The 72,089-nt window shown below is 32.1% G+C and overlaps 5 protein-coding genes across 7 annotated transcripts; 4 read left to right on the top strand and 1 right to left on the bottom strand.

The window, feature by feature from the left end:
- The first annotated feature begins 19,120 nt into the window (after positions 1–19,120).
- On the top strand, positions 19,121–24,005 carry LOC142614012 (uncharacterized). 3 transcript variants are annotated; one of them, XR_012840340.1, is made up of 9 exons: positions 19,121–19,275; positions 19,499–19,606; positions 21,040–21,101; positions 21,192–21,428; positions 21,503–21,670; positions 21,840–21,889; positions 22,467–22,582; positions 23,157–23,194; positions 23,498–23,597. XR_012840340.1 is itself a non-coding variant. In XM_075786538.1 (9 exons), the coding sequence occupies exons 1-9, from the start codon at positions 19,233–19,235 to the stop codon at positions 23,592–23,594; spliced, it is 936 nt and encodes a 311-aa protein (XP_075642653.1). In that variant the 5' UTR covers positions 19,121–19,232; the 3' UTR covers positions 23,595–24,005. The 3 variants fall into 3 exon arrangements, 2 of the variants coding, with proteins under 2 accessions (XP_075642653.1, XP_075642654.1); XM_075786538.1 differs by having other exon boundaries at positions 22,450–22,582; positions 23,498–24,005; XM_075786539.1 differs by having other exon boundaries at positions 19,208–19,348; positions 22,450–22,582; positions 23,498–24,005.
- Positions 24,006–34,617: 10,612 nt separating this feature from the next.
- On the top strand, positions 34,618–40,152 carry LOC142613952 (RNA-binding protein BRN1). Its single transcript, XM_075786475.1, has 9 exons — positions 34,618–34,920; positions 35,068–35,150; positions 37,874–37,925; positions 38,102–38,227; positions 38,349–38,428; positions 38,617–38,796; positions 39,027–39,360; positions 39,476–39,619; positions 39,749–40,152. The coding sequence occupies exons 1-9, from the start codon at positions 34,746–34,748 to the stop codon at positions 39,874–39,876; spliced, it is 1,302 nt and encodes a 433-aa protein (XP_075642590.1). The 5' UTR covers positions 34,618–34,745; the 3' UTR covers positions 39,877–40,152.
- Positions 40,153–47,869: 7,717 nt separating this feature from the next.
- LOC142614004 (uncharacterized) lies at positions 47,870–49,501 on the top strand. The gene is made up of 2 exons (XM_075786529.1): positions 47,870–48,467; positions 48,815–49,501. The coding sequence occupies exon 1, from the start codon at positions 47,981–47,983 to the stop codon at positions 48,461–48,463; it is 483 nt and encodes a 160-aa protein (XP_075642644.1). The 5' UTR covers positions 47,870–47,980; the 3' UTR covers positions 48,464–48,467; positions 48,815–49,501.
- Positions 49,502–49,999: 498 nt separating this feature from the next.
- Positions 50,000–53,473, bottom strand: LOC142614003 (rho GTPase-activating protein 2). Its single transcript, XM_075786528.1, has 4 exons — positions 52,920–53,473; positions 51,579–51,699; positions 51,137–51,487; positions 50,000–50,929 (listed from the first exon to the last, which is right to left on the bottom strand). The coding sequence occupies exons 1-4, from the start codon at positions 53,252–53,254 to the stop codon at positions 50,315–50,317; spliced, it is 1,422 nt and encodes a 473-aa protein (XP_075642643.1). The 5' UTR covers positions 53,255–53,473; the 3' UTR covers positions 50,000–50,314.
- A 15,096-nt stretch (positions 53,474–68,569) lies between these two features.
- Positions 68,570–70,841, top strand: LOC142614046 (peroxidase 27-like). Its single transcript, XM_075786575.1, has 4 exons — positions 68,570–68,902; positions 69,303–69,494; positions 69,614–69,779; positions 70,194–70,841. The coding sequence occupies exons 1-4, from the start codon at positions 68,693–68,695 to the stop codon at positions 70,598–70,600; spliced, it is 975 nt and encodes a 324-aa protein (XP_075642690.1). The 5' UTR covers positions 68,570–68,692; the 3' UTR covers positions 70,601–70,841.
- Positions 70,842–72,089: the final 1,248 nt, after the last annotated feature.

Below are 72,089 nucleotides of genomic sequence, written 5' to 3'. Positions count from 1 at the left end.
CTAGACGAGAGATACTAAGGACGCAGAGAATACTCCTAGACGAGGCGACGGACGAGAATGTTAAAACAGAAAATCTGAAAAAGTGAGAGGGGCATGAGAGGGAAACCACTATTTATAGGTGGAAAAGTCTCGGTAATCGCAATGACGAAACCAATGAGAAAGTAACACATGGCATCTGCCTCGAGAAAGTAAGTCGACATAACCAACCCCCTATGAAATGGTGACACGTGGCACGCTTCTTAAAAAAAAAAAAAACTCTCGTCCTAAAGTTTGGTAATATGCTGCATGACCCCTGGACGAAGGGGCAACTGATAGGGATGAAGATACTCAGACCGTCCATGGTCATCACACCAGCAGCCGTCCAGAAGGTAGCGTCAAGACGAGTCTAATGGACGTGGTCGTCCTTGGACGAAAACAAACCTACATCAGTCGTCCAAGGGAGGCACACACCCCCCGTCCTGAAGGAATTGGTCCACATGAAGACCCTTGGACGAGACCTTTACACTTGGGAATTACTAAGTACATTTTACCATTCCGTGACTTATGCGTAACTTCCGGTGACTATTTTATGAGAAGATATAACTCCTAAACGGTTGTAGGAGTTATCCATGAATCCCCGACCTCCTCAAACCTAGGAGAGGTTACAATTCCAATAATTGCTCCTAGAACACTATATAAACACCCGTTCAGACCAATGAAAGGTACGTTTTTACGATTCCCAAAAAGTTGGAATTCCAAAAATACAGGGAGAAAACTAACTTTGCCATCGGAGGGTTCTTGGCCGGCGATCCCGGTCACCTTTGATCGCTTTTCTTTGTCTTTCAGGCCATCAAGAAAGCAAGTGGTCCTTTCAAGTCCGAAGCATCCAGCCTACTGATTTTCTTTGCATCATCAATATTAATGATTAAAATCTTTAGACAAAGTAACATAATTTGGCCACTTTTTAAAGATAGAACTATTCGAGGAATAAAACCTTTGTTCTAATTAAAAAAAAAATTGCAAAGTTCTACATCTAGATTACAAACCTTTCTTAGGATGCTTGAATTCTTTTTTGACAAACCTGGAAAAAAAATCAAGATGAAAATTAAACAAAGTTAAAAAAAACAAAGTATTATATAGATTGCAAAATTGTATGTAAATTTAATAGTATATGATTGGAATTTACTACGACAACTTACATATATATTGGACAACAAAATAATTAAATTGGATCAAACCATTAACATATGAATTAGACTAAACATAAGGAAATTACCCCCTCAAAAAAAGAAAAACATAAGGAAATTAGCTTAAACAAAAGGCAACAAATACATAAAACGTATTTAATTGATTATAATAAAAAATTAGAGTAAAAAATACATACCTACATAATTGTAGGTAGAAAAATGGAAGCCTAAATAAATAAATAAAACTGTACAATAAGTTGGAGAATGAAAAACTACATTTAATACTCCATCTAGAAAATGAGTCCAAGTAAAAATCAAATACTCTAAACTTCTTGAAATTACCTAATCAAGAAGTTTAGGTTAATTACATATTAGTTTTTTAAAAAAAATACTTTATCCCAAAAAAATAGTTAACGTTATTAGCTAGATTGTTATTATTATTTTTTTTAATTTTTTTTTGTTTCCGTTAAAGTTAATACAAAAAAAAAAACTTACAGGAAGCAGTATTTTTTTTTTTTTTTGAGATACACTTACTCTATGATAACAATGAATTAAAGATAAGAATGAATTAGAATCCTGATTTTTTGAATTTGAGATATGAATGAATTAGAGTCCTAATTAATCTAATATTAATCTGCAGTTTTTTTATTTCATTTTTTTTTTTAGAGATACGCTTATTTTATGATAACAATGAATTAGAGATAAGAATGAATTAAAGTCCTGATTAATCTAATATTAATTTACCTACAATCTTACATGAAGCATTTTTTATTTTACGCTTACTATATAATATTTTTTTGATTAATCTAATAGTAATCTATACCTACAATCTTACATGAAGTAGACATGAAGAAGTTTTTTATTTCTTTATTTTTTTAAGAGATAAACTACTTAATGATAAAAATGAATTAGAGTTCTGGTAGTGTAAGTGCACAATTGCACCCGGTCTCAAAAACAAGTGTTGGGCTCGGACCCAATGAGCCTTATACAATAAACTTGTAGAGAATGAATTTGAAATCTAGGTTCGGGATGTTGGAAGTTTGATTAACAGACTAGAGTGCCACTATCTGTGCAAATGGTAATTGAATACAACAAAGAGACATCCTCGGACGTAAGCCGAGGAGGATTTGTGTATATATATACTCTTTCTACGCCAAAGTTTACAATTCTTAGTTCCTGTTTTCTCTCAGCAGAAAGCGCAGATCCCCCCCTCTTTCCTCTTTCGTTTCCTTATATATTCCTTCTTCACTAGTTCATCCACGTGTCATACAAATCTTCCCCCTGGATACTTGTCACATCCACCGCCTTCTTGAAGTCTTCAAATAATAGCAGGGAGGCTGAATCTTATTGTTCAAAGGTCATTTTCCCATTAATACGGCCAGGGAGGTAGATGCAGGGTCTTTAATGTGGTGGTAGCAGCCTTTTCCTTAGATATTTCTCTCACATCCTCGCTTCTAGAGGGTGCTTGGATCACCCTCTTACCTATCAGTTTTTCCAGAATTCTGCCTTTAACCCATTTAGCAAGTCCCAGGGTCATTGCCGGGCCTGTCCGAGGAGATATTCCTCCTCGGACAACTCCTCGGACATTTACAGTGCAGATTGACTTGTGGGCCTAGAGGCCCTGATCAAAAACAAACTGGTACCAGCTAACCAGGTCCAAAGCCCAAATGTTTGTTCAGGAATTCTTACCCCCCACAGGTAGTATACTATTCCTTTTTAGTTTTTTAAAAATCCAAAAATTTAATAAATTTTTTGTAATTTGGTGAAATCACATGGCGTAACCACGGCGTCTAAACCCAACTTTTATTACATATAATACTAGCCTCATCACACACACAAAGCGCGTGCAATGAGGCTTTTTTTTAATGGTCCTATTTTGTAGGAAAAAAATTGTATTTTTTATTTTATATATATAATTTTTATTTTGAAAATCTAATTTATAAGTGGATAAAATAATTTGAAAATTAACAAGAAAGTAGTCTTATTTTTTAGGCAATATTTTAGTAGGAGTTAGAGTTGCATTTTTACCAGATTATCCTTTAGTTTTATCTATACTTAAACATAGAAGTATATAGACATTTTTTAACTAAAAAATAAAGAATCCAAACAGAGGAAACCCCTTAAATAATAGTATAAATAACGCGCGTGCTCAAATGCTTTTCTATTTTTTGGTTAAGGGTTAATTTAGAGCATTTATTATAATTTAGGAGCACTACATTTTCCAATCACAAAAAACAACCTAGGGGTGTGATGAAAAATTATTTCACCTGTTAATGCATAATATTCATCACACCCTTAAGTTTTTTTTGTAATTAGAAAATGCAGTACTCCCAAATTATAATAAATACTCTAAATTAACCCTTACCCAAAAAATAGAAAAGCTTCTGAGCATGTGCATGAGCGCGTGCTCAAAGGCTAGTTTTTGGGTAAGGATTAATTTAGAGCATTTATTATAATTTGGGAGTACTACATTTTCTAATCACAAAAAAAAAAAAAAAAAACCTAGGGGTGTGATGAATATTAAAAACTGGAAAACAAAAAAGATTTCCCACATTGCTAAGTTTTACGCATCTGGTAATTGTTTTACGCGTCTAGTAATTGTTTTACACGTGCTCAGAGGCTCTTCTATTTTTTGGATAAGGGTTAATTTAGAGCATTTATTATAATTTGGGATTACTACATTTTTCAATCACAAAAAAAAAAACCTAGGGGTGTGATGCAAAATTATTTTACCACACATAATACTCAACTCACAAAATCTCTAAATGAAAGTTCAAACAAAAAACACAAACACACTCACAAAATCTCTAAATTAAAACCCATACCTCCAAACACTCAACTCACTAATTAACCCTCTCGGCTGGAACTCAAATTCTGCTCTCATAATTGTACAATGATGTAAAATCTTGAAGCAGCCTCCATTAAAGGCTTACTATGAACACCAACCAAGGCGTGTTCTAGATTTTTAAATTCCTTCACTTTTTATAGTAGTAGTTGTTAGAGATGTGGTTTTTTTTTGTTTTGTTTAAAATAAGAATATCAATTTCAAAATATATACATGTGTTACATTTCTTTTAACTTCCTTCAGTTATTTTAGTCATAGTTATCTGAAACTCTTGTCTATACTACTATTTAAGGGGCTTCCCCTGTTTGAATTCCACATTTTGGATGCCTAAAGCACCCTCATCATATTCACTTACAAGTTTTCAACTAATGAGGATAAATATGTAAATTAAAATTCCTACACTTTAAAACCCACAAACTCACGTGCGCTTTGCAGTTTCTATCTCACTTTCTATCTTTCATTATTCTTCATATTGAAGACATTTAATTTAGTTCTACATCCTCCTTTCTTTTTCTTCAGATTAAAGACATTTATTGTCAAAGGTTCCAACAAATTTTCAGATTCTATCTTTTGCAAGTTCCTTTTTGTTTTTTTTTTCTTTAGTTTATGATTAACTTTCTTTGAGCTCTACTTTTTTTTTATTATATGTATCACGTTAACTCTCTTTTTCTTTTTTTCTTTTTTTAAATATAATTTTGAAATGAATGGTTCCTTCATATACTCTACCACTATACTTCTTAATGAATTTTCATTTTATGTTGTAGGTATTGTGATCTAAAGACATGGCTGTCTTATGCTACAAAAGAAGCATTCAACCAACAAATTTTCAGGTTCTATCTTTTGCAAGTTCCTTTTTGTTTTGTTTTCTTTGGTTTATAATAGAGTTTCTTTGAGTTCTACTTTTGTTTTTTGAAATGTAATTTTGAAAATTTGAATTGAAATAAAAATAGTTACTACAATACTCCCTGATTAATGATCAAAATATAAATAATCAATTACTATTTCCTCACTTCTTCTTTTTTTTTTTTTTTCCTTCTTCGTATTTTTTTGTTCTTTTTAACAAAATATTTTTTTACCATCATTGCATATGTTTTTGGAGTTAAATTTTTTTTATTTAGTTATTTATTTAAATAGTTGATGATGTTGTAATTAGATTTTAAAGAGTTCATGATAGAGTTAAATTCTAAAAAATCTTTATCTTCTATTTCCTCACTTTTTTTTTTTTTTACTTCTTCGTATTTTTTTTTCTTTTTAAGATTTTTTTTTTTACCATCATTGTATATGTTTTTGGCGTTAAATTTTTTTTATTTAATTATTTATTTAAATAGTTGATAATGTGGTGATTAGATTTTAAAGAGTTCATGATAGAGTTAAATTCTAATAAATCTTTATCTTCTATTTCCTCACTTTTTTTTTCCTTCTTTGTATTTTTTTTCTTTTTAAGAATTTTTTTTTTACCATCATTGTATATCTACCCATGTTTCTATTGAAAAAAAAAAAAAGTTCTATAAAAAAAAAAAACACCCCCAGTACACCAAAACACTCTCATCAACCAAAAAAAAAAAAAAACTCCCCACGTTCAAATGACACTCTATCAATTATCTGCCCACTTAACTTCTCACAAGTCACAAATACAAACACTTCCCCGGACTCCAATAGTAAAAAAAAAAAAACCTCTTCCCTGCAAAACCTTTAGAAATTCAAGTAAAAAAAAAAAAAAAAAACCTAATAAAAAAGAAACACACACTATCTAATATCTACCCACATTCTTATTGAAAAAAAAGTTCTATAAAAAAAAAAATACCCCCAGTCCATCAAAACACTCCCCACGTTCATAAAAATTAAAATTAAAAAAAAAAAAAAAAACTCCCCCGGTTGAAATAACACTCTCTACCCACTACCAAAAAAAAAAAAAAAATAGAAGAAGTTATCATTATTTTTTTAATAAAATCAAAATATAATTCATTAAATATTCGTTTTTTATTTGGTAACTTTGGTTAATGCATGCATTTATTAAATATTTGTTTAAAAAAAAATGGAACAAAGATGACAACTTTAAACACTGAGTTCCTCTGAGCATATTAAATATTTGAGAAAAAAAAAAACTAGATTTGTAGAGTATGGGTTTGAAACCTATCATGAACTAAATTCTAAATTTTTTTACCATCATTGTTATTTAGTTATTTATTTAAATAGTTGATGATGTGGTGATTAGATTTTAAAGAGTTCATGATAGAGTTAAATTCTAACTTTGGTTTGTTGATTAAATTTTTTTTTTTTTTTTAAACTTGGTTTAACCCTAATTCTTTTATCTCTCTCAAGTTCACGTATACACAAATTTTTTGGATTGCATTGAGGAGTCATTGGAATGGAATATTAGATAAGTTCGGGTGAGAGACTTTACAAGAATTATTATATGTATTAAACCTCACATAAAGTGGTTGTTATCTAAGAAATTGTTGTATATATATAATTTATATTTTGTAAATCTAATTTATAAGTTTTTGAATTTGTGTGACTTTTAAGTGTATCTAAATTATCCAATTAAAGTTGTCTACACTACACTCTACACAATGCAAGACTACAACCACTAAACGGTTCCTAAATTATAGCAAATTTTCGGATTTCAAAATTCCAATATTTCTTATCATGTTCTCTATCACGATCTCTTTAATCCCAATTAGTTATCACTACCAACATTTTCGGAGAACTTAACTCCACCGAAAACCCACTACCCAGAAAAAATGGTTACTACTATTTTATTCAAATGTCTACTTTATTCTATTTCTACTTGAATTCAAATATTTCAACTACACAAGCATCATCAATCGTGCAAAGATGAGGCTTTTTTTTAGTGGTTCTATTTTGTAGAAAAAAAAAACTGTATTTAATTATTTTATATATATAATTTTTATTTTAAAAATCTAATTTATAAGTGAATAAATCAATTTGAAAATTAATAAGAGAGTGGTCTTATTTTTTAGGTAATGTTTTATTGGGAGTTAGAATTGCATTTTTACTGGATTGTCGTTTAGTTTTGTCTCTAATTAAACATAGGGTTGTAGGGGGCATTTTTTATAATAAATGTTATTAATTTTTTTTTAAAAGAACAACAACACCAAAACAAATGTGTATCTCCTGCCATAAAATTTGAAATTTAAGCTTTTATTTACTTATGTTATTGATGTTTAGTAAATGGCTAAATTTTAGGATTAAAAAACTAATTTTTTTTAGGATTAAAAAACTAATTTTGGTAATAGGCTAATAGCAATCATGAAGACTATTAGACTTACTAACAATACAAAGGAAATAGCGACAATACTATAAAGTACTATAGACTTACTTCATGATTGTTTGTTGAGAGGAAAAAAAAAAATACTATAAAGAACAACTAAAGTAATAATACTATAAATAATACTATAACGTCTATCTCTTAAGTAAAAAACTAATTTTAGTACTATTATAAATAATACTATAAATAACGTCTATCTCAATTTTTAGTATTATTAACAAGGGAGTCGATACCGTACCGTACCGTACCGGCCGGTATGGCCGGAATATTCCTTACCGGAGTTTAAAACGGTACAGAAACACATGTGTTTCGTTTCGGTTCAAATACCGGTGATACCAAGTTGTTCCGGCTATACCGGACGAAATATCATGCTTCGGCCGAAAAAATCATACCGGACCGGAACATGACTTTCAGATCAAAAAGAGAAAAATTTTCAGATCCAGTACATCTCTCCTCTTTCAGTAACATATTAACTTACAGTCTCTCACTATGCTGCTGCCGCCACGAGAAAGTCATCGCCACGTTGCTGGAATCCCATTTTGCCAATCTTCTTCTCCTCCCCCTTCTTCTTCTTCGTTAAATAACCCAGAGCCTCCTTCTTCAGTTCTTGGCTTTTGTTTTGTTTTAGATGGTCTTTTCAGTTTCTTTTGTTTTGTGTTTTTTGTTTTATGTGCTTAACAGCTTTACCCCACTTAACAACCCTTTATTATTATTAATTTATTTGAATAAAATAAATTTTTTTTTTTATTGTTTTGCGCGTTTAACACCCACTCACGTGAAGAATTCGATCTTATCTTCCTTTCATTAAGTTTTTTTATTTATTTCTTATTTATGTATTTTATTTTTAACTTCAACTACGGTACACCAATTACCAAATATATCAATTTCTAATGAATTTATTATTATTATAATAATAATTAATAAAACCTACTACCATGTGTCATCTAAAAAAACTTTGTACTATTAACAATAATAATTAAAAATAATATCAATGTATAATGAATTTTAAAAGATAGTAAAACTTAAGGATCAAAGATATTAAAATGAGTTTTTTATTTTTTTTTAAAGATATTTAAATGAGATGTTTTATAATTTATAAATACTTTTAATAAATTGTGTGCACTTTAACTTTTACTAACATATTTTTTACACTCAATCATTACTAAATTTAAACTCTTTATAAAATAGCGGTTATCCCGAAACGGTACACCGGTACTAACCGGTACTAACCGGTACCGAAATATTTCGTTCCACCGGCCAAACCGGTACAGTCTCCGGTACGAAATTGACTCCCTTGATTATTAACGTCTAATAATACTAATTTTTTTTTAGTAGAAATTACGTGAGAAGTTACTACTATTTGTTTTTTAAGGATTAAAAAACTAATTTTAGTAATAGGCTAATAGCAATCATGAAGACTATTAGACTTACTAACAATACAAAGGAAATAGCGATAATACTATAAAGTACTATAAACTTACTTCATGAGTGTTTGTTGAGAATAAAAAATAATAATACTATAAAGTATTATTAAAGGTGGTTTAAAAAAAACCCAATAGGAATACTAAGTTTTTGTAAAAATTAGTAGAAGCATCCAAATCCCAATCCAAAAATGCAAGCCATGTATCAGTATGTCCCACGTAATTAAGGGTATTTTTTTATGGATAATTAAGGGCACTTAAGTAAACTAGCATTTGAGCACGTGCGTGAGGCTCTTCTATTTTTTGGGTAATGGTTAATTTAAAGCATTTATTATAATTTGAGATTACTACATTTCCCTATCACACAAGAAACCTAGGGGTGTGATGAGTATTATGCGTTATCAGGTGAAATAATCTTTCATCACACCCCTAGGTTTCTTTTGTGATCAGGAAATGTAGTAATCCCAAATTATACTAAATGCTCTAAATTAACCATTACCCAAAAAATAGAAGAGTTTCTGAGCATGCACGTGAGCGCATGCTCAGAGGCTAGTAAAAAATAACATGGTTTTTTTTTTTTATAGGGCTAAATGTGGGTTGGGTTAGGATGTGGTATCCGAAACTCTTGTCAAAGATAACATTTTGTTTTTTGTTTTTTTTTCTATACTACTATTTAAGGGGCTGCACCTGTTTGGACTGGATTTTTTTTGTTCCAAAATACCCTTATTTCTCTAGGTTTAAGTAGAAATAAAACTAAAGGATATTTTGGTAAAATACATGTCTAACTTGCACTAAAATATTGCCTACAAAATAGAAATACTCTCCCACTAACCCATTTTTATTGTTTTCTTTTTAACTTTATTATTATTTAAAAAGAAAAAAACACCCACATACTGATAGTTATACAAAAAAAAAACTAACACATTTACTGATAAAAAAAACTAACACACGTAAATGTTCACTAACCTACTTTTATTGTTTTTTTAAATACTTTATTATTATTTAAAAAGAAAAAAAAACCCACGTACTAATAGTTAAAAAAAAAAACACATGTATTGATTAAAAAAAAAAAAAAAAAAACTAACACACGTAAATGTGGGTGTTGTGTTTACAAAAAAAAAAAAAAACCAACCGTACACCCACATTTTAGTCACACACACAACTCCAAATTGGTGCCTAACAAATTTAAATCACTGCAGCAGTTGTAATGTTATCAAATAACTTTCCATCTCTTCCATAAAAAAGAAAATACTCACCATCTCCATGCTCAAGTCCCTATTTTTTATACTAAGAGGAACAATAGTAATAGGTGACTACATGCCAGAGGAAGCCACTTAAAAAGGTATTTACTCATCATTTTCTTTCCATTCATGTCAGATAATTTAAGCTTTTATGTTTTTCCAAATCTTTGTCACCAAATTCTATTTAATACCACTGTTCTATAGCTTCTTTTGGAATATAGCTCCCATTCATGTTTGTTTGTTTGGTTTTTTTTTTTTTTATAGAGATGCTGCTACTTGCTTTCCTAATCAAACACAAACTCTAATAAAGTATCTTAGAATCATTGATGGTGGATAAGTTTTGACCAAGACCATCACTACTTTCTCTGGGAAATTCTTCCAAAAACCTTAATCAAAATGAATTATAGACACTTTGTATTTTTTTTTACTTTGAATTTGTTTTTTTAGTTTTAAATCGCATACCCAATATATGGATACTCAAATGCACATTAATGACACGCACATTAAATTGATAGAAAAAGAGTGAATTTATAGTAAACTCTTTAATAACACGCACACTAGGTACTTGGTTTGTTGATTAAAGTTTTTTTTTTTTTAATACTTGGTTTAACATTAATTCTTTTATTTTTCTTAGGTTGACTTGACGTACTCACAAATTTATTGGATTGTATTGAAGAGGCATTGGAATGGAACATTAGCATTGAGGAGGTATTGAAATTGAATATTAGATAAGTTCGGGTGAGAGAATTTATAAAAATTATTGTGTGATTCAACCTCACATGAATGAAGTGGTTGTTATTTAAGAAATTTTTGTAAAAAAATTCCTTTTGTAATAGAAACTATATTTATCATTTATATCTATACTATTATTTAAGGGGCTTCCCCTATTTGGATTCCACATTTTTTAGTTCAAAAATGCCCCTACACCCCTACGTTTAAGTAGAGACAAAACTAAAGGACAATCTAGTAAAACTGCAATTCTAACTCCCACTAAAACATTGCCTAAAAAACATGATCACTCTCCTGTTAAGTTTTAAATTATTTTATCTACTTTGAAATTACTTTTTCAAAATAAAAATGATATATATTAGTTTTTATTTATTAATTATTTATTTTGTTTTTTTATGTGATATGTGGCAGTTTTTTTAATTTTATTTTTAAATTTTTAAGGAAACCGTGGGTGGGTTTTTTTAAAGAAGGTGGGGTAGTTTTATTTTTTTACAAAACCTGGGATAGGCGTTTTTTAATAGAAAACCGTAGGGTAGTTTTTTTTAGAATGTGAGATGGTTTTTTTTAGGAGAAAGTGGAGATTGTGGACAATTTTTATTTTTTCACTTTTTTTTATTAGTTTTTGTTGATTTACCGTTTTAACCTATTTTTTATTTTTTAGGAATAATAATAAGTTAATTAAATTAGGAGTATTTTTGTAAGTTGAAAACATAATAACTAACTTTTTGAATCCTCTCAATATATAGAGAAGATAAAACAAAATAAAAACACAATTTTTTTTTTCTACAAAATAGGACCAATAACAAAAAAAAAAAGCGTCATCGCACGCGCGAAGCGCGTGTGATGAGGCTAGTAATTCTAATTGAAATTCATTTTACATTTTTTTTTATAAGTATTAATTTACTATGGTATCAAAAATGTTACTTACCTTTTCTTGGTTTTACAGGTAGTTGATAAATTTTAAATTTAAGCTCTATTTAACTATTATTATAGATGTGTAGTAAGTGGCTAATTTTTAAGATTAAAAAACTAAATTTATGGATTAAAAAAAATTGATAACTGTTGAGCCTTTCCTTTAACCAAAAAAAAAAAAAAAAAACTGTGAGCCTTTTATCATATATTAAAAAAAAAGTAGTCGCAAAATTTAAAACTTAGGCTTTTATTTACTTCTTTTATGGATGTGTAGTAAGTGGCTAAATTTTAGGATTAAAAAACTATATTTTAGGATTAAATAAAAAATGATAACTGTCATAAATAAAATTTAAAAAAGAAAAAGAAAAAAACAACAACACCACCACCAATTGAAAATGTTAGCCTTTTACCGTAAAAAAATAAAATAAAAAGGTATAGTTGTTAAATTTTAAATTTAAACACTTTTTAACTTTTTGTTATGGATATGTAGTACATGGCTAAATTTTAAGATTAAAACACTACATTTTAAATAAAATAAAATTAAAAAAAAAAACATCTACAACAACATCCAAACAAAAACAAACGTGGATCTTGGATGCTTTTGATTTAACAAAAATAAAAGAGAAAAAAAATACTAACACAAAAAAATGGCAGCCTTTTACTGTAACAAAAATAAATAAAAACTATTAAAATATTGTACTTTGTTTTTTTATGGATGTGTAGTAAGTGGCTAAATGTTAGAATTAAAGATAAGTATTAATAACTAGCCTTTGAGTACGCGCTTGCGCGCGTGCTCAGAGGCTCTTTTATTGTTTGGGAAAAAAATTAATAATTTGCATCCATTATAATTTGAAATTATTACATTTTTCAATTACAAAAAAAACCTAGGGGTGTGATGAGTATTATGTGTTTACAGGTGAAATAATTTTTCATCACACCCCTAGGTTTTTTTTGTGATTGAAAAATGTAATAATCTCAAATTATAATGGATGCAAATTATTAATTTTTTCTCAAAAAAATAGAAGAGCCTCTAAGCACGCGCGCGAGCGCGTACTCAGAGACTAGTTTTTTTTTTAAGAATCTAAACGTGGGTTGGGTTTGGGCGTGGTATTTAAAAATTTTTGGATTTTTTTTTAACTTTCAATTTTTTTAGCAGAGTAGTTATCTGAAACTTTTGTTATAGAATTGAAAGTGGTTTTTTTTTTTTTTTTTTTAATTTGAACATGGGGTTTTTTTAGGGAAAATTTGACTGTGGCTTTTATTTTTTATCCGATTTTTTTTTTATGGGAGTTATCCGAAAATTTTGTTATAGAATTGAAAGTGTTTAAAAAAAAAAAAAATTGAACGTGGGGTTTTATTAGGGAAATTTTTTTGTTGTAAAGTTTGTTAGGTAAAATTTGAACGTGGTTTTTATTTTTTATCCGAAACTTTTTATTTTTATTTTTATGGGAGTTATCCGAAACTTTTGTTATAGAATTAAAGTGGTTTAATAAATAAAAAAATTGAAAGTGTTTTTTTTTTTTGAGAAACATTTGCACGTGGGTTTTTAATGTGGTTTTTTTTTTTTCACATTTCCAACCCTATCATTTAAGTTTTACAAACTAATAAATTTGAGGGTATTTAAGCCTTTTAAATAATAGTATAGATAATTTTGAGGATATTTCGTGCATATGTGAACCTAAGAGAGATAAAAGAATTAGGGTTAAACCAAGTATTTAAAAAAAAAATTAACCAACAAACCAAAGTTAGAATTTAACTCTATCATGGACTCTTTAAAATCTAATCACCACATCATCAACTATTTAAATAAATAATAACTAAATAAAAAAAAATTTTAATGCCAAAAACATATACAATGATGGTAAAAAAAACTAAAAAACTTTAACGCCAAAAACATATACAATGAAGGTAAAAAAAAAAAAAAAGAGTGAGGAAATAGAAGATAAAGATTTTTTAGAATTTAACTCTATCATGAACTCTTTAAAATCTAATCACCACATCATCAACTATTTAAATAAATAACTAAATAAAAAAAATTTTAACGCCAAAAACATATACAATGATGGTAAAAAAAAAATCTTAAAAAGAAAAAAAAAAAGTAAAAGGAAAAAAAAAAAAAGTGAGGAAATAGAAGATAAAGATTTTTTAGAATTTAACTCTATCATAGACTCTTTAAAATCTAATCACCACATCATCAACTATTTAAATAAATAACTAAAAAAAAAAATTTAACGCCAAAAACATATATGGTAAAAAAATATTCTTAAAAAGAAAAAAAAAGTGAGGAAATAGAAGATAAAGATTTTTTAGAATTTAACTCTATCATGGACTCTTTAAAATCTAATCACCACATCATCAACTATTTAAATAAAAAATAAAATTTAACGCCAAAAACATATATAATGATGGTTAAAAAAAAAACTCAAAAAACATATACAATAATGGTAAAAAATAAAAAATTCTTAAGAAAAAAAAAATATGAAGAAGAATGAGAGATAGAAACTGCAAAGCGTACGTGAGTTTGTGGGTTTTAAAGTGTAGGAGTTTTAATTTACATATTTATCCTCGTTAATTGAAAACTTGTAAGTGAATATGATGAGAATACTTTAAGCATCCGAAATGTGGAATCCAAACAGGGAAAGCCCCTTAAATAGTAATATAGACAATGATGATAAAAAAAAAATTCTTAAGAAGAAAAAAAAATATGAAGAAGAATGAGAGATAAAAACTGCAAAGTTTACGTGAGTTTGTGGGTTTTAAAGTGTAGAAGTTTTAATTTACATATTTATCCTCATTAGTTGAAAACTTGTAAGTGAATATGATGAGGGAAAACCCCTTAAATAGTAATACTAGCCTCATCAGACGCACTTCGCACATGCGATGATGATTTTTATTTTTATTTTTTTAATGTCATAATTTTTTATTCATTCCAATATGAGGTTTAAACATTTTCTTATCAATATTATGCATTTAGAACTACTAATACAACCAGAAGTGTCATGAATCTTAGTGGTCCTATTTTGGAGCAAAAAAAAACATGTGTATTTATTTTGTAGAAAAAAAAACTGTATTTTATTTTTATTTTTTATATATATATAATTTTTATTTTGAAAATCTAATTTATAAGTGAATAAATCAATTTAAAAATTAATAGGGGAGTGGTCCTATTTTTTAGGTAATGTTTTAGTGAGAATTAGAGTTGCATTTTTACCGAATTGTTCTATAATTTTGTATCTACTTAAACATAGGGGTGTAGAGGCATTTTTGAACTAAAAAAATTAAGAATCCAACAGAAGAAATCCCTTAAATAATAGTATAGATAAACTAGCCTCTGAGCACGCGCGTCTCTTCTATTTTTTGGGTAATGGTTAATTTAGAGCATTTATTATAATTTGGGATTACTACATTTCCCGATCACAAAAGAAACCTAGGGGTGTGATGAAAGATTATTTCACCTGATAACGCATAATACTCATCACACCCTTAGGTTTCTTTTGTGATCGGAAAATGTAGTAATCCCAAATTATAATAAATGCTCTAAATTAACCATTATCCAAAAAATAGAAGAGCCTCTGAGCACGCGCGTGAGCGCGTGCTCAGAGGCTAGTTTACTTAAGTGCCCTTAATTATCCATAAAAAAATACCCTTAATTACGTGGGACATACTGATACATGGCTTGCATTTTTGGATTGGGATTTGGATACTTCTACTAATTTTTACAAAAACTTAGTATTCCTATTGGGTTTTTGTTAAACCACCTTTAATTATACTTTATAGTATTATTATTTTTTATTCTCAACAAACACTCATGAAGTAAGTTTATAGTACTTTATAGTATTATCGCTATTTCCTTTGTATTGTTAGTAAGTCTAATAGTCTTCATGATTGCTATTAGCCTATTACTAAAATTAGATTTTTAATCCTAAAAAAAAAAAATAGTTGTAACTTCTCACGTAATTTCTACTAAAAAAAATTAGTATTATTAGACGTTAATAATACTATAATAATACTAAAAATTGAGATAGACGTTATTTATAGTATTATTTATAATAGTACTAAAATTAGTTTTTTACTTAAGAGATAGACGTTATAGTATTATTTATAGTATTATTACTTTAGTTGTTCTTTATAGTATTTTTTTTTTCCTCTCAACAAACAATCATGAAGTAAGTCTATAGTACTTTATAGTATTGTCGCTATTTCCTTTGTATTGTTAGTAAGTCTAATAGTCTTCATGATTGCTATTAGCCTATTACCAAAACTAGTTTTTTAATCCTAAAAAAAATTAGTTTTTTAATCCTAAAATTTAGCCATTTACTAAACATCAATAACATAAGTAAATAAAAACTTAAATTTCAAATTTTATGGCAGGAGATACACATTTGTTTTGGTGTTGTTGTTCTTTTTTTAAAAAATTAATAACATTTACTATAAAAAAATGCCCCTACAACCCTATGTTTAATTAGAGACAAAACTAAACGACAATCCAGTAAAAATGCAATTCTAACTCCCAATAAAACATTACCTAAAAAATAGGACCACTCTCTTATTAATTTTCAAATTAATTTATTCACTTATAAATTAGATTTTTAAAATAAAAATTATATATAAAATAATTAAATACAGTTTTTTTTTTTCTACAAAATAGAACCACTAAAAAAAAGCCTCATCTTTGCACGATTGATGATGCTTGTGTAGTTGAAATATTTGAATTCAAGTAGAAATAGAATAAAGTAGACATTTGAATAAAATAGTAGTAACCATTTTTTATGGGTAGTGGGTTTTCAGTGGAGTTAAGTTCTCCGAAAATGTTGGTAGTGATAACTAATAGGGATTAAAGAGATCGTGATAGAGAACATGATAAGAAATATTGGAATTTTGAAATCCGAAAATTTGCTGTAATTTAGGAACCGTTTAGTGGTTGTAGTCTTGCATTGTGTAGAGTGTAGTGTAGACAACTTTAATTGGATAATTTAGATACACTTAAGAGTCACACAAATTCAAAAACTTATAAATTAGATTTACAAAATATAAATTATATATATACAACAATTTCTTAGATAACAACCACTTTATGTGAGGTTTAATACATATAATAATTCTTGTAAAGTCTCTCACCCGAACTTATCTAATATTCCATTCCAATGACTCCTCAATGCAATCTAAAAAATTTGTGTATACGTGAACCTGAGAGAGATAAAAGAATTAGGGTTAAACCAAGTAAAAAAAAAAAAAAAATTTAATCAACAAACCAAAGTTAGAATTTAACTCTATCATGAACTCTTTAAAATCTAATCACCACATCATCAACTATTTAAATAAATAACTAAATAACAATGATGGTAAAAAAATTTAGAATCTAGTTCATGATAGGTTTCAAATCCATACTCTACAAATCTAGTTTTTTTTTTCTCAAATATTTAATATGCTCAGAGGAACCCAGTGTTTAAAGTTGTCATCTTTGTTCCATTTTTTTTTTAAAACAAATATTTAATAAATGCATGCATTAACCAAAGTTACCAAATAAAAAACGAATATTTAATGAATTATATTTTGATTTTATTAAAAAAAATAATGATAACTTCTTCTATTTTTTTTTTTTGTGGTAGTGGGTAGAGAGTGTTATTTCAACCCGGGGAGTTTTTTTTTTTTTTTTTTTTATAGAACTTTTTTTTCAATAAGAATGTGGGTAGATATTAGATAGTGTGTGTTTCTTCTTTATTAGGTTTTTTTTTACTTGAATTTCTAAAGGTTTTGCAGGGAAGAGGTTTTTTTTCTTTACTACTGGGGTCCGGGGAAGTGTTTGTATTTGTGACTTGTGAGAAGTTAAGCGGGCAGATAATTGATAGAGTGTCATTTGAACGTGGGGAGTTTTTTTTTTTTTTTTTGGTTGATGAGAGTGTTTTGGTGTACTGGGGGTGTTTTTTTTTTTTTGTATAGAACTTTTTTTTTTCAATAGGAACGTGGGTAGATATACAATGATGGTAAAAAAAAAAAACTTAAAAAGAAAAAAAATACAAAGAAGGAAAAAAAAGTGAGGAAATAGAAGATAAAGATTTATTAGAATTTAACTCTATCATGGACTCTTTAAAATCTAATCACCACATTATCAACTATTTAAATAAATAATTAAATAAAAAAAATTTAACGCCAAAAACATATACAATGATGGTAAAAAAAAAATTCTTAAAAAGAAAAAAAAATACGAAGAAGGAAAAAAAAAAGTGAGGAAATAGAAGATAAAGATTTTTTAGAATTTAACTCTATCATGGACTCTTTAAAATCTAATCGCAACATCATCAACTTTTTAAATAAATAACTAAATAAAAAAATTTAACTCCAAAAACATATACAATGATGGTAAAAAAAAAAATTGTTAAAAAGAACAAAAAAATACGAAGAAGGAAAAAAAAAGAAGAAGTGAGGAAATAGTAATTGATTATTTATATTTTGATCATTAATCAGGGAGTATTGTAGTAACTATTTTTATTTCAATTCAAAATTTCAAAATTACATTTCAAAAAACAAAAGTGGAACTCAAAGAAACTCAATTATAAACCAAAGAAAAGAAAACAAAGAGGAACTTGCAAAAGATAGAACTTGAAAATTTGTTGGTTGAATGCTTCTTTTGTAGCATAAGACAGCCCTGTCTTTAGATCACAATACCTACAACATAAAATGAAAATTCATTAAGAAGTATAGTGGTAGAGTATATGAAAGAACCATTCATTTCAAAATTATATTTAAAAAAAAAAAAAGAGTTAACGTGATGCATAAAAAAAAAAAGTAGAGCTCAAAGAAAGTCAATCATAAACTAAAGAAAAAAAAAAACAAAGAGGAACTTGCAAAAGATAGAACCTGAAAATTTGTTGGAACCTTTGACAATAAATGTCTTTAATCTGAAGAAAAAGAAAGGAGGATGTATAAGTAAACTAAATGTCTTCAATATGAAGAAGAATGAGAGATAGAAAGTGAGATAGAAACTGCAAAGCGTACGTGAGTTTGTGGGTTTTAAAGTGTAAGAATTTTAATTTAGATATTTATCCTCGTTAGTTGAAAACTTGTAAGTGAATATGATGAGGATGCTTTAGGCATCTAAAATATGGAATTCAAACAGAAGAAGCCCCTTAAATAATAGTATAGATAGATAATGATATGATTTCTATCCTTTATGATTTACTCGTTGAATTCCATTTCCATATATCAACTCCAAAGTGATGTTAAAAGGCAAAACCACAAATAGGGGTAATTTTGTAATAAACTTATCATTTAAAAAAAAAAAAAAAAAAAAAGGGATGTGTTAATGAACATCGGTGCCATTGTCACCAAATTTTGTGTCAATATTTTGTCTTTATATCAATATTTTATCAGTTTTATTCACTTTTGAGTCAGCTTTATAATATTTTTCATACTAATTTAATTATTTTTATTAAATAGACCCCACGTTATTTTGCCCTTGACAAGGCAGACGGTTAACATTTGCCGAAAAAGAAGAGAAAGCACAATAGAATACGGCATCGTGTCGCTTATCATACATAGATGCGCACATCTTATCATTCCCTTTGGTCGTCTGCTTATTCCATTTCCTCAGCACACGTACGAGAAAGCACCTAGGAAATAGCTAAAATGGACAACCAACCTGGTTCCCAGAAATCTTCGATTATTCCAGGTTCTATTTCCCTCTCAAATTAACTAAAAAAAAAAAAGCAAAGATAATCAGCACCCAGTTCTGAAAATTTCATGTAAAGTTTCTCTCTCTCTCTCTCTCTAACATTTTTCCTGGGCAACCCAAAATGCAAAAATAACGTCTTTTTATTTGTAATTATGATTCCCTTTTGAAAGTAAAGTTTGTTAACATATTTATCTGTGTTTGAATGAATTGGAACTATTAGGATCTGGGAAAGTCAACAATTGGGCTGCCTCACCATCGCATCTATGTTATCACTTTGGTACAAGTGGGTTTTCTGTTGCGGTTGCCACTGGTGTCACCCATCCTCTAGGTTCTTATTCTTGATCACTTCCTATGCATTTTTTGTATGTGTTACTTTAGAAAAAGTTATACTTGTGTTTGTATTTGTGGGTGTTATGTGTGGTTTAGTATCGTTTGTGTGAATGAAATTGTTTAGTTACAACTTAATGCATAGTTTTTTAAAGTCAAAATCTATGCTCAGCTTATCAAATTTGATGTTGGGTTATGGTGGATCATTGACATTTTGGTTCACTAAACGAAAAGATAGAATTTTTATAGAAGTGGTAGTGGATTTTAGATGTAGACTATGGTATTAAGAGGTTGTTAAATGCTCACCTTTGAACCCCAAGAAAAGGATTCATGGTTTGTTGTTGAAATTCTGAAGGGGTCACAGCTTTTTGATCTGTTTGGGAATTTGAGATTGCTATGCAAATGTATGTTGGATCGGGTGGGTATATTGGTGCTTTGGAAATTTGAAAATTTTGCTCAACTACCAGAATTTGACCGCAAAGTAGATTTACACATGGGGGAAAGTTTTAAATCATTGCAATAAACTATGCACTAGTTGCAAAGCACTACCATGGTCTCTGAGCTCTTCAATGACCATAAAAAGACTAAAATGTACCTTAGATTCATGTTATTTAAAGAATAAATAGTTATTTTTAAAGAGAAATTATTGATTTTTTGTTTTGAATTTGAATTTATGTTTTGGATGGGAAGATGGGAGGAGGGCAGAGGGGAAGGTGGTTGGAATGTAGTAAAAATAGTGTACCCTGGCCACCAATTCCTCTCCCCCTTGTCTCCCTCTATCTAAACGTGGTGATGTTGCAAGTGGATCCATATTCAAGAGAAGCTTTTATAGTTAACACAAAGTTTCTCACTGACTCTATGTGGATGATGAATAATGTATGGTAGTTTAGCCTATGGATTATGTTTCTATAAGCTCTTTGGCTTGTTGAAGTTTTGTTGAAGATTATCCCTTGAGGTAGAAGAAGCCAATCTATGTAGTTCAGTACCATTGTCAAGGTTCATTATTGCATTTCGAGCATATGTGTATACTTGTCTACTGGCCCTACAGCTTAGGGAATAGGAATCAAGTATGAATTTCAAGATGGTTTGCTGACATTTTATCACGCAACCTGGGAGGCTTTGTGTAAAGAAATAGCGTGGCTAATATTGTCTGATAATTTTCTTGGCAATTATTCTTGAGTACTAGAAGATGGAATGCAGAGAAAATAATAAGAATTGATGTAAGGGTAGAGTTACAGATCTTGACACAAGTATTTGCAATGTAATTTTTTGCAAGGTGGCATTAGATCAAGACTAGTTAGGTCAAGAGTTTTGAAATTTTTAAATAAGAGACTATAACATAGGAACTCAGGAAAAATAAGAAATTCTAGAAGGAAAATCTTTGTGTTGCTGTTGAATCTATAGGTTTCTAATTTATCTTAGATTGGAATGCAGATGTACTCAAAGTCAGGCTACAAATGCAACTTGTTGGCCAGAGAGGTCCTCTAGCAGGAATGGTATTTCACCAAGCCTTGGGTGTACTTTCATTATTATGATCTGTTTTTTCATATTTTTTCTCTGAGGCTTGTATTTATGGATGTACACAGGGAAATTTATTAGTTCACGTACTGAAGAATGAAGGACCAAGGTCTATGTATCTAGGATTGACACCTGCATTGACAAGGTCGGTTGTTTATGGTGGTCTTCGTTTAGGCTTGTATGAGCCCTCGAAATATGTTTGTGAACAGGTTTTTGGGTCCACCAATATCTTTGTCAAGATTGCATCTGGAGCATTTGCTGGTGGTTTTGCAACTGCACTGACCAATCCGGTTGAGGTTGTAAAGGTAATGTTTCCATGTCAGATGAATTTTAACTGTTTTTCGTAGATTTGTTCTGAAAAATAATTTCCTGTCATCAGGTACGGTTACAAATGAACCCAAACTTGAGAAGAGGACCAATTGGAGAACTGTGCAGAATTTTTTCTGAGGAGGGAATTAGAGCTCTGTGGAAGGGGGTTGGCCCTGCTATGGCCAGGGCTGCTTCTATGACTGCATCACAGCTGTCAACATATGATGAATCCAAGCGGGTCAAGTTCTAAGCATGATCTTTTTCACTTTGAATATCCACATGTAATTTCCACTGTATCTGAATAGTTAATGTCATTTGATTGGCAATATGAAAAGAATGTTTGTCTTAATATCTTTTATTAAATTTTTTGTTTACTAAAGGTTTTCTCCATCTTCCTATATGTGCAGATTTTGATCAGGTGGACACCACTTGAAGAAGGATTTCATCTTCATCTCATGTATAGTACTACTCTTAGCTTTTGTTTTTTTTTGTTTTGTTTTTTTTTGTTTTTTGTTTTTTTGTTTTGTTTTTTTGTGTGTGTAGATCTGCCCAAACCTGCAATTCGAGCTAGTGTAGGTTGGCATGGTTTGAAAACCTGGACTGTGCTTGTAAACTGTAGAAGTTGAGGTCATGATATGATGAAGATTATTTACTTTAAAACAAAATAATTTTAAATAAAATGATAAATACTAATGTATAAAAAAGTAGTAAATCTATGTTCTATTCTAAAATAAATGAGAGATAATTTCTTTTCTTTTGGGACATTGGTAAAAATGGTAATCAGAAATATGAAATGGGTGTGTGTGTGTGTGTGTCTAACCACATTTGCTCATAAACTATTGAACTTGAAAACCTAGCCTGGTGATGTTATTCAGGTTGATCTACTATTCAATCTGGGGTTAAATAATGTTGGAGACATACATTATAAGCACACCCTCATATTATGTTTTACATAACAAGAATGGCAAAAAAAAATATCATATATTTATGGCTAACTGTATATTTCACCTTTTGAAGCTCAAGTATGGTTGCAGGCACTGTCAGCACCCTCATAACTGCACCAATGGATATGATTAAAACCCGCCTCATGTTGCAACGAGAATCTAAAGAAGTTGGGAACTACAAAAATGGATTTCACTGTGCATATCAGGTTTTTAAATTTGTTTTCATTCATTTTACATTAAAATTTTTTTATTCATTCCTTTCTTAAATGTGTGGGTGATTGTTACTGTTGGCAATTTTGTAACTTTGAGAAAGGAATATTTATGAAATTTCCATGAATAAGATCCCCACAGGATGCATGTAAATTACTACCAAAAAAAAAAAACTTAAAGTTTCCCTCTTCCTGGTGTTGTGGATAGACAACATGATTCTGTGGTGGCTATGTAGCATGAAACAACAAATTCTAGTCCTGTTAATTCTTGTGTCTCTGATACAGACTGGGTACTTGTTTTTTGACCATTTGTTTCATTTTCTTAATTGATGTACTAAATTAGTACAGAGGGCTTTAGCTGCTCCACATGCAAATTTTGTACCTTTATTTTTTGTCTTCTAGGTTGGATTTCACCTTTTTTATTTACACATTTTCCATTGTATTTGCTCATACTGGCCACTATTGAGGACACCAATATATGAAGAATAATACTGACCAGAATTATTTCTTTCATTAGAAAGGGTGCTGCTTGACCTTTCTTGTCTAATGTGTTTGAGATTTATGGTTTCAGGTTTTGCGCACTGAAGGTCCTAGGGGACTTTACAAGGGGTGAGTTTTAGTTTAAGCATCCACATTCATGCTCTCTAGTTGATCCATGTAGTATATATGTATATATCTAATTCTGTTCAATGTTTAAAGATTTATGGGCACCATGAACTAATTGCAAAGCTCGTCATGAAGTTTCAGATAATCTCTATTACTAGGCTTTAAACATTAAAACTAGATCACATAACTACTTTTTTGGTCTAAGAAACTTTACAATCACTACTAACTCATCAGCTCAGAGAATTTCAAAGATTTTTCATTTGTATGCTTGCACAAATCAGGTAGCTAACTTCTTTATTTTATCAGGGGGCTTGCAATATTTGCAAGATTGGGTCCACAGACTATGATTACCTTCATACTTGTTGAGAAGTTACGCAAGCTTGCTGGATTAGATGCAATCTAGCCATGGGATTTGTCTTTTTGCAACTGCCATCATTTTCTTGCCGTAATGGCTTTATTGTAGCATGGGGAGGACAACCACCATCATTGCCAGAAAGTCCCAGTTAAGAGGGAATTTATTTTAGTATTCATATACAAAATTTTTGAGGTGACTGAGAAATGTCATGCCGTTATAAAGGAACCAAAAAATTCATTTTGAGTTCCAGAGTTGCAGTGGTCTTAGATTGAATCACTGATTTTGTTGTAATAATAATATACTTAAACCTGTCCCCACATTTTTTATTTTTTATTTTCTGGGGTCTCAGGCTAGATTCAATTGGAACAGAATATCCTTTGTACTTTGACGTTGCTTTACTATCATGGTTGTTCTATTAATAAAATGATTGGTGACTTACTCATTCTGACTTGAATGAAATCCAGCAAAGTTAGCCAATCCTCACTATTTTTTCGATGATATTGCACCTATTGTTTTGTCTTTTTCCATTATTTAAGGTAAGATGTCCATCAAGAATCTGCTGGGGTTGACCTGGATCAGTTGGAAGCCTGTTAAGAAACAGCTTGAAACTTGAAAGCCAGACTTCTTATTTACTGTACTTTTGTTTTGTTAAAGATTTGTTAGGTACAGCTAACTCCCATTTGACTTTAGAGGAGCTTTCACATTAGGGTCTTTATATTTCTATGACGGTGGTACACTTTTTGTCAAATTCCCATCTCATTTGTATGGCCAACTATTTTGATCTTTTGTTATTTACTTTGATATTGTTACTGCTACATTCTTGTCCTTTTATCAGGCTTCTCTCTCATTCTCAGTTCAATTATCAATAAATCTAGTAGAAATGCTTGAGATATAATTTTTTTCTCTACAAATTTCATAATTATCTAAGTTGCTCTTTGTGAGTAATAAATATAACTAACATTTATGGATCCATTGTTTTTTTGTCACTCGTAGTTGACTGCTTCAACAATTATGAAATTTGTTGTAAAAAAAGTTGTCCACAACATTAATAATAATAATGAATTAATACAAATTTTTGTCACTTTTTTGACGTGATATTTTAATAGCAATAATATTATTTTCACATGCAACACTAATTAATGTGACATGTTTTATATATAAAAAAATGACTTTTTTTAGAAAAAAAAAGTTTCAACTTATGGTGTTTACTCCAGATGATAAAATCTTTATCATCAAATTAAGACATCAATCGGTTTTGGTGTAAGCAAGAGATTGAATCCTAGAGCTGAGCTAGTTAAAACCCACAATTGACATATTTTAATAGGAATGGGTAATATTACAAAAGAGTCACTAATTAGTACCACTTTTAAGAAGATAAGGCTTAGGCCTACTATTTTGTTACATTGAATGTGTCATGATCTTAATGGGTCCATAGGACACTAGACAGGCTGGACCCATGCCAAAATCCCTTTTAATATGCAAGAGTCACGTTTAGCATTATTAGTTAAGTTATTTCTAACCAATGGTTTGTAATCAAAGACGTATCCAAATCCACTTGGAATTTCTTTTTCGTTTTCAAATTTTTTGGTGGGGGAAATGGAAAGTGCACTTGATCACAGCTTTGAAAATTGAAACAAAGACTTGAGGTCACCGTCAGCCCACTTTGAGCAATTGACCTAGGAGGAGGAGGAGGAGGAGGAGGAGAGATATTAATTCCAACATGGCATGCAAATGGATTAGGGTCCCACGACTCTTTTGTTCGCTGCTTATAGGTGACTGCCAATCAATTCATTCACGCTTTTTTACTATATTCAAAGTGGACTGGATATACATCTAAATAAATAATTACAAATATATATATAGAGCTAATCCAAAATGGATATATTGTATAAGACCCTTTCTTTGCTTTAAAGGGTAAAAAAAACATAAACCCAGAAGAAACTTAGTTCTACGTATCATACTTCTTTATGTGTAAAAGTAAAACTACATATATGCTTCTCTTTCATTGTGTTTTTACTTTTTTGTATATATAGGTCCACAAAGAACCACCTTTTATGTAAAAAAGTTCCTGTTGAAACAATTTTACTAAGAAATAAAATAGAGCTCAATGGGCAACGAACGTACGTATATATATATTCAATTGCCAATGTTTTTCTAGGTATGCATAAATGAAAACTCAAACGTAAAGTAGAACTTTATATTGCAACTTTGTTTAACTGAAATTTAAGGATTTTAAAGTTAATCTGCGCAATCCATTACTGTGATATATATATATATATATATATATATATATATATATATATATATATATATATATATGAAAATTCATAGATTTTATTCCTTTTTTTTTTTTGGCAGGTCTAACTCGAAAGTTGAAGGTTATATATGAGCCCAAGTTTCCAACTGTCATGAGGACCTACACATTCTATTCAGTAAAAGTTCTTCAATTTCTTCTATATATAATTGAAGACACCTTAAATTTACTCATTTTTACCACATACTATTATAGATAAGACTATATTGCACGCACCATATCATCATACTTGAGATCATTTGACTAAAGAAATTCTAGTCGAAAAAACTATCATGCAAGATAATAAAAACTTGATCAAGCCACTTTTGAAAAGGAAAGTAATTACAACCTTTGATGGGTGAATGAGAAAACTTTTAGATGAAAACTTTTAGGTTCAGTTTATCTTTTAAAGTAGCTACAATACGAGTGCCACTCGTATTGTCACTTTCCAAATAGCTATGGCCCAAACCAGATTCTGTAGAGGTGACTGGTGATGAGGTAATTAGGCACGCAATGTTTTTGTTGGAATGGATGCAAATAAAAAACGACGATACTTAAATCACAACAAATTTTTTTTAACGTGACTCCATATGGTGCTCAATGTTATCATTGAGTTTTCAAAACCACACCATCTGAAAACATATGTTTTCGTACCGAATTTTATGACTTGCTAATTTGTATGGACTGTGGCTTGTTCAAAAAAAAGTGGTAGATTGGACTCGTAGTGTATTATTGAGTTTTCAAAACAATACCACAAACATGTTTGTTTTCATACCAAATTTCATAACTTGCTGATTTGTGTGCGATTTTAACTAGTTAAAAAAGTGGTATATTGGACTCGCAGTGTATCATTGAGTTTTCAAACCAATGCGCCTATTTTCATACTGAATTTCACAACTTGTTAATTTGTGTGTGATTGTGACTGGTGCCAGGGGCAAACTTGAGTTCTGATGTGACTGGATTCGGACCCTACATGTGGGCCAATTGTGAGGAAAGGGGAAAGAACGTTGGCTGAAGAAAGAGTACTTTCAGCTAGTGCCAACGGTGCGACTATCTTGGGGAAGAGTGAAATATGTTCTTGGCATGAACACCCAGTACCAGCGTAAAAGGGAGATAACAACCCCCCTATGGTTAGAAGCTATAGAACACCCCTCATTGGCTAAATTTGTGCTGGACCATTGCTAAAGGCATGTGTATCATTCCTGACCTCCTTGATGTCCCTTTCCTCATCAATCACTTGTCCTCCATGGTGTAGCAGAGTCGCCCTTCATTGCACTACCCTAACATTGGGAAGTCTTCTCTCTCCTCTAGCCATAGTATAATACAATAGTTGTATTAGAGTTTAAATGAGGGGAATGAGGGCTTGACACCTTTCCTTATGTACCTAACAACATTTCTCTTACTATAAGAGGAACATGTTGTTGAACAATTAGGGCAAGAGGCAAGAAAGATAGAGGGAAACGGCAAAAGTTTGGGTAGGAAAGTGATGTAAAAAAAGGTTTTCTTTAGGAAGAACGTCGCCATATGTAAAAACCTATACTTTCGTATAATAGAAAGCTTTAAGGAGTGAAGGATATTTTGTCACACTCAACTGTGGTTTTTCATCCTTTCCCAAGGGTTTTCTATGTATGTTACACATCTTCCTTACTTTCCTTGTTTTGTGTTTACATTTTTTTAATTGTTAAAGTGTTAAAGTTTCCATTTTTATTATTCATGAGCTTTTGCTACTGTTAGATCCATAGCTTATTTTCCTTTACAAGCTTGATAGTCTAATTTGCTCATATACAACTGGTTAATAAAAAGTGGTGGATTGGACTTGCACCGTCTTATAAATCAGTAAGTTGTGAAAGTAGGTATCTCTACTTTTTTTTTTTTTTTTTTTTTTCTAGGTAAATGTCGGTAACTTTGAGTGGTGTTTTGTCTCTTTGGACGTGGAGACTTAAACAAGGGTGAAAAGTGCCACTTGCTGCAAAGACTTGAACAGTAGCTTAGGCAATTGGCAACAACACCTTGGAAGAGGAGGAGCTAACTAGAAATCATTAAAAAAAAAAAAAAAAAAAGAGCTTGGCGGGACAGTCTGGCGTACTTATACATGTGCCTTAGTTTTCACTATTATCTACCATTGTACCCTTCTTATCCAATTTACGGTTTTGACCTTTTGTTCTAATCACAATAACATTCATGCACTCTCCACACACCAACAAGTAACGGTATCCGTACTCCTTTACACGACAATGACCCAGATACTAAGCTGGTCAACTACGGCAGAAAATAATATATTGTCTTTTTTCTTTTTTGGATTTTGAATATCTTTCTTATATTTTTTTTTATTTGTTTTTTTTTTTTGGGTCAAAATTCTGAAGTTCTCACTCTCAGTCTCAGTGCCTGATTTGGAAATTCATATTTGTTTTCAGTTTACTATCATGAGTAATCAAGTATTGGGAATATATTTCTCAAAAGAAAAAAAATTGGGAATATATTTCTCCATTGGTTTCACAACTTTTCAGTCCTATGTGAAAGTATCTTTACTCAAATTCTAGCAAAAAAAGAGTTTCTTGTATCCTATATAAAATATATATATATATATATATATATATATATATATATATATATATATATATCTTGTAAGTATCATGTACAACTTCTTGGCTCTAATATGTTGTTGTCCAAAATAGTCTCAAATTATATGTACTTACACTGGACAAATTTATGATGAATATATATGTTACAGAAATGCTAATAAGTATGTAAAAAAATAACTCCATAAATTTAAGGAGACAATATTTTTCACCACTATTAATGTGATTGATTGTAATTAGTGTATAATAAAAGTAATGTTAGTAGTAAACTTAGTTTAGATAAAAGTGATGTTACTCAAATTATTACTTAGTAGATTGTAACAAAAGTATGTCTATATTGATTTTTTAAATCCACTTATGTATTTATCTTTTCATTTGAATTTGGACTCAGCATGGGTGTTTATGGACTACTGATTCTGAATTTTTATGTTTGAGGGGAATAATAATAAAAAACTTTTATGTTAATAAAAGAATATACTTTTATGTTTGAGGGGAATAAAAAACTAAAGAAGAAAAAACACAAAAGAAAAAAAAAGTGCAAACTTTTCCATTAAAAATTGAAAAGGAACCCTTCAATTTCTTAGTGGGAAATTTTGAGTCATTATTAGATATATTATACATTGAATGACAAAATATTGTCCAATAAGAAGTTTCACTGATCTGCAGCAATCTACATGTTATATGCATGCTGCTGTGAGTAGATAAGAACATGTCAAAGTCATACGTATAAAAAAAAAAAATCAATAATAATCCATAAGATTAGGACATATACAAAATTTTTTTCCTATATTTAATACAAAGCTTAAGCAATAGAGATGGGTAGGTATTTTTCCATCTATAGTGGTTGAAGTCAGCATTAATTTCCCACTAGTAGATGAAATGACGGTTCAAGAAGTATATAGAAGGAAATTGTTTTTCATATTGGTCTTATATAGTTACCTAAAACCCATTGTCTACAAGCTAACTACGTGAATAACTTGTACCTCTTTCCTAATGTAGACAGATACATAGTACATTGCATCTATAGTGACCATTTGACTCAAGAATATACTATGCACCATCATTTTCGAATAAAAATGAAGGAAGAGAGAGAGAGAATCAATTGCAAACAAACAAAGTAAACGAGGAAAAAGAAATTGAGAAAGCCAAACAAACATGGATGTGCCCTCCTTTTTGGCGTGGTGTTAGCTAGGGTTGCATCATGACCAAAAAAGAACAAAGCTTTTAGGGACCTGTCACTTTTTATTCTAGTTAAACTCAAGCTGAGAAAGGGAAATTTTTGTTTTACAATAATTGAAGTTGGGAGATCAATTTACCAATTAAAAGTAAACAAAGTTGTGCTGCAATCTTCTCTTCCAATGGAATTTATTGTCATAATTAGCATATATATACCAGTTTGAATAGATCACAGGAATTGTTAGTTGTGACCCAAAGTAGAATAAATATTGCTTTCATTGCTAGAAGGTAGCCTGTCACAAACTGTCCTTAATTATTTTTTTCCAAAAAAAGAAAAAAAGAGAAACATAGAGCTAAAATGAGTATTAACTTTTCCAATATGAAATTCTCATATATTTACTTAATTCACTTCAAACTTTATAATACCACAAAATCTTATGCTACTGATCAATAGAATATAGTTGGCAATTACATTATTTTTATAAATGATTGTAAGGTCACAATTTAGTGCCCAGGCCCAACAAAAAGGAGGACGTGGGTCCAAAGAGCCCGATACAATGAATTTGTAAAGTGTGGGTTAGAAATCTTGATTCTAATGAGTTTGAACAATCATGGCAATGACCCGAGACTACAAAACCATATAAATGAACAAGTTTATAAGATGAAATTTATTCTCGGACTCAAGCCGAGAACCAAATATTTATATTTCTGCTTACTTTAAAGATTCTTTACAAATATTTTTTCCTCCTCTCTCTACAGAACTTCCTCTCTTCTTATAGTCCTTTTTTTCCTCCTCATCTTTTAGATTTCCCCCCCCCCCCTTGATACTTGTCTCATCCCCCTCTTTTGGAAGTCTCTTGATCATAGTTGTAAGGCTGAAAATCACTGTTCAGGTATCACTTCCTCATAAATGCGGCCAGAGACTTTGACACAGAGCATTCAATGCGGATGCGGTGGTAGCAGTTTTCTCTAAGATCTTTTTCTTTCCCCCCTTACTCTCTGTGCCATTTTCTCTCCCATATTTTCATCTCCAAGACCTTCTAGAATATCATTCTAGTTAACATGACGTACCACTAGATCCTTGCTGTACTCAGCAGAGGAGGTAGTCTTCCTCGGATTATTTAGATTCATCTCACCTATTACATTTGCTTCCAGAACCGTAAGTTCGATATTGTTTTTTATCATTAATCCATCCTCGGACAATCAAACGTTCTCGGCTAAGCCCATGGCCCAAAAAATGCATCTTGGGCCTTTTGTCGCCACAATAGCCCTTCAAAACTTCATTTTTCTTCCTCATCCGAGGATAAAATTGGAGTTTTAACCAAACACAACGGCATCTGCACGCTCACCAAATTTCCAAACGTGAGAATGTCGTTTCCCTCCTTGGAAACTGTTCTCGTCGCTTTGAAGCCCACAACGCCCCCTTTAAATGCTCTAGACGGCGCTCTGTCCTCCACGTTTAACGGTAGGATGTAGATCTAACGGCCAGGATATTTCCCCAAAATTTTCAGCGGGATAATTCCTGCTATATTTACACCTTTCATATAAAACGTTTGGAAGGGTGTAACTTTCTTATCTTTCCTTTCCTCACTTCGCAAATCAATTAGCCCTTAAGAATTCTTTTCTCTCTTAGTTTCCAAGAAGTCTCTGAAACGTCATCCGTTCTTTCTTTTGTAAGTTTTCACACCACGAATTCTTTTTCTCCTCGGCCATTCTCCTCGGCTGATTAAATTTACCCCTTTTTCCTAAATCTTCATTTTTATTTCATCCAAATGGGTAAATTACAATGTTTAGTAGACACTCCCGCTGGTATGGAGGGCTTCCGAGCTAAATACCACATTCCACAAGGAGTGGGTTTAAGGTACTGTGCCCCAGACCAAATATATACCAATAGGGAAGAAGGGGAAGTTGTCATTCCCATAATCACATTTTTAGAAAGAGGAATGACACTTCCCATGGGGAATGTAACCCGAGATTACCTGTATAACCATAGATTATGCCCGCACCAATGTGTACCTAACATATTTAGAATTTTAGGTTGTGTCGATGCTCTCAACGAGCAAATGGGCTTGAGACTCGCATGGCACAACGTTGTCCATATTTATGAGTGTCGTAAACTTAAGGGCGTGGGGTATTACCTCAAGTCTAGGTCTAACATAGTTAGGCTTATATCGTGTCTTCCCAAATCTAACAAAGGCATGAAGGACGACTATCTAATTGTCTTCGAGGAGTGGTATGACGGTCTTCACTGTCCAGTTGAGGAGGGAACACCAGGTGTGACTCCATAGGATTAGGTCCCTCAGTATGGGGTTTAGTTCTTCTAACTTTATCATTCACAGTTTTATTATACTTTAGTTTCTTTTTGGGTGGTCGTCGATATCGGCCTAACTATGTTTGGCTTTCCGGATGTTTTTGCAGATAAGCAACACATAGCACCCCGTTTGAATCTCTCCAACATCCAAGACCTTAACAGAGTTTTAAGATTCGAGGTGTTTGTAAGTGAAGACGAGCAATTGAGGGAAACCCATCTCATCATGGGCTTTGAACCCCTATCGAGTGCCTTCCAAGACGTTAGTAACGCGATCATCGCGGGTGACCGTAGACGTAGAAAGATAGACGTCTCCAAATCAGATTTCCTCACCTCATAGGATCTGCTTGACGATCCCTCTATCATCCTTTTCATACGCCCAATAGCCGCAATTCCTCTTAGACACTCCGAAGTAGCAACTCCCAGGGAAGAGTCTTCCTCCTCTCAATTGTCACTTGAGGAAGAGATAAATTCCAATTAGAACAGGAAGAAGAGGAGCGGATCAATCCTATTGACCTCTCGGACACCGAGAGTGAGCTTGACAAGACAACAACCAGTTTCCCCCTCTGGTAACTGTCGAAGTAGATAGCGAAGCCGAGGAGGAGTTGATGGCTTTAAATTCGAGGAAAGGATTGAGGGATATAATGGCCGGTAGGACAAGAGGGTCATCTTCCAAAGAGGCCCCAAAAACTCAACCTCTGCAACCTTACCACCCGTCCTTCCCCCTCCCTCCACCACAACCGAAACTAATTTGCTACCTATAGATAACCAGAAGAAAAAAAAAGAAAAGAGCAGGAGAAGGAGGAAGGAGAGATACCTCCTAAAAAGTGGGCTAAACAACAAAAGATGGCGAAAGATAAACAGGTCACCCCCGGCAGATCATATAGACGATTTGACTGCAGCCGAGGCACTCCCGTAACATGCTTGGGCTCCGTGACTGGAATTGGATGGTAAAGCCATCCCACAGGACTCTTCTATTAGAGAGTTCTAAAAAGGGCACTCGGCTTACCTTGCCGAGGTCTTGGAGCAACCTCTTCTCTTACCGAAAGACATGGATGCTCTGAGTAATGTAAGGCCGCAAAACCTCTTTATGGTGACGGTTGGGCGGCTGACAAACCAGTAGGTGGTCTGGGAAGGACACCCGTGCCAGGACAAAAGCGGTTAAGGGGGAAAATAGTAAAAACCTGTCACGACAGGCAGTATCAAAAGGGCATCAGCCGTGCACAATAAGGAAGGGGGGACAACAACAACATAACCACAGAACAGAAGAGAACAAGAAAGAACGGAGAGAAAAGAAAGCAAAAATGGGAGTGAAAGTTAGAATAGAAAACTTAGAAGAAAAAAAAGAATTAGAGAGAAAAATAGAGAGTAAACAAGAGTGTGGTAGTGGGCATGCACCAATAAGCTATTCTCTTCTCTTCCTCTAAAAGCCTACTCTCTAGTGAGAATTAAGAAATTTGAGGATAAGCCATTTAGGCTCATTCTCTCAAAATGAGTAATTTTCATGGCAGGATTTCCTTGTGAGATTACCCACACTGAAGAGTGGTTCCCTTCCAAGACTTAACACCGCAAAGAAATCAAGCACGACAAACTAACCGTTCTTCCTTAATTTTATTGATCAAGCATTAGTGTTGTTTCCTTTTCTTTATTGTTATCACCTTATTTATGTTGCATTTATATTACTGCATTGCTTCCTCCTTTATTAAGATCATGATTTAGTATTTTCCATTTTCTGGCTGACAGTAAACATATTCTCTTTATTATTGTCATATTACACTTACCCGCCATAACTCTTTTGTAACAGTTTTCTCTACTGTGGTCGCATGTCCAAGGTCTTGGCAAAAAGGGGCTCTAGCTTGTGCACAAATTGGCTTGGGGTGTGTTGCAGTCAAGTCAGTCTTGGCTCTCCTAGCCAGAACCATTGGGCCATAACGTAGTAGGAGGTAGCCCAACCTGCAATTGTGAAAAAAGCCCACCCCAACAATTAAGAAAGATATTCTCCAAATCTATATTAGAAGTCAAACAAGAAAAAGAAGAAGAAGGTAATGTTATATTAGTTACGCAACTCTTCAATATGATCTTATTGTTAAATAAATATTGTATTTTATTGTCAAGAGTCTTATAATTTTTTTTAAAAAAAAAGACTTATGAGTTATAACTCAATTGATATATCTTGAAAATTATAATGAAGAAATCTAGAATTCTAATCTCCTATATATATATATATATATATAATAAAAAAATGGTACTTTTTTTTTTTTGAGAAACCAAAAAAATGGTACTTTATTGTGAAATAAAAATGGTCAATATATAGCATGGAGTTTTTAATTTAATTTATAGGGGTAATAGTGAACTGTGTAGCTTATATATTAAATTTGGTCAAAAAATAAATACTTTTGTCTCCGCCATTAACTGAAATCTAAGAAATGTACCTTAAGCTTATCAAAAAAGAAAAGAAAAGAAATGTAACTTAATTGAGTACCTAACGAAACCAAACTGCTCCCTTGTCTGCAAAACAAAAGGGGCATTAACGTTAATTCAGTTACACACAGTCTGACAAAGCGCGAGGCTACTAGCACAGCTGTAAATGGCAGTGTTGGTAAATAAAACAGAAAACCAAACCCAAAGACAAAAAGTTCAATTATAATAAATCCAAACTAAGATCCATCCACCTTCTCCACTATATAGATGTAGAAATCGAAATTTTACAAATCAAAAACCTCATTTTTTCCAAACAAACAAAAAAAAAAAATTATAAAAAAAAAACCGCTAGAGAGAGAAAGCAAAGCAAGAATTTAGAGAGAGAAATCAGAGAGAGAGAGAGAGAGAAACTGTGAGCGTTAATGGCGGAGGGGAAGAGAGAGAGAAGAGAGAGTAGCAGCGAAGAGAGCGTGAAGCTATTCGTGGGTCAAGTACCGAAGAACATGACGGAGGTTCAGCTTCTCACAATGTTCAGAGAGGTTGCTCTCGTCGACGAGGTCAACATCATCAAAGACAAAACCACGCGCGCCTCGCGTGGTTCGTTCTCTTTTTTTCTCTCTCTCTCTCTCTCTCTCTTTCTCAACTCACATTCTCGAATTTTCTTTGGGTTCAAATCGAAAAGTTTCTGAGTGTGTTATAAGGCTTTGTTTGGAGAACCCTAATTTTTTTTTTTGGTTTCTGTAGGTTGTTGCTTTGTGATTTGTCCGACGAGGGAAGAGGCAGACAAGGCAGTCAATGCGTGTCACAACAAGAAAACTCTATCTGGGGTTAGTTCAATTTTCGATCTCTAAGAATTTTTTATTATTATTTTATTTTAGAAATTCGAAGCCACTGCTACTAACAATGCGTGCTTATTATTGGTGTAAAATTTTGATATTTGACTAAGTGGTAAAAATAATAAAGAAGAACTGGTTTTCCACTGGGTTTTGTACTGTAAAGCTGGTGCATTGGTAAATTTATGGGCTTTGTTGTAAATAAAAATGATGTTGACTATTAAGGGGTGTATGTGTCAGTGTAACTGTTTGTGAAAAAATGGCTATTTAGCGGTGGGCATTTATAGCAATTTTTATAGCTGGGGTTTAGCATTGAATTCTGAACAACACTGTGGATTTACTGTATATGTACTGTAGCTTGTTTGGGTTGAAGGTAGAATTATGGAGTTTGAATCCAGCGAGTGGAGGGTTGTGAACTATCAATTGTTTCAGATTAATGGGGGGAAAAAGGTGTTTTTAGAGTGTTTGTGTAGCTTTACATTTGACACTGTATGGACGCTTTGCACTTGAAAATCAATGCTGTGTGTCTTTATGACCAAAATTTCATCTCCCCCTTTTCCCTTTAAAGAATCTTTGTTCTTTTTTTTTTTTGTTTTTAAAAATGTCTTTTCTCTCTTTATCCTAAAAGAGTTTTTCTCTTTGTTTAAGAAACTGATTGAAAGCATTTTAGGTGTGATCGCTATTGCCATAATTTTAGGGATTCTTTGTTGGGTTTTGACACTTTATAATTTCATCAAATTAAAAAAGGCTGGGGGAAATTTTTACCACATTGACTGATTTGCTGTGTCAGCAATGTAGAATTTTGTGAAATTAGTTTGTTATGCTTGAATACAAAAAGATAAGGATATATCTCTGATAGCATGTTTGGTTACTATTATGTCGCATTAATCACAATTAGTGAATGTAAATGCTGTTGGTCTTCTTTATATTTTCACTTTTTAATGTGTAACTTGGTGCATTGCGTACATTATGAGTTTCAGGTTGTTCATGAGTATAACAGTAGAAGAAAAATAAATCAAAACTGTGAGCAAAGCCTTAGTCTTAAAATTTTGGGGTCAACTATGGATTCACAACAAATTAGTTAGGATCGACCACATGTATTGTTTTCATCAATTCTATTCTACCAAAGGTTGTATGCTCTATTACTTTCTTAATTGATATGTCCTTTTTTATTACTTATACTAATGTGAAAAATGGTATATCTTAGGTGCATAACATTAGTTCCAACTAACCAATTGTTCATGATTGTTAGCGCATAAGCATTGGTATGCAACATATTTACCAATCCGAAAAAAAAAAAAAAAAAAAATTGGTATACAACACCAAGACACATAATTGGCTGTTGGTACCTTAGTAAATAGATCCTGGCAGCTTGCTCTAACAATGTTAAAATTTTGAGTGTAGCACTACTAAAGTGCAGCACTAGTCTAAAAGATAAATATTAGAAGGAAATTATGAAATATATTTGACTAGCATTACAATGCAGAAACGGTCACATGAGTGTAGTGTATGCATGGCCCATAAGCACCTAGATGGTTATTTACTTGCCCGACTAATCAATTTATCCGGTAAATTACAGGGAGTTCATGTATCCCATGCCAGATTAATCATTTTACCTAACTAATGAACAATGTAAGATATTTTCTTTCTAACACTATGACACAACAACTTTAGGGTCTGTGTTATACTTGAATAAAAACATAGTTATGTTCCATGGACAATGAGAATTGATCTAGCTTATATTAATTTCTTTCATTTCCTCGTGGATTTGGACTGCAAGCCATTCCAAACAATGTCATCCATTTGATTCATAGATAATTTGTTAGATACTTCGCAGCTGACAGTGATGTTGGTAGTATGATCATGTTGCCTAATCACATAGAAAAAATTTTTTGGTAAGGGCTAGGGAATGTCTTGCTGGAATGCCTATTGTAATTAGCAAATGCTAACACATAATTGGTATGTGGGTAAAAAAAAAAAGGTCAATTTATGACAAGTTGTAGCAGATTATGAAGACAAATGGCATGGAATGAGAAATTGGCCAATTATTGTGGCTTGAGATGAGATTAGATTAGATCCATTAGCAAGAGCTAATTGACAATGAAAACTTTAGTTTAGAGGAATAATTTTGATTTTTTCTTGGCTGTGAAATACTGAATAGAAAAAATTAGTAATAGGTTAAATGAATTATAAGGGAAATGCGAATTGGCCTAACTTTGTTAACATTGTTCAGAACTTCGAATAGAGTATTTATTTTCACATTTTAGGAAATTCCTATTTTTGTCTGATTTATGCACCAAAAATCATGATTAGCAGGTTGATATATGGACCAATGTGATTAAAAATTTTGCTCATGCAATTTGGCATTTTCTGACCTAGGTGTTAAAGTGACTGGCGGAGCCCTATGTAGGCCTTGCTGGACCTTCAAGTGATTGCCCAGGCAAGCTTCTCATTTGGGCTCTTGCCTTTGCCTGTATAGCAATTGTGATTTGTTATTGAGCCAAGTAGGAATATTTATGTATGTGAAGTTAATTAAAAATATTTAAAAAGACAGACAGAAAATTCATAGAGTTCTTGGTATTTTAATCACCTGAATTCTCGCCCCAGACTTCACTGACTTTGTACAGCTTATGTTATCTCTGTAGCATTAATGTGTGATATATTCATATTTTTCTCACTCTGATTGTAAGGCGTCCTGTTCTTTCTGTCCAATTCAGGCATCTAGTCCGTTGCAAGTGAAGTATGCTGATGGCGAGTTGGAAAGACTAGGTGTAATATTTATTATTTTTATTACATATTTTGTCATTAAGATGGTTCCTGTGATTGTTGCTGCTTCAGTTCTCCTTACTTGATGCAAAGTTTTTTTCTCTTCTTCATTGAAGTCTTTATCCTACGTTGCATGTTGTGTAACCTGATAAATAATTTTGACTGTGCCTGCTGTCCAGAACACAAGCTCTTCGTCGGCATGCTTCCAAAGAATGTTTCTGAAGCTGAAGTTTCTGCTCTCTTCTCTACATACGGAACTATAAAGGACTTACAGATATTACGAGGCTCTCAGCAAACTAGTAAAGGTACTTGTTAAAAATCTTGCATTCTTTTCTGTCTTGATTGCTTGTCAACTGCTAAAATTATTAACTTCACCAGGCCTTAGCTTATTTATTGGTTGTTCTGTATTGCCTTTTTCTATTGCAGGCTGTGCATTTTTAAAGTATGAGACAAAAGAACAAGCCATTGCAGCCCTGGATGCTATCAATGGAAAGCATAAAATGGAGGTTGGTGCATATTATACATTTTAGTGGAAATTCATTTTAGTACCATCTCTTCTATCGTCTTTAATCTTTCCCAAGTAGTGGGGCTGATTGAGTTGAGTTAGTTTGTGTCTGTTATTTGCTTATACATATAAATAGCTCAGCATTGGTTGATCTGGTAATCTGAATCTGATCATCTTTTGCTCTAATAGGGATCTAGTGTTCCTTTGGTTGTCAAGTGGGCAGATACTGAAAAAGAAAGGCAAGCTCGGAGGGCTCAGAAAGCTCAATCTCAGGCTTCTAATGTGCCAAGTACTGATTCACAACATCCTTCGTTATTTGGAGCTTTACCATTGGGTTATGTTCCCCAATATAATGGATTTGGTTATCAGGTTGGTTTCGCAGCTGTCAAACACACACACACACACACACACACACACACACACACACACACACACACACATATCATAAATACATTTTAGCACTTTGTAACCATGCTCCATTATTGCACCATCTTGCCTCCTAGAAATCATGTCTTGATTGAATGGTTTTGTCATTGACTCTGTTGATCTTGTATCTTAGTAAAGTTCAGATTGTAATGGTCATCTCCCTTTTTCTGTAGGCTCCCGGATATGGACTTATGCAATATCGCTTGCCACCAATGCAGAATCAACCTGGATTTCATAGTATGATTCCTACGGTAAACCAAGGAAATGCATTGCGTGGAATTGCACCTGACCTTGGCCCCAGTATGAACCCTAGAAATTATGCAATCCCTCCTACTAGTTATATGGGATCTGCTTATCATGGTCTTCAGCATCCCCTGGCATATCATGGAGGAATGTTCAGCCATCGGCCTTTGAGTAGTTCACCTCGGTCAGTGCCACCTGCAGTTGTAAGCAGTAACTCTGCAACATCTTCCAGCACAGGAAAAGGTTCTGGGGGTCAGGTTGAAGGTTGTTATCTATATTTCATTCTGTTTTTGTGTTGTCTCTTGTTTTTTAGTGTTTTTTTTTGGGGGAAGTTCTTGGTGGTGTTATTCAGTTAAGTATTTTGTCTCCTCTGACATAGGTCCACCTGGCGCTAATCTATTTATTTATCACATACCTCAAGAATTTGGAGATCAAGAACTTTCAACTGCTTTTCAGGGATTTGGTAGGGTCTTGAGTGCTAAGGTTTTTGTTGACAAAGCAACTGGTGTTAGCAAATGTTTTGGTGAGCACATGGTCTAGTTAACCTTCCATCTGACATAAGTTATATCAAGATTTCTATTGTCTAGTTAACCTTCCGTATGACATAGTTTATATCGATATTTCCATCTCTAACGATTAACACTATTTGCAGGATTCGTTAGCTATGACTCACCAGAGGACGCTCAATCCGCTATTAGCGTGATGAATGGATTTCAATTAGGTGGCAAGAAATTAAAGGTTCAGCTAAAGAGAGATAACAAACAGACTAAACCTTATTGAGCTGAGGGCAAGTCAAAGAGGAAAAAGTAGAATTCTTAATGATTTGTGGTCGCATGCAACCTGGTCATATTCACTGCAATATCATTATTTGGGGTGGACTTGAGATTAAGTGCGCTCCAATGGGTTGCTCCATCCAACTTGTAATTGCCTCATGGGATTGAAATCCCAGAAACTTGTAATTCATGGTGCATTTCTGTGCTAATACAATTTGTAATTTGTGTATCATGGAAGTACATTAGACATTCATAATTAATTTATTGATTTTTCCCCAGAAAACATCTTTTAGTCATATTTTTGTGGAAACAATCATGATGATCTCTCTCTCTCTCTCTTTGGTTCAAAGATTCTTTTTTCATTGTGTTTCCCTTTTCTTTTTGGGTCTCATTTCCTCATCTGCATAATTTATGCAGGGGTGTTGACAATCTATTTCGAAAAATATCATGTATCGATCTCCTGTGTATTTTGAAAATTGTGTGCTGTACTTTAATTCTTTAAGTCTCTATCTCTCTCCCTCTGTGAGTGTGTGAAATGCCTGTGAAGTTCATAGATATTGAGTAGTCAGCACAAGCAGTCTTCCTGGCCAAAAATTGTTCTATAATCAATCCTTAGTGCTTGTCCATGTTGTATCTGTTGAAGACATTTTTTCCTTTTACATTCAGGTTGTTCCCCATATGCTACTATCAATCATAACCATTTAGGTAGATTACCAAATAGATATTCAATTGCCCTGCTTCAATTTTACTCATCACAATGTCAGGTTGTTTCAACATGTTGGTTTTTTCAGTTACATGTTGGAAGCAATTTTCTCTTTCAGTCATTTATTTGAAAATGTTAGATATATGTTCCATGGATGGTTACATACCCAATATATATATGTTCCCTGGATGGTTCATTTGATGTAAAATTCAGGTATTTTTTTCAATTGAAGTCTTAGCATGTGTTGGCATATAAATTTTTTTTTGTTAATGAGTATTTACCTTCCTGAACGTCACTGCTGTTGAAGGGCAATTGTGGATTCTACATTCTCTGGTCTCTGTTGGTGCTTCCTTGCTACAACCAGTCCAATATTCTAAGCAAGACTGAGGCAGTCTATATCAATGGGGGAAAGAATGAAGAGAAGCATTACCATGCTCCCATTTTTTCAATGCTGGTGAAGGTATTTTGCCCTTGGCCTTACAGAAGATCTATAGTTTCCACTTTCTGTTCGTTTAATCTTGGCATCATTATCATGTAACTGAACTGGTCTTCAATTGTGAATTTCTAATCTCATCAGGCTGATTATTTGTAATTATGATGAATCTTGTATCTTTTCCACCCCCTATCATGCATGCCAAGTTTATATTGTCTTGATTTGTGTACTTACTCCTTCAGAGTATTATCGAGTGATGTTCCTTTTGCAAAACTATTCTTTCAATATCACTTATAGGGAGATTTGGTCTCCATATTGGTGTTTTAGGCTGTTAATCTAGAGTTCAGTATACAGACTAATATACACTGCTCAGATGTGGAACTATAGTTGTTGACTTTACATTTGCTTTCTTATATATTACGCAATTAAAAAAATTTCACCAGGAAATTTTACGTCACAAAGCATGGAAGAACTAAATTGTCTTGGAATTGATTTCTTTAGTTATTATGTTAACTCTGGCAGTGCATGGCCAGATTCTCACTTTGGATAATCTTATGCTCTGTGGTTGTCCCTTGGCAAATTGTTGTTGTATGTGCTGTTGTAATGAGGAATCTGTGGATCACCTTCTTATTTTTTGCCCGTTAGCTCATTCTATGTGGATGCATATGCTTCAGCTATTTAGGATTGATTGGGTCATGTCAGGTTCGGTTGTAGACTTACTATGTTGTTGGCACCATTGGCTTGGGAAATATAATTCCCATATTTGGAATTTAGTTCCAGGCTGTTTGATGTGGACTATTTGGTTTGAATGTAATCGGCGTTTTTTTGAAGATATCAAGAAATCACTGGCCTACTTGTTAGATTTGTGCCAACGGACTCTCTTCAATTGGTCTCAGTGTTGGGGTCTTTCGGATTGTTCTACTATTATTGATTTTCTTTTGTCTCCTAGAATAGGTTTTTGATTCCTTTATTTCTTTGTTGTTTCTTTGTTGTTTTTTGTTCACTATCATGAATGTTGTGTCTCTTTTCTTCTTTTCTATTAATAATGTTACTTTCTTACCTATCAAAAAAAAAAAAAAGTTGTCTTCTTGTATGCTTTGCCTCTTTGGTAAAGAGTTCAGTTAGGCCTTCCAGGGGTTGACTTGAAATAAGTTCATTTGGAAGTCTGCACTGTAACCAGTAACTGCGCAATTTCTCTGGTTAAGATCATGTGTAAAACTTCACGGCTATTAATACCAATGTTGAAATTAAAAGCAGTTGGGAGGATTCCATTGTATAGCCGAGAAAGAAGATGAAACCCTGGAAACCTAGTCTTTTAAATTGAATGATGGGTTCTATTTCTCAGAATTCAGGGTGATAATACAAAAGCATGATTGAGAAATCTGGACAGAGTGGGCAGTGGGCAGCAGCAGCAGCTAAATGTGGTTTCAAGTTTTTCATTGTGGTGGCTATATTTGCATATTTTTAACTTTGTGGTGTTGAAATGCCAAATATGATAGTCTTTTTGGGGTTTTTTCTGAATCAAAATATAATTCAGCTTTTCCTCTGCTTTAGCTGCATATTTTTAATATAGTTAGTACCCAAAAAAAAAAAAAGTTGCATAGTTTTAATAGTTTGTCTCTAATATTTGTACAGGTGTTTTATCTTAGCCGTACAACCAGACGTCCAATGTCCATCTGTCCAGTACTTATGCTTATTTCAGTTCTGGCATCATCATAAAGCTTTAGTAACAGTGTGGAGTGCATCTTTTAGTCTTTTTCAGAGTTCAATAATGAGGAAGCAGAAACGGAATTTTTGGGGGATGATTTGACCATTATGTTGTTTCACTTGTCAAACAATTAGTCTTGTTATCACTTCAACTGAACATTGATGTGGTTTTTCCAAAAGTCAATATTTTTTTGTATTAAGTATTTTGGCATTGATTGAAATGGCTACTACGCACCAGCCTAATTGATGCTTAATTTCCGGGTGTGTTGGTGAGGGCATGGGAGGTAATTTGAAGATTTGACACTGTGAAAATGATAACTTTGTCCTATCCCCAACTCCATAAGCACATTCTCATATTTTGGTGATGGGTGTTTGATCATTCTATCTATTAATCTGGTTCATTCTAAAAAATCAATCTTTTTTGGTATCATGGTTTCAGGTTCAGGCATTTGGTCTTGGTCATAACATGGTTGGAGAACAGTAGAATTGAATTTTTGTTGGTACATAATTTGACACAGCCTATTTTCTTTCCTTGCACTCGCTGGAGTTATTTCAACATCTTTGTAGAAATTTTCAAGTCTTAAACCCCCTAGTTAGTCAGTTCCAACCTATTGGTTGTGTTTTCAAAGTTCTTCATTTATTAGATGTGGACAGCAGAACATGCAGCATGTGACTGTTGTCTGCAGACACCTGATGTTAATGTTAAACTAACTGAAATAACTATTACCAAGTAGTTTTAGCTTTTCGGATGACTTGTCATTTATCAGTAAGGCAAACTTCCCAAAATAAAGGAACAAGGGCATCATTACTGTTTACAAGGCCCATAATGATACACACCCTTTTAGAAACTATCTGAAGGTGGTCCAAGATCCTTTTTTTACAAGATATCTTATCTGCTACTAGTATGATGAGTCTGGTGCTCTAAATATCTTGTGTAGCCTGGAATTTACCCGTTCTATGATGTCAATCCAAGCTACCTGTTTATAGAATTGCTTGTGGGATTGGTTTTTTTGAATGGTTTTCAGTAATAGGGAAAAGGTTGCATTTTGGGTTCAATTCTTGGTTTGATACTCACTCTATTCTTGCCTGTAGCAATCCTAATGCATTTTCAGTTTCTGTATTACAAGAAGGGTAGGATTTTCAGTCCCCAGCATAATGCTGAAAATGGCTTCAAACAGGTTATAAGTATGGTTCATGGTTGTAGAACACCGACCAACCCCCTCTACTCAATTCAAGGCAACTAGCCTCCTGAATTTTATTTTTTTATAATTTTTTTTGAATGCAAGATAGAAATTCTACTCTAGTCTTATATGTGTGTGAAACTCTCTTTTGGAGACTTGGACTCCGGTCCCTTGTTCTCCATACTCCACAAGCACTTATATTTGTAAAGTGATCATCGCATTAAAGTATAATAGACTGTTTGGGTTAATTTTTTGCTTAATTTTTATTGCATTCAACGTACATAAATAGCCATTAATAGCATAACCTCATCAAGAAATTCTAAAGCATAGAAATCAAGATATCCTAAAATATAGGATTTTTTTTTTTTTTTTTGCTAATAATCTAGGATTTTTATTTTTATTTATATATATATATATATATACATGAATCTAGAAATTAATTTGAATACAAATAAATAGCAATACTAATCTATCTAGGAAGCCATATTCTATCACTAAACTAATTCAAATAATTTATCTTGCACATGAGTCCTAACATCATCCTTCTAGGCCTTTAAATTTGTTCCCCTTGCATGTAATATGCTGAATTTTATAGCAGAGTACATACTTTAGTAAAATCAAAACAACAATAAGTCCGGTGACTAAAATTTTAATGCATTATAAAAGTGGTGTAAATGATGTGTCAACATGAAAGTGATATTCTAATCACAACTTGTCACCTTAATAAATTGTAAAATTGATTACGAAATTTTACATCTATAGCATTGCTTTAAAAACAAAGGCTGTATTTGGCGGAAATGCGTGGAAGCAGATCTTTTCGTACTGTTTTAGTTGTGAAATGGTTAGGATATGATCTTGGTGCCAGGTAGGACCTCCCTTTCTAATATTATTTTGATTAAGATATATCCATAAATGAAAAAAAAAATTAATATTAAAACTATTTTCCTTTTCCTTTTTTATTGATTAGGTATGAAACACAGAGATGGGCCCTCAACTTTTCTCTAGAAAAAATTATTCAGCAAAACTTATTTAACTGCTTAAAACTTAGATTAATTAAATTATTCAACCAAATCCATAATAATATCATATAAACATGACAAATTTTTTGTGATCTTTGGTGGGTATTTGTCTGCTAAACCAAACAGGACAGCAATTACACGTGGTTGATTTATAGTTATTTTGCTTTAATCAGATGTTTACATTTTATGGGCCCTCATGATTTACGTGTGCTTTTTAATACACGTTATGTTATTCTGAGTTTGTACATATAATAACGCAAAGCAAACTCGTACAAAAGTTGACATGTAATGGAATTGGAGGTGTGCTGCCGCAAAAGTCAAGCAGATATGGATTTTTGGACAAATTGATGAATTTACGTAATTTTTGCCAAATTTCAACTTGAACTTTTTCCATTTTTTTTGGTCGTATATATCGGTTTTTAATGGACATGTGGGCCTGTTATCCTATTGTGTGTAATGAGCACGTTTCGATCATGTAATGTATGACCATGTTTGTCTATTTTCCAAATTGTTCAACAGCCAATAATGTTGAATTGCAGATTATTCAGTCATGACTCCTGACCCATAACTTTTCATATACTTCAGTAATTTTGCCTATAATACATTGAAACTTCCTTTCTTTTCTATAAGGAAATGGATAATCATGGACTGAATGAATCATGAATGTTTACTTACCCCACCTAATGTCTTAAGTTGCTTTACCTTAACCAAAAAGGAAAGACCCACACAATACAAGTAAATAAATTACATAGATCCTAGTCCTGTGGTCAAAATCCACCTATAGAGTTTTTTGCTGAAACTGAATATTTTTGCTGAAACTGAATATTTTTTGCTGAAAATCCACTTATTTTGCTGAAACTGAATATTTTTTGCTAAAAATATGGTAGATAAAAGTAAAAATTAACTGAAATAGTATAGTGGACCTATGAATAGTATTAAAAAGTGCAATGAAACCCATGAATAATAGCAAAAATAAGTTGGCAAAATTAATCATGCCAAACGGACACATAATGTTACATTATATTCCTTATCATCTATGAACTTTTTTTTTTAATCTAGAATAAGCGAAACTTTCTCAAAAAAGAAAAAAAGAAAAAAAAAGAGAGGTGAAACTTCATTACCTGTTTGGTAGGAAGAATTTTGTTTTTGTAATCAAAATAGTATGAAAACAATTTTCAAAAATTGAAATTAAAACTGTTTTTCAGATAATAATTTTTACATTATACATTTTTGGCTCTCACTTATAAGAACAATTTTTAAAAATTTCAAAAAAATAGGCATAGATTAATTTTTATTTTTTGGATAATGATTATTTTTTTAATTTTTTGGATAATGATTAAGGGAGTAGAGCTCATGTATCAATAAAAAGACAGAGGGAGACTTTGACCATGAGGGGCAATGCCCCCCCCCCCCCCCCTAATTTTTTTGTAAAAAAATATTAGTATGTGTGTGTATATATATATCTATATAAATTTTAGCAATTTTGTTTTATAAAATTACACTTTGCCCCTTTAACAATATCATTGATTCTTTTAAGAGTAATACTATAATAAAAAACTTTTTTACAAATTACTGAGGTAGTAAATTCTTATTAGTTTGTAGCTAGGGTCATTTGTAATTCTAACATTTTCCTCATTTTAAAGGGCATAAAAAAATTTATAAAGCTAAAATCTAAAACAAAATATACAAGTCCAAAAAAATTAGCCTAACAGCAATAATAGCTTAAAAACAATTAAGCTCAATAAACCAATTTTACCGAAAATAAACAACTCAGTCCTTTAAAAAATTTTAAACAAAATAATTTTTTCCTTACCAATAGCAAACGCACACATAAAAAATATTAATTAATTAATTAATTAATAAAAAAAAACCTTAGCAGTTAAGCAACAGAGGTAGAAGCTGGAGCAGCCACATGCAACTAGTAGCAAAGTTGCTCTTCTAACTTCAAGTTCTAGCTTTGTTTCTGAACAAATCTATTTACAACTATGGTATTAAAAACATACTTTCAACTGTCTTCGAAATTCTATTTTAAAACGGGAAAATAACCATTTTCTAGTTTCCAAAAATCTACAACATTGTTGTAAATTGTAATGACTGATTATAGGTTAATTTGAGAATTGGGTGAATTTTGGTTGTCTTTAATATGAATAATAACACGAGTATTCCTATATTCACGTTTAAAAAAAGCAACTTGATCTCGTGTTGCCTACTTAATATTTGCTAGAAGTTTACCAAAAAAGATAGGAAAATTATTGAGTATTCTCGGAGTACAGTAAATGTATACTCCTTCCTCTCATATAATTTTGTGTCCTACTAATTAAATTCATGGTGTGACTCACAATTCATGTGAAAGGGGAGAGTACGCATTTATGGTACTCTAGGAGTACCTAATAATTCTCCAAAAAGACAAACAAGTTCCACTAAAAATTAGGAAAATAGAAACAGATAAGTTCAAATCCCATGGTTTTCCCTATATCCACGCTCTAAAGTTGCACTAGTTTGTTCCCTCTACTCATTTTGTGTTCTCTAACCTCTAAAAAAATTAAAAAAAAAAAAAAAAAAAACTAGTGTAGTACAAGTTATTATCAAATGGAATAGAAATGTCGAATAATAATTGAAATGTCGAATAATAATTGAAAACCATGTGCCATACACGTGTAAGGATATGTGGAATTCCCTTCTAGATGGATAAGTTGGTCCATCGACATAAATTGTTGCTTTCTTTTCTAGAAGATTGGGTTGAACCAGTTTTGGCATGCATTAGTTGTCTTTGTTCTAGAAGAACAGCCACACTTTAATCCAGTTTACTTGTATTTTATTAACTAAAATAAAATAATCATTTTTTTCCCCATTGTTTTCGACAATAAAAGTTCAATTTGAGGAGGTTAACTTAGAAAGCCAGCCCACCACTACTTAATAAAGTGTCAAACAAGAGAGCCCACGTTCTTACTTTAGATTTTTTATTATCTTTATAAGCGTCTATTTATAATTTCGTATATATAGAGGCAGACTTGGAAATTATTTTAGAATTTTTAAAGTGTGACAAAATTGAGAGAGAGAGAGACTCCATGTTTACAAAAGATTTGTTTTCATTGTGGAAAAAGAAGATGAACTTGGAGAATGTTGTGGACGTATCTTCTTTCTTGCTCTTTGAAGCAACAGGAGATTCTGAAGGTGACTGTAATACCATAAAGGGTGGTGGTGATGATAAAATTGGCCAAGACATTGCTATGGGTGATGATGATGATGCTGAGTCATGTATCTTTGATTTATCTGATTTTCCTAGAGTGAGTGAGGTTGATGATTCTGATATTCAACCGTGTGTTCATGATGATGACGATGATGATGGTGGTGGTGACGATGATGATGATGAGGGAGAGGATGAAGATGAAGATAAAGATGAGGTCCTTAGTTATAGAAAATCTACTGGTAAACAAGATTGGAAGCTAATGGGCCATCAAAAATCAAGTGTTTCTGTCGATACAAGTAAGGATTCGATGAATGAGGCAGAGAGGAGCAGACTATTTTGGGAGACATGCCTGGCATCCTAAAAAAGTTCTCTTTTTTTTTCTCAGCTCTTTAGTCTTTTCTATGTTTGTTTCATAGAATTCTCTTTTGGATTTGTCTTCTTTATGAGTGGCTTTCGAAAGAGAGAGGGTGAGAGGGTAGTGGTTTTGTTCATTAGATTAGGTTCAAACAACTGTACATGTGCTAATAGTAATAGACAAGATAACATTTAACTCTTCATACAAGGCATGTTTGCCTTCAATATTCTTCTTTATGCATTACTGAAACCTTGCTATGGTGATTTTGTTACTAACCCAATTCCATAGATCTCAAGAGCTGTACGTTGCAGCTAACTTCTTTGTATATGAAATTTTTAATGGAGCTTGATATTGCAGGGAGATATGCCTGGTTCTAGTTCAACTAAGACCATTCAAGGCTTTGCATTAGGAGATCAAATCACATTCTTTGGTGCCCTTTTCCTCTTTAACAACCAGGACAGTGGAGGAGCTTGGGAAGAAGATGACTGGAAGGCAATAAATATGGTAGAAACTTCTTACAGTGTTCTCTTACATAGTGGAGGAGAAAGCAACCAAGAGGGCATCACAGTGAAGAGATGATAATTGGGTTTTCCATATTCAACACAGTGGCCGCATCTAAGCTCAGATTACAAAGAATATTAGGTTGGCACTATCATTTGAAAGGATAATTTGAAAGACATGCAATTAGCAAGCAAGTGGTTCATGATTAGATTAGGTTCCACTATCTCAATATTAAACATGTTTATGAGGGGTGAAAGGTAAAAACTTGTAAAAGAAGAGAGATCATTGGTAAAAATTAATTACTTGAAGAGCATCTAAACTAACTGACCCCTTTTTTCAATAGTTGATAGAAATATGAGGGAGATAGTTTGGCAAAGCAAGATCTTCTACAGGAAATGGAGCAATCTTATTTAAATTTTTATTGCATTTCATTGAAAACATAAACCATTTTTTATTCCTCGTAGCATCCCTAAAAGGTAGTTACTTAGGATACTTTTCTCCATTTATTTTATTTTTGTAAGTGATCACATTGTGATTACAAAATTACTAAAACTCTGTATGTTTTGATGAAAAATATTTTCTACAAAATTCGTGTCTGGTTGCAATTCCAAAAATAAGATAACATTTTTAGATGAGAAAATATTTCCTATATTTTTGCTTTATTTGAGAACCTTAAATAAATAATAAATAAAAAAGAAATCCCAAATTTGGAATTTAAATGTAACTGTATCTGAGAAAACAACATTTTTGAGTAAAAATCTTCAATTGGGAAAAAGTCAACCAATAACGATCAACAGTTGGTTTGTGGTGGCAAAAGAGAGAGAAGTTATGATTTTAAATTTTTTATTGAGGTGTGAAGTCTATTAAATTTGTTTTCTGTTGATGCCCAAGAACATTTTCCGTTGACATGTGTTTTCCAATTTTCCTACTAAGGACTCCAACATTAGCATAATACAATGACTGAAGACTCAGGTCCCTTGAATTCTAACCATACAAGACATGTCAATCAGGTATACATAACAAGCTGAATTTCAGACCAAATTAAATCAAGCTCCCTAAGAATTCAATACAAACTTTCAAAGTGCTAAACAAGAAGACAGACTGGAATTGGACAACAATTCCTTCCAATCTGAAAATGTCAAGGTTAGAAATTGTTCACTACTGAAAGATAAAGAACAAGCACAAGTTCAGCCATAAGCTGAATCGTGGCTCTTTCACAATCCAAAAGCAAACACTCCCTACTTCACTTTAACACAAGCCTCACACCCATTGCCGTATTAATTTACACAAGCAAACATGATTGTAGAGAGCAAACAAAGTATATTACCACTGGTCAAATAAAACCAGTAAAGGAGTTTAAGTAGACGCAAACAATGGCATGGGTGAAATGAAATCCATACTATCCATCATCTCCATGTCATCTGTGCTTGCACATCCTATTGATGTGCTCTCTGTATCAGTCTTTGATTCCACAGCTGTAAGACTAGTCCCCAAGTCTTCTACATCACTTGATCTCAAACCAGGATTTCCATTCTTTATTTCCTCGGATGACACACCATCGTTACCACACTCCACACTTTCTATCCGCAAAACATTTGCTGGTTGTTCCGACAAACTATTTTGAGTGTCATTACTCTCATCCAATTGTCTTAAGAAGCATTCTTCTATCTCACCTAAAGACCTCGCCTCAACTTCATCTTCATCTTCACTGCAGTGTTCATAAGGGACATTATCATCATCATCATCATCATCATCACAATCTGATAATGGTCCTCTTGATTCACAGCTGATATCCATCTCTTGTTGACTGTCAAAATCCTCATCAGTTTGCTGATTAGATGAACGAGATGACATAGGTGAATATGCTCCGGTTGCAGACTCTTCACGTTCTCTTAGTGTTCTCATAATCAGGGTTTTGAGCAAGTTCATTACTTGAACAGCATGCATTAGAGCCGTCAATGGATCAGACATCTAATCAAAGAAAAATAAAATGTAAATTTACTTAACGAAATTGATTAACAATGCCAACTTTAAACATATTATTGGTTACCACTTTGAACATATCTTTCTTGTGTTTAAAAGCCAAAAAAGAGAAAAAGAAATCCATTATTTTAATTTTACTGCTTCCTTAAGCAAGAGAGGCGATTCCAAAATGCTAACTAGATGATGGTTTTTTACCTGAGTCATATTTGGAGCAAAAACCATGGCAATGTTTCTGGCATTCATCTTGTTAGATTCCTCTTCTTCAACAACATCAGCCATAAGATCAACTGCCCAATTAAGCAATGCAGCATCAGTTGGCTTTAGCTGACTCACAAGCTCAACAGATTCTTCTTCAGTGTTGCATTGGAGAACTTGTTCAGGAGAAAGCCCATCAAGGACTCCTGAAGGAAGTTCACGGAACCAGGCTTTTATAAGCCCTGCCAAGCAATGGACATCGATATTGTCAGGGACAATACCCCTGTTCAGCTGGTCCCTTACATGCTCCTCTTTGCTATTCTCTGGGTTTATCCTGAAAATTCCTTCTGCCTACAAAAAATGAAATTCACTTAAGGAAACTTATTATCATACAAGCAACTACATGCAAGTAAACTAATAACAAAATTCAATCAACTAGTACCTTTAGGCCTTCTTGAGAGTATAAGCGCTCCTGCATTAGCAAGAGTATGGTTGGTACGCTATTTCCTTTTGAATCATAAGAGCATTGCATTGACTCCGCGGATACACCAAACACACTTGCACTACAAAATTTCAGAATAAAAAGTTAGAACAATCCACAAAAAATGGATTTAAATCATAAGAAGATAACATACTAAGAAGCATGGACACTTCAAAACTTCAAGTCCGTGTCCAACACGCCAGGGACACTTCTGCATGCGTGTATTGAAAATTTATAAATAAACATGAAATAGGCCTATAAATAAATAAAATTACTATATATATAATATATAGTAATCAATTAATTGTGGTATCTCCACCTTATCAAGTCCTAATTTTTTAAGAATTGTTGTGTCGTTGTGTCCATGCTATGGATAACAAGTAGGGTAAGATAGGGGGGGAAATTTTGAATCAATTTGAGTTCCTTGCAAATTGTTGAGGCGAAAATTGAAAAGCAAAAGATACAAAAGTGAACATGATAAAAATGGAACAGTAGAGAAAATAAACATTCTTGATAGGAACTAAATGTAAAGGAATTTAGGATTAAATCCAATTTGCATAGATTTTGTGGCTAGAGAGATCTAATAAGCAAAACCCGATCTCATCTATACCATTAGGAGTTTACAAAGGCCTGGGACACTAACAAGATCCCAACTCATCAGTTCAAACGAGTTCCCCAAATATAGTTGGGACTCCCTTCCAGTGACTAATACATTCCCAAATATCCATAAATTTTCCTGCTAATAAAAATACAAGAATTTCTTTGAATACAGAAATTTACTATTACTAGTAGAAATGTTTGGCTTAGTATTAGTAGAATTTTTTTTTTTCATCAGAAAATATTTTTGAAGAAACAAAACTGACAAACAACATAAAGCTCAGCATTGCCATGTCTCCATTACTCCACTTACTCTACGAAAAGATGAGGTTTATGTCTTTTGATCACCACATTTTTTCCAAGCTTCAAAGCCCTAAATAAACCATCCATAAACTCACAATATATTAAGCTAAAAGAGAGAGAAATTTCAGCTCAAATGTATTTGAAATCTGAGTTCCAGTCTGCTCAAATGCAGCTAAAATCTCAGGTCCTACGCAAATCTCCCTCTCTCTAAGACCATAGTTGTAGTTAAAAAATAAACAAAATAAAATCAACTTGGTTGCTGTTACTACTCTGTCAGATCTAATTAGCTGCCAAAGAAAAAGAAAAAAAAGTCTACAATTTCAAGCATTCCAAGCAAAACCCAAATAAATTCTAACAAAACCAAACCCACCCAGAAACCAAAGGCAAAATTTTTTTCATTACCTAGCACTTGGAACTCGACCTGGGATCTCAACCTCAAACTCCACAGGCAGACCCAGAAAGCCATTGAACCTATCGAATGTCACATGTGTAATATGTTGCACGTTGGTGGGCCATCCGATCTCCATGTGATGAACAGTTGACATCACATCTTCTCCACTATCAACTCGACAAGCCACCATTGATTTCCTCAGAGCAGTCATTAGAAACGTCACCAGTGAAAGCTGGTTTTGCTCTTCCTCTGAGCTCTTCACTCCCTTTGTTCCTTTACCACCACCACCACCACCACCACCACCACCACACCCAGCTCCCTTTGTAACCATCACAAGCCCTGTCATCTCTCTCTATGATAACCAGTGTGAGTGTGTGTAATTTTTTTTTTTTTTTTTGTTATCTGAAACTGTCTTATGTTTGTGGTTATCACTTTATTGTTCTAGGAGTGAAACAAGTGAAAGAGGGCTGTGTTTTAAATTTTGAGGCTCAGTTTGTTTTGTTTTAAATGATTTTTGTTGGGTTGCATTGAATTCAAGTTTGGTTTTTTGTTTATTTTATTTTTTGTTTTTGGGGTTTGGGATTTATGAAATTGAAATGGAACAGTGACACTATTTTGAAGTTCAAACGGCCACTCGTTTCAAATTTCTTTCTTTCAGGGGTTTACTTTATCTACAGTATTGGAAAGGTTTGACCTTGTGTTTGATTTTTATTACATGGCTAGCCACTCACGGTGTTTATCTACTTTAATGTCAACGTAGAAGGTAATTAAATTTAGATAAAGTTTCTCTACAAAATTAGTTGTAGACTTAGGTTACAAACTTATTTAATATTTTTTTATTAGAGGTGAATTTTGACAAATTCACCATTAGATTACATTTTCTTCTTATATCTTTCATTCTTGCAAAATTTTAAGAAAATTAAAGATCAATAACTGTATCATCAATAAATTTTTTAAATTGCAAGTTTTTGTAATTTAAAATTATGTATAAAATATAAGCTTATAGAGTATATAATAAATAATATGTAATTGACACAAAATATAAAATGTATATTAAGAGTATAAAGAATATGTAATTTAACGGTTAGATTTTCAAAATATATTGTAATATTTATTTTATTGAGTGAGTTTGTACTCTTAAGTTACAATCAATTTTGAAACTAAACTTTGTCCATTACATTTTCACAATATTTTTTTAACAAGTGTCATCAAGGACCTGGTAAGTTGTGATTGGAAAATATTTTACTTTCATCATTATTATTATCACTTTTATTAGTTGCAATTAGCATTATTCACAACATACCATCTAAGTCATGCTTGAAACTGGGTTTGCCCATAGCTTGCGCGTTATGCAAAAAATATTTCTGATGATGTAATTTGGTTGGAGGATTCTTCGCCACTAGCTTTGGAAGCCTTGTATCATGATTCCCTATCTATTCAATGAATGAAATTTTGTTTCATTTTCAGGAAAAAAAAAATCACAACATACTATTTTAAGTTTTTAACTGTTATGAAGAAAAAAAAAAGGTGATGTTAATAAACTACATTAAGAAAGTTTTAACACAACTTTTATGAGAAATATAAAAAGCTGTCAAAAAAATTAATTGCATTATCATTTTTTTCATAAAAAATGTTCTTAAAAATAGTTCATAAACCAATGCCGCATTTATAACATTTCCATAAAAGTATATAAAAAGTTTTGTGATTCTAGACTTATATTTTTTTAAAATAGTTCCTAAGTCAATGCCGCATCCATAATATTTCCTAGAAAAGAATATAAAGAGTTTTGTGATTCTAGACTTATGGCATGGTGTGTAGGATTAGGATTGTTATGAACTAATCTTGAACTTAGGTTAACTGACCGGCTAATCGGCGTTTATTCTAGACTTGTAGTGATAAAAAAAAAATTTACTCCTAATCTTATCTATCAAATATAGGAGTTCACTTACTATCCAAGCCATTTGATTATCTGTATGTCCAACTGATTAATTAATTAGGTATTTTAGTTATAAATTGGTTTTGTTTTTATAATAATTGGATAGTCAATTGGTATTTTAGGCTCTCTCAAGCCTTTTTTTTTCCTCCTAGAATTGTTCTCTAACTGTTTTAAGCAATACCAGTAAACCCAACCAAAAATATGTTTGGAGTGGGTCTGACTCGAATAATGATAAAAAGAAAAACAAAAGGACGAAAACAACTACAACAACATTGAATTAAAAAATAAATAAATAAATAAAAATACAGGGTCTTTAAAAAAAAAAAAAAAAACTTTACCTTTATTCTAGGAAGACCGGAAGATATAAAATTATAAATAAATGCTGCTATGTTGCATTGAACATTAATGAGCTCTTGATTTGATTTAATCTTCTTCTTCTTCTTTTTAATTTGGGAGAGAATTTTTATTTCATCTTTTGCTCAATAAATTACTTCTAGCTTGATTATCTTAATTGATATTGTTGGTCTATTTCTAACACTTGTCAACTAAGTGTCTCTTTTTTTCTTTTTTTTTTTGTTAATAATTCTTGTTCAACTTAGGTCTTCAATCTGTTTCTAATAAATCTTTAAATTCAGGACTGCATTTTTTTTTGTTCTCATAAAGAAAGGTGTTTAATCCAATCAAATCTATTTTAATAAAGTAATTATATCATTTCTTTTTTTTTTAAAATAGTAATTATAACATGGATCCGGTTAATATATGCTCCTAGGGCATACATTAATTATCAATTTTTAAGAACATTTTATGGAGAATTGAAAAAATTGTCAACAAAGTTAATAATTTTTTCTTTTTTTAAAAAAAAATTCCTAAAATACTTTACTAATGTATACTATAAGAGCACACATTAATAAAATTCTTATAACCAAAGGCGGAGCCAGGGGAGCAACCGGAGGGGGGGGGGGGGGGGGGAGCAGTTGCCTCCTGGCTCCTTGAAAAAAAAATTCCTTGAAGTAGGTATATTATGAACTATTCTTTGGTGCTTTATCCAAACAAAAAAATAGACTCACACTTTCATACATGTACAGACCCTCAACACCAAGAAAGAGGGAAAAAAAAAATTCCCACATACCAAATCATCACTTTTTCACCAAATTTGCTATTCTTATTAGTTTTATCTCACCACAACGTTTTCACCCATTTCATTATTCTTTTTTTTTTTTTTTCTAAATCATTATTTTTAGTTTACTATTCACAACACTTTTCTTGTGGAGTAATTCAATGAATACTACAAATTTTACAAATTGATGTATTATCAATTATAAAAAAATTCATTCAAAAATTTATTTATTATATTGTTTAAACGTCATACATTTTTGTCACATCAGTTTGTGAGTTTTTTACAGTAGAATTTATAGTCGTTTTAGCTTTGAGAAATTCTATGTCCACAATATTTTAACAACACTTTATAACAAATCTTAAATAATTGGTTGTTATTGGTGAGGAAAAAATTGATTTCAGTGGTGGGTTGAAATTTGAACCAATAACAACTTACCATTTTTTTAGGGCATTTGTTTAATAATCCATTTTAGAAAAGTTTTAACACCACTTTTATGAAAAATGAAAAAGTTATCAAAACATTAATTACTTTATTTCTTTTTCTCATAAAAATTTTCTTTAAATAGATTATTAAAGATACCACTTTTTTTTAATATACACTTAAGAGATAGATACCACTTATAATTTGTTGTGAAAGTATTTTAAAAATCTTGTTTATCACATATTTTTTATGCCAAACATATAATTATTAAAAAAAAATACTTGATATCCTTTTAATACTATTTTAATCTTGCCCCCTCCATTAAAATCCTAGCCCCGCAATTACTTATAACATTTGGTAAAAAAAAATTATTATGATATGGCGTTCAGCGTCGGATGCATGTACAATAGATAATGTCATTTTCCAAGAGAATCCAGATTCCATTCGACAACATACTTCTTTCATTGGAAAATAAAAAGCAATTCGAATTTGTGGAAGACCGTTGGAAAACTTTGATTTTTCTTTTCTTTATTTATTTTTTCTACAAGAAAAAGTAGTGAAGCATGATTGTGATTGGCCCAGTCAAATGAAGACAACTTTGATATTTCCAATGATCTCGGGTCCTTTTAATGATTCGCGTGATTAAAGGTGATAGATTATGTTTTTTTTTTTTCTAACAAATTCTAAAACCATTCCTTAAAATATTTGTCAATTTTTATCTTGAACAATGGGGCCTTATGCTACTGGTTTTGATTTGAGAGCTAGGTGTTGGTCCTTTCTATAAAAATCTTTGAGAATTTTTTCATGCTTTATTCAACCAATAGCATTGACAGATTTGGACTCTATATCATTCTATAGTACAATCCCATCAGTATCATTGGGTAATTAAAAAAAATTTAAATAAAAAAGAGGGAGAAAAATCTAGGCTATGACATAAAGGCTTGGACTTTGGGCCAACCCAAATCTTAGATGATAAAAAATGTGACCCTAATTTGTAATTTTCCTAAAAAGTTTTGTTGATATTCACCACATGATTCTGTCCCAATTGATGCCAAATCACAAAACGAAAAAGGCACATTTGTCAATTTTTGCAACTATCGAATTTCTCACATTCATTCCAATAAATAAATAGGATATTGATTCCTTTTAATTTTTTCTGGCCAAAAAAAAAATATATATGGGTCCGACTAATTTGGTTGCTGACAGATGAAGAATTATGGCTATAATAATGTAGTAGACAGTGCTGCTTCACTCCACTCCTTCACATGTTTTGCATGTACATACATATCTCTCTCCCTAGCTTAAACAATGACTCATTATGCTCAAAATCTACCAAAAGTTCATTCGTGACATATACACACTAACACATCAGTTTTATTCTATCCAAACAAAAAGATTTTGGGCAATCTAATCAATTTGCTTTTGGACAACTTTTAATATCAATTACTACAAACTTATGATATTTTTATGAAGATGGGAAAGCTTAAAGTCCGACTCTTCTTTTGGCCTTTTGCAATCCCCCACCCCCTAAAAAAAGTGATAAAAACTTGGGGTATGATGATTTTGTTTTAGGAGCATGATGATACCCATAGGAAGCAAATGATATCTTCATTAGCAAGCACAGTGTTGAAACTAGGAATGACAGTGGAGCGGGATAAGGTCAGATTAGGAATGAGTTTTTTATTTGGGAGGAGGAAAAGCCATGCAAGATAGTAAAGCACAGTTTGGGATAAGACATGTTGGCGATATTTTGTTATCTCTAACTAGATGATTTCAAAATTAACAAGTTAGAGAAGAAAGAGAAAATGGAGAATCACTTAGACTTAAGAGTATATAGCAAACCAAGTGTTTTAGACAATAGCAATAACATAGGTATAACAAAATATATTGTAAATGGGATTTCAACAAACAAAATTAAATTAGGTATAATTTTAATATAATTGAAATAAAAATATATTCAAGATTAATAAAATTTGTTTCTTTACGTATAAGATAAATCATGTGAGAAAAATGTTGCATGTGTAAGATACTTAGTTCAACTTACCCATTACTAGAGAAGGTTTATAACACAAAAAAATTGATAATTTTTCACAACTATTAATATAACAAATTATTAATAATAAGTAAAAAAGTAATGTTAATTGAGACGGTAAAAATTAATCAACTCAAACACTTTGAAAAGTGTGAAAAAATTTCTTTTGTACACGTAGAATTGTTGCCTTATTGGAAAGGTTGGAAGAGGCTCATGTGGACCCATTGAATCTTTGTGGACCCATTTTGGGTCTGGCCTCAGAAGGCAAGAGAAAACAGTGGGGCCACCAAGACAAAATGGCGTAACGTATGGGTCTCACCTATGGCCCACCCCCTTATGCATCTCTTTCTCTCTCCCTCCAAAACCTACTATTCGAATTTCAAAATCTCACCTGACCACCAAACACTCAAAGCAAAAGAAATTCAAAATCTAGAGACCAATGTGATCGTTACTCTGCCTGCCTTTCCTGTCTCCTTTATTCTTTTGTGTACTTCTACTTCCTCTTACACCGTCATTGACCTGTTTTTTAACTTATTTTCTTTAAGGTTTATGGTACGTTCCGTAATATTATGGGATGTTCAATCAATCACCAATACTATTTTTTGTTTTGGGTGCGGGATTTTTTGTTTAGTGTGTTGTGACACTTGATTTGTTGCGTTTATAACAAGAATTTGAAAATAATAATGTGTTATAATTACAGTGGATTCAATGCAATGAAGGCACTAGACAGAAACCAACTTTCTTTGTCTTTTAAAAAAAAAAAACTAGTTCCATTTATATTCTAAGTGTGTGTATACTAAAGCTAAAACTAAGAGGGTGTTTGGTTATGTTATTTAAACAACACTTTTCATTCTTTAAACAACACAACATGTATTTCTACAATACCTTTTTACCTACACGTATTTTCACAGTACTTAAACAACATTGTTAGAATAACATTACCAAACGGACTCTAAATTTTTAATTAAGTATTATACATATCTTTAGAGCAACCGCATCAATCCGGCTAAATTTTTTTGTTTATTTTACACTAACAACCTACTTTTTATATTTTGCAAGACCACTCTAGTCAGAATATTTATTATACACTCTAACTTATTTAAATAATATTTATTACTATTATTATTTTATTAATAAATATCTCTTCCATTACTATTTTTTTTCGACCCGACAGTCCCAACCATGTCTCTCTCTCTCTCTCTCTCTCTCTCTCTCTCTCTCTCTCTCTCTCTCTCTCTCTCTCTCTCTCATTTGTTCTCTACCTCTACTTCTCCCTAAACTCTCTTCACTCAAATCTCAAACCTAGATCGGCGGCAATTGGCAGCAACCTAGCGGCGGCAGATCAGCAATAACTTAGCGATGGTAGATCGGCGGCAGATCAGTGGCAGATCCAACGAGTTTTTCATGTGGGTTTCTGTTGGATTTTTCATTTGGATTTTCTGTTGGGTTGGATTTAGTTTTTATTGATTTTGGTTTGGGTTTGGGATGAGTTTTTCTTCGGGTTTGGGTTGATTATGATTGGTGGTGTTGGGTTGCAGTGGTGGTGTTTGGCAGTGTTGAGTTGTGGTGATGTGGGTGGTGGTGCTGGGTTTGTGTGGTTGGTGCGGGGGGTTGGCGCTGTGTGGTTGGCCCTGGTGTTGAGTTGTGGTGATTGAGTTGAAGAGAGAGAGATAATAAGGGGAAGAGAGAAATAATATTAAAATAATGTATAGAAGAGCTACAGTTTTACATCCACTAATGTTGTTTTTTTTTTATTATCAAAATGTGTAAAATGACCTCATTTTTATATTTTGCAAGATTATGCAACCACCAATGTGGTTGCTCTTATATTGAGTATTTAACTATTTATTAACAAATTACATTAATTCTTATTTGTACTTTTCTCTCCTCTTTCTCTTTATGTTTCTCTCAATCTCCTAACAACAAATTTAGCACATTTAATTACCAACTTAATCTACTTTTAAGGCACATCTTATATGTGCATTGCTCTCCAAATTTTAGAAAAGAAAACTATGCTTTTTAAAGCAACTTAATCAACGAAGGATCATTTTTTAAGTTGCTAATTTATATACATTGCTTATTACTCTTTATGTGTTATTATAGATAAGCATAATGATGAGTAGTTGGGGTTAAAGGAAAAATGAATTTTCCTTTGGCAGTAAAAGGAGTAGGATTATACGTGCATTATTGCCACAGATCTATGGGGTAAGATTTAAGATTAAGTATTAAAACCCACACTCTGTTGAGTTTAATGCCAAAAAATATAGAGTACTACTAACTAGAGTTTTTGACCATTATTCTTTTTTGAAAAATGCTAGTGAAGATCACAATAATTTATATAATTTTTGCCACAACTCTCCCACACGATGTGGCGAGTTATGACAAAAATTGTGTAAACTATTGTGGTCCAAACATTATTATTATTATTATTATTATTATTATTATTATTATTATTATTATTATTATTATTATTCAAGTAAGGAAGAGATAACTAGATTCAAATTTAAGTTCTCTCCATAATCCATAGAAAAGGATTGAACATTCAACTGCTTTACTAGGTTAAGAAGCCCTTAGTTTGGCCAAAAGTTAGTTGACTCTACTAAATTTCCTTCTCTTCACAAGAATGAAGTAGGGCATAGCCTCAGGTAAGATGCTAATTGTTAAGCCATCTTTGATCTTACCAAACCCTCCACTGTGATTTGGAATTTGGAACTTGGACCAAGTACTATATATGTTGCTAATTGTTAAAAGTTTGCCAGGTCCAATATTCTTGTACAACTAGTAATACTTCCCTCTGGCTCTCCCTGAGGGGCTGTCTCTGTTAATACATAAATGGACTAAGTCTCAATGGGCCTCTGGAATGAGCTGGTTTTATGTAGACTTAATTATAAGTATACAATTAAAGACCCAATTAGCTGAGCTTTTCGACTATGAGCTTGCCATTTGCCATTATGTTTTTCATACAAGAAGAAGAAGAAGCAAAAAAACAAGTAAAGAAACAAAGAGACAGAAAACCTGTGCTAATAGAGCCAAAAAAGGAAAGCCCTGCCGGCCCATTGTGTTAATGATTATTATGTTTGATAACATAACAGTACAGTAACACTCATCCAGCTCGGCATGTGTTAATCGATCTTTTAAAAAAAAAAAAAAAAGAATCTATAAAAAGGTTCCAAAAATGAAAAATCCGGTTGGAATTAATTCAATGGTCAATTCCTAAATCTATTTACTGAAAAGTTCACTTTTGTATTGCACTCTGATGATTTTGTAGTGCAAAACAGCAACGCTTGAGGCTTGCATTACATTTACATATGGCAAATTCACGTTGTGTTTTGTACAAAATTACAAATAAAAGTTGTTTTGCTCTCTGAGGTCTGCATCGAATTTAAATTTTATAATCTTCTTTTAATGTTTTACTTTATACTCTACTAAATTGTTGCTAAAAAAAGAAAAATTATTCACTGTTAAGGTCTAAAAAGTTACAATGTTGCACCAAGACCCAAAATGGCAGTTACAATGCTGCACCAAGGCCCAAAATGGCAGAGTGAGTTGAACTCCATAAAAAAAATAATAATAAAAGGCTTGAGCTCACAATAAGGAAAAAGATTTAAGCCCAAGACCCACGAATGGATAGGCCTTAGGGCCCATGAAATGAAGAGAAGAAAGAAAAAGCTCAGCCCGCCAAGATCAAAGAATTATTAGGGAGTCTAGTGGTAAGAACTGGGCCAGAATACCCAGGGACTGCCAAGAGCTTGAGGTCCTCGGGATGTGTAGCAAAGCTAGGATGAGATTAAGACAGCTTGAAATGAGTGCCAAGAAACACAAGGAACGAATAACAGATATGTCCTTATCAGTCACCCAACGATGCAGAAAGGAATCAAAAAGCTTGGAGACTAACAATTCATGAACAAAGGGCTGGTACCTCGGAGAACCGAGAAAAAAGAACCATGAAGGGAAGTAGCTGGGAAAACTTTCAGCCTGGCAGGGATGGAATTGGCCCACTCTAGAAAAATGACAAAAGGAAAAATAGCCAAAAAGCTGAGTCTGAAAAGGTGAGGTTTAGAAGCCTTGAAGGAAGAGAGATTAGAGGTCGCTCTCTAGGGACGCCTCATAACGGAAAGTTAGCAAGAGGCTTTTGAAAAAAAAAAAAAGCACCAAATAAAGAAAATTATGAGAAATAAAAAAGGGACTAGCCACCAAAGTTGCTGGCACAACATTGGTTTTGGTACCCAAGAGAACAAAGAAGGGAAATCAGTGGTACCCCGGGACCCCAAGATGACACTATAAGAAGGGGAAGCAGCCAACAGTGAGGGAGCATTCAGCAACAGTGAATTAGAATAAAATCATTGAGAAAACTCTGTAAAAAAACCCAAAGAAAGCAACAAAAGAAAGGAAAATACCGCCCGGTATCTGTAAACAGCCATTATAGAACATACTTGAATTCAAAAAAATTCAAATTTTACAAGTCTTAGAGGCTTGGAGAGCTATCTAAGTTTGTGATTTTTAAGCTTATTTAATTTGGACCTTGTAATACGTTTTAATGAGCATATTGTAATACACAATTAAGAAAAGTAATGGATATTACATTTGTGGGGGGGAAAAGCTATTGAATAAACGTTTGGGCTTTGGGTCTGGTCAGTTGGTACTAGTTTGTGTTGATCAGGGCCTTTAGGCCCACAAGTCAATTCGCATTGTAATAGTCCGAGGAGTTGTTCGAGGAGGAGTGTCTCCTCGGACAGGTCTAGAAATGACCCTGAGACTTGCTAAGTGAGTTAGAGGCAGAACTCTGGAAAAACTGGTGGGTAAGAGGGTGATCCAAGCACCCTTTAGAAGCAGAGATATGTGAGAAATATCTAAGGAAAAAGCTGCTACCACCGCATTAAAGGTTTTGCATCTACCTCCCTGGCCGCATTAATGGGGAAATGACCTCTAAACAGTAGGATTCAACCTCCCTGCTATTATTTGAAGACTTCAAGAAGGTGGTGGATGGAACAAGTATTCAAGGGGAAGATTTGTATGATACGTGGATGAACCGGTGAAGAAGAAGTATATAAGGAAACGAGAGATAAAAGAAAAGGGGGATCTGCACTTTCTGCTGAGAGAAAATAGGAACTAAGAACTGTAAACTTTAGCGTAGAAAGAGAATATTTATACAAATCATTCTCGGCTTACGTCCGAGGAGGTCTCTTTGTCATATTCGTTTACCATTTGCATAGATTGTGGCACTCTAGTCTGTTAGTCAAACTTCCAACTTCCCGAACCTAAATTTCAAATCCATACTCTACAAATTTTATTGTATAAGGCTCATTGGGCCCGAGCCCAACACTTGCTTTTGGGTCCGGGTACAATTGTGCACTTACAACATTGTTTTAAGGATCCTTAACGTTTATTCTATGTCTTTTGTTTATCACATTGTTCATTTACTGTTTCTTGATGTACCATGCATATATATTTCTTGCTTGTTGGTATGTATGTATTGTAGGATTCCTGTTCTATGCACCATTTGGTTTGTAATCAGCTCATTTAACTGCGCTGAACCAAGCTCAGTCCCTTAAAACAACAATTAAAAGGCCCAGGTCATTGCTTCTACTTGGGCCTGAACACCGTCCAAAAAGAGACCCTCACATACACATAACACACTGCAATAAATAGAGTATAATGTGAAAAAAAAAAAAAAAGGACAAACTTATTTACGTTAGATCTGCATTACTTCTCAATTAGAAAAAAGTTAAAATTCTTAAACTCTTGTAGTGTAATGGCCGACTGACCATATTCATTACTCTTTTTTTCTTTTTCTTTTTTTGGTACTATTAATTATTAATTGTGCATTGTTTAATTATCTTTTTATTGAGTTAGACAAAATACAAATAAAAATAAATAAGTTAACTAAAAAAAACTGATCCAAATGCACTATTCTGATCATCCAATAACCTCATAGTGTAGTGAATACATTTAATAACCATCTAGAGACTAGAATACTAGTCCAGTGTGTATAGATTACACGGTCCAAATCTATTCCTCATAATTCTTTAGGACTGTAAATTAAGTGAGCCGAGCTTTGTCGAGTAGTGTATGTTCAAGTTTGGCTCGTTAGAAAAAATAAAAAGCCTGAGCTTGGCTTGAACTTGTGACAAGCTTAAAAATAATATTTGAGCTTAAGCTCATGAGAAAGCCAAAAAGCTTGAGCTTGGCTTCAAACTCAAACTTAATATCAAGCTTAAGCTTAAGCTCAAGCTCGAGCTCAGGTCAAGTTTTTGAGCTTGTGATCTAAAAAAATTACATTATTAAATGTTTAAATCTCTAAAATTAAAAAAGAAAAAAGAAAAAGAAAATAGTATATTTATTTTATCACACATCTAGTCTTATGATTAGCTATTATTCAAATTACTAATTTACATAATTAAATTCATTCATTTATCATTCATTGTCTACAGCTTTAGCAATTGTTCAAAATACAATTTTTACATTCATGTTAGATGGTGAAGGACTAAAAAAATGTTTGTTTGTAACTATTATGAATGAGAAAATACTAACATTTCATAACTTTACTTTAGATGATTGATAGGAAATGATCATATGTGGCTTACTTAATTATTTATTTATTTTTAAAGGTAACTATAGCCTAAAGTGGTTCTTGATTAGTTTAAAGATGAGGAAAAAATTAAGGTAATATAGGTAGTGGTTTCATGTTGGCCATGTCATTATTAAGATATTTGTAATGAGTATATTTACTAACACATATAAATTTATATATAAATTTATGCTTGAATTGTTGTGTATCAAGCGTAATAGCTTACAAGCTTGTTTGTGAACAAATTTTTTTGCTTGGGCTCGATTTGTTTATTAAATGAGCTTAAAACTAAGGCTCAAACTTGGTTTATTTATAAACAAACAAACATGAACAAGTTTTTTATCAAGCCGAGTCCGAGTTATTTATGATCGACATGATTCATTTACTGCCCTTAATTTTTGATCCAGTCAAGTTTTTGCTAAACTTCTTGATCCAGTCAAGTTAAAATTCTTTTGTTTATTAGTTTCATAAGTAGCATTAATGATTGATGTGGATATAAATAATAGAAAAATGCTTAAATTAAATTAAATTGGAGGTGAGATCGGAAATCAAAGCGTAGACTTTTTATTTTTTATTTTTCCAAATTGACTTCTCAATTTTTCCTTTTGGCTCAACTAACATTACTTAAAAAATTCCATGAGCACCACATTATTAAAATGCCCAACTACAGCAACTTCATAAAGGGTGTCCGGAATTTTTCAAATAATTAAAAAAAAAAAACAAAATTGTGAGTTTGTGGCTGTTGTTATAGCAGTTTCAGTCAAAAAGAGTAAAACAAACAAAAAAAGTATAATACTAAACTAAACAGCTCAAAGAGAAAGGTCGGCAACTCAAATATTGCTCAGAATCATAGTGAATCATGGAAAAAAAAATTCTTTAATTTGGAATAGCATAATCTATTGGAAATTTGGAATCACTTTTCGTACATAAAACCAATAAAGTCGTTAATTTAAATTTCTCCCTTCCTCTTTTTCTCTATAGAAAATGTTAAAGGTAGTATGAATTTTATTACAAGAGACTTGCAAATAATATAATAATTGAATTTTGTGGTGTGGCATTGATAATTTAATAAAATAAATATATTAATTATTTCTTTTATTTTGTATTTTTATTTTGGGAATCGTATTATTTGGCATTTAAAACATTGATACTTCAATATCTAAAGTTTAGATCACAAAATTTTATAATATCCTTAACTTCACTCTTAGTTTATTGTAACCACTTTCTCAACCCAAAAAAAAAAAAAAAAAAAGAGTTTATTGTAACCAAATAAACGATAAACTTCCTTCTAAAAAAAAAAAAAATAAATAAACGATAAACTTACTCTTAAACAGATTTTTATTTTTTATTTTTTAAAGTCTTAAGATCTTGAACTACAATTTTCATATTCCCTTGACCAAATCTACCCAAACCAGAATTCCTCAATGATAATAACACAAAAAGTTAAGAAGAAGAAACAATTTTCATAGCGACAGTTTGCCATTTGACTTAGAATCCAACAGATACGTACGTGTACTCATACGTACTTATCAAAAAAATCCTTCTGTAGGTAGTACATAATTTTCATTTTTGGTCATTGGTACTTGAAACACAATTTGATAAATCAGTGATTTTGTTCATTGGAACAAGCTAATTTTTTTTGAATGGAACAAGCTTTCTTCTTATACTTGTGGAGTGACCACTGTACAAACGGTGCGCAATAATAATTTTCTTCGTAGTCTTAATTAAGGCTAGAGGCCAGCTTCCCAATTTAATTAATCATTTTCCAAGTCCAATATATATCTCTTCCATAAAAGTCACAAATGGACCACGTGTAAATTAAGGATTTGATGCAATTCCATAACTTCTTCAAGAAAAAAAGAACAGAAAAGAAAAGAGAAGAGAAAAAAAATTAAAACCTATACTCCTAGCTACCAGATTGTAGATTGTAGACGACTATAACAAGGTATTGGCCCCTGTTACGCGGTATTGAGATAGTTTTGTCTCCTTTGACCCCAGTTTCATATCTCACAAACTAGAATTTAGTAATTTACGCCCCTTTAAATTGGTCCAAGGCCTGCAATCGTTATTATTATTATTTTTAATTGAGTGTATATATATATATATACATAAAGTAGATAATGTACTCATATGATATTACTCTTGACTTAAAATGAAACTAAATAATAAAAATGTGCTCTTATTTTTATAGAATTGGAAGGAATGATAAAAATAAAGTCAAGAGCATTGTAATTTAATTGACAACTCTTTACACAAAAATGTCTAATTTATATCTTCCCAACCTATTAATTTATTGTTGTGTATCTATATGTATATATACATTTTTTTAGTTAATGCTGTTAAGTACTCTTTATCCTTTTATTTTTATTTTTATATAAAGGCAAGGTGCCACGGTGTAAATGTGACAATCTATAAGGAAACTTCTCGTATTAGCAAAAGAATAATTTTTTTTTTTTGATAATAGGATACATATATATATAGACACACACTTCATATTTAAAGAACAACTCACAGTCTTTCCTACAGCTCGCTTTTCCCTGTCAAAAATTAAAAAGAAAGAAAGAACAAGTCACAAAGATAATTGTAACATTTCCTATTAGAATACTAACTTAAATTAATATATATGTTAAAGTATTGAACAATCATGTGGGGGATTTCTTGAACTATAAGTATAAACTGACTTGGCCATGGTGGATTTTGTTGACTTTCGGACATTTTTTTTAAAAAAATTTCCTTGCCTGACCTAAGCTACAAGCGGTGCACATGGGTAAAGTATTTGTGCGATAATAATGATGATAAGATTAAGGTTTATCTGGCCTGAATGAAATTTGTATTCCTGTTGAATTCAGAGTTTCATGCATTAAAATAATTAAATAAATAGCCACAGGACATGATAATAATGGTATATATAAAATGCAACTCCATGAATGGGTCATATTTCATATATATGCAATCTTGGGACTTCCAAGAAATGATTAAACTCAAAAGAAGATAGAGATGAAAGTTGATTTAGTTTTCCTATGTATGTAATGTTATCCGACAAAGAGTTAATCTATTAAGTAACATATTGACACACTTGTGATACTGACATAATTTATTAATTTAGTCTTAATTCCAACTGTCAATTCTATGAATTTGAACCATTCGTTAGCATAGCATAAAAGGTCGCATTCTTTTTTTTGAGAATCAAAAAAAGGTCGCATTCTTTGTTTCTCAACTTGATATATTTTAGTATCAGTACTAACTGCCAATGTTGCCAGCCCAAATTTAGGCCCAAAAAACCATGGTTGACCAAGAAAAAACTAGGATAATCATAACAATATTGGAAATTGCCTAGTGATCACCACTCACAATGCAAATGAATGATATTAGCACCATGTGAATGTTTCTGGTCTGCATTTTCATATATTAGGATAATGATCCGATTGATCATGTCAAAAATCAAATGGTTTGTAATTACTTAATTTGTCATTTTGCAACAATATTTTAATGTAAAGTCGGTAACGATGGATCTGAATAGAACTATATATTAAACAACTCTCTCTCTCTCTCTCCATAAAGTATATTTTGCTTTACTGGATCTTACTGTAAAGATGCTATCAGATGTGTATATAAGGAAGGAGTTTGTTGTTATAAACCAGGGCATCCTGGCTTAGAGTTGCTAAATTAAGGAGAGTTTGAGCATTAGAGTCACTTCAAAGATATTTGGAAATGAAGACTAACATTCTCCTCTTGGTCTGTTTAGTAGTTACTGCCATTTTTGGGGTTTGTCAGGGAAGCAGTCTCAAGAAGAGTTTCTATGAGAAAACCTGTCCACGTGCGGAGAAGATTGTCAAGAGTGTCACCTGGAAGCATGTTTCCAGCAACCCCAACTTGCCGGCAAAGCTTCTCAGAATGCATTTCCATGACTGTTTTGTTAGGGTAATTATCCATTCAAACATATATGCATGGCAGTGAAGTTGTATAAATTTCTTCATGCTAGTTTATATGTATATATGTGTGTGTCTATATATATAAACACTCGCATGCATTCATGCATACTTAGAAACATAAAAACCTAAACACTATAGCATGCATGTATATACGCTGGCATTTAGCACTCATGCGTTTGGTAAAACTTCATATATTTTTAGCTTAGAAGAGTTTTGTTAGTACTTGGATGGAGCCACTAGCTGCTACAATTGAACTACCTTGCTAGCTAGCTACATCTTAAAAAACCGTGACGTTTTAACATAATATTTTGATATGAAAATAAAACAGTCCGTATATACAGCTATGAAAATTTAATTTAAGCATACAGAATTTAATGGAATTTTTGTAGGGTTGCGATGGATCAGTACTATTGAACTCAACAGCAAATAGCACTGCAGAGAAGGCAGCAATACCGAACCTATCTTTGTCAGGATTTGATGTTATTGATGATATTAAATCAGCAGTTGAGAAGGAATGTGCAGGAATTGTATCTTGTGCAGATATCTTGGCTTTGGCTGCTAGGGACTCCGTTTCATTCCAAGTAAATAAGTCAATTAATATCAAAATCAATATTCTGAATAAGAAATCATAGTATATATGACAATCAATAATGTTAAGTTCTTGGCTCATATAGCTTCACTTATTTATAATGTTTTGCAGTTTCAAAAACCAATGTGGAAAGTGCTCACAGGTAGAAGAGATGGCCTTGTTTCACTCGCCACAGAGGCCTTAGCCAACATTCCATCGCCTTTCTTTAACTTCACTCAACTCCAGCAAAATTTTGCCAACAAAAATCTTACAGTGCATGACCTCGTTGTATTGTCAGGTACATCTACATAAATATATCTCAATAAAGAGAAATGTACTTAAAAAAATTTCTTAAAAAAAAAAAAACATGTTAAAGGGTTTGACTTGCCAAATTAAGCATTAATTAATTTATCCCAAATTATTAATGGAGTTGGTTATAGTGTCCCTCTTTGTTAGAGTAATGGGATATTATATTTTTTACAATTGCTTTTTTATTTTTATTTTTTATGTATTAGTCACAATAATGTCGTGTCATAACCATTGTAAAAAATTGTATCCATATACTTTTTTTTTTTTGTCACTCTAAAGCATTCATGTCTTCGTTTTCTAAGAGCAAAGTAGAAACAAGATTGTTGTTGTAACACTAAAGCATTCACGTCTTCATGTTCTAAAGTAAAAGTAGTAACACGTACAAACAAATTTAAATACGTAGGTGGGCACACAATTGGAATAGGTCACTGCCGTTTCTTCAGCAACAGGCTCTACAACTTTACTGGAAAAGGTGATCAAGACCCTTCTTTGAACTCATCCTATGCCCAGATCTTAAAGACAGAATGCAAAAGCCTCAATGACACAACAACAACTGTAGAAATGGATCCTGGTAGCTTTCAAAAGTTTGACAGCCACTACTATAATATCCTTCTGCAGAAGAAGGGTCTCTTCCTATCTGATGCGGCTCTTCTAACAAACAAGCAAGCCAAATATACTATCCAAGAATTGGTTAGGCAAAATGAATTCTTCGAAGAATTTGCGAAATCAATGAAGAGAATGGGAGCAGTTCAGGTCCTTACTGGCACTGCTGGCCAGATTAGGAAGAAATGTTGGAAAGTCAATACTTAAAGGTGCTCCAGGTCAACGTAAATCTGCATGCTTTGCTTCATTGGATCGATTTTAAAAGGTTTTAGGTGTTAGCAACGTATCATTGCTTTTGTAACATCTTTTTCTTTTTTTTGGGTTGAATCTGCATTATGTATCTTTATTGAAAAAATTGAGTAAGTATTGTCATTGATGTGATTTACAGATTGAATGAACTTTCCAAATTTCTCAGTATAAAATTTTATCACATACCCTCCCTTATTAACTCAGTCTATGGGAGTAATGTGGGTAACATGAAAAAAAAAAAAAATATATATATATATATATATATATATATATATGCAAAACTTAGAAAAAAATCCAATTAGATCCTACAATTAAAGTCCAATTTTACGTCATGTGTCATAAATTGTTTATTATTAGACAGTGTTTTATTTCTTAATTTTGGGGTTAAATGTGGAATCACATCATAAAGAGTTATTGCGTACAAAAACCAAAGAGTCTAGAATTATTGAACATAAAAAAAAATAGACAATTTATATTTTTTACTTAATAATATTCTTACAAGACTTTTTAAAGAGTTAAGAAATATATATAAAAATGACCATCAATAATATCTATGTTATATATAAAAATTATACTATACATTTCAATGTATATCTTTTAAGTATATGCATGCAAATGCATGGGGTTATGAACTAGTTTGTAACAAAGAGTGTGTGACTATTATTAGTTTATTACTCATTACTTGGCCAATTGACTCCTCTAAACCATGTTTAATATTAATGTGTGTATAGTGAATGTCTAAATAAAGAGCGTGTGACTATACCAACTGATACATCTAAATCATGTGTAAAGGTAGAAAGAAATATGGCACAAAATTAAGAACGTGAACTATTGTAACCAAAACCAAAATTTCAAAAATATGCTAAAATCACAACTTTTGTCATAACTTGTTCATGTGGCAAATTGTGAATAGTGAAGCAAAAGTGATCGGTTCACAACTTAACCACTCACGACTTGCCACTTAAACAAATTGTGATAAAAATTATAGTCCTAGCATTACTCAAACCTCAAACTTGCCAAATATGTCTTAGTGAAATGTATGATATCTGGGACTCTGGGTTAACAATGATGTTATTTTGATAATATTCCTTTATAATTTATTTACAATAAAATCATCTTTATCTCTCTTATAGTCTTATTACATAGATTTTATTTGATTTTCAAAATTAAGAATTGTTACATAGGTTTTATTTGATTTTCAAAATTAAGAATGGAGATGATATATACAAGAAAAGATTGTTAGAAAATTCTAAAACTAATTTTACTGACAAATTGACATGAGGAAATGAGAACGATCTTGTTCCAATAAATGAATGTTCCATAACTACATCAGTTCAGTAAATAAATAAATAATTGCCCAACAGTATCAAGACTAATAAAAACTTTGCATCTCCTAAAATAGTCTAATGCCTTCACTTTTAATAAGTCCCATGTATGCCACATTATA

The sequence above is a fragment of the Castanea sativa genome, chromosome 10 (genome assembly GCF_040712315.1).
Source record: "Castanea sativa cultivar Marrone di Chiusa Pesio chromosome 10, ASM4071231v1".
NCBI classification, from domain to species: Eukaryota; Viridiplantae; Streptophyta; class Magnoliopsida; order Fagales; family Fagaceae; genus Castanea; species Castanea sativa.
This window is presented reverse-complemented; position numbering and strand designations above follow the sequence as displayed.

Coding starts and splice junctions, on each gene's coding strand:
- LOC142614012 (XM_075786538.1), top strand. CDS start 19,233: ATGGACAACCAACCTGGTTCCCAGAAATCTTCGATTATTCCAG. Junction 19,607..21,039: donor TGGTGTCACCCATCCTCTAG/GTTCTTATTCTT, acceptor ATTGGAATGCAG/ATGTACTCAAAGTCAGGCTA. Junction 21,429..21,502: donor ATCCGGTTGAGGTTGTAAAG/GTAATGTTTCCA, acceptor TCCTGTCATCAG/GTACGGTTACAAATGAACCC.
- LOC142613952 (XM_075786475.1), top strand. CDS start 34,746: ATGGCGGAGGGGAAGAGAGAGAGAAGAGAGAGTAGCAGCGAAGAGAGC. Junction 35,151..37,873: donor ACAAGAAAACTCTATCTGGG/GTTAGTTCAATT, acceptor TGTCCAATTCAG/GCATCTAGTCCGTTGCAAGT. Junction 38,228..38,348: donor CTCTCAGCAAACTAGTAAAG/GTACTTGTTAAA, acceptor TTTCTATTGCAG/GCTGTGCATTTTTAAAGTAT.
- LOC142614004 (XM_075786529.1), top strand. CDS start 47,981: ATGTTTACAAAAGATTTGTTTTCATTGTGGAAAAAGAAGATGAACTTG.
- LOC142614003 (XM_075786528.1), bottom strand. CDS start 53,254: ATGACAGGGCTTGTGATGGTTACAAAGGGAGCTGGGTGTGGTGGTGGT. Junction 51,488..51,578: donor ACTCTCAAGAAGGCCTAAAG/GTACTAGTTGAT, acceptor CATTTTTTGTAG/GCAGAAGGAATTTTCAGGAT. Junction 50,930..51,136: donor TTGCTCCAAATATGACTCAG/GTAAAAAACCAT, acceptor TTCTTTGATTAG/ATGTCTGATCCATTGACGGC.
- LOC142614046 (XM_075786575.1), top strand. CDS start 68,693: ATGAAGACTAACATTCTCCTCTTGGTCTGTTTAGTAGTTACTGCCATT. Junction 69,495..69,613: donor GGGACTCCGTTTCATTCCAA/GTAAATAAGTCA, acceptor AATGTTTTGCAG/TTTCAAAAACCAATGTGGAA. Junction 69,780..70,193: donor TGACCTCGTTGTATTGTCAG/GTACATCTACAT, acceptor TTAAATACGTAG/GTGGGCACACAATTGGAATA.